At 33.8% G+C, this 59,327-nt stretch overlaps 3 protein-coding genes across 4 annotated transcripts; all 3 read right to left on the reverse strand.

The window, feature by feature from the left end:
* Positions 1 to 60: 60 nt before the first annotated feature.
* LOC112007383 (tubby-like F-box protein 8) lies at positions 61 to 5,692 on the reverse strand. The gene is made up of 6 exons (XM_024039719.2): positions 5,388 to 5,692; positions 5,162 to 5,225; positions 4,002 to 4,437; positions 3,713 to 3,800; positions 2,340 to 2,472; positions 61 to 798 (listed from the first exon to the last, which is right to left on the reverse strand). Exons 3-6 carry the CDS (start codon positions 4,347 to 4,349, stop codon positions 90 to 92), a joined length of 1,278 nt encoding a protein of 425 aa, XP_023895487.1. The 5' UTR covers positions 4,350 to 4,437; positions 5,162 to 5,225; positions 5,388 to 5,692; the 3' UTR covers positions 61 to 89.
* Positions 5,693 to 18,341: 12,649 nt separating this feature from the next.
* On the reverse strand, positions 18,342 to 33,656 carry LOC112007385 (uncharacterized). Its single transcript, XM_065773728.1, is given in 17 exon segments — positions 18,342 to 18,891; positions 18,894 to 19,041; positions 19,756 to 19,806; positions 20,784 to 20,812; positions 20,815 to 20,988; positions 21,066 to 21,324; positions 23,775 to 24,029; positions 24,117 to 24,176; positions 24,332 to 24,530; positions 24,857 to 24,990; positions 25,095 to 25,346; positions 27,208 to 27,262; positions 27,375 to 27,569; positions 27,775 to 27,839; positions 28,752 to 28,912; positions 32,939 to 33,024; positions 33,125 to 33,656. Coding segments are annotated over 17 exon segments (2,448 nt in total). The 5' UTR covers positions 33,310 to 33,656; the 3' UTR covers positions 18,342 to 18,751.
* Positions 33,657 to 39,390: 5,734 nt separating this feature from the next.
* On the reverse strand, positions 39,391 to 49,221 carry LOC112007390 (ABSCISIC ACID-INSENSITIVE 5-like protein 5). 2 transcript variants are annotated; one of them, XM_065773729.1, is made up of 4 exons: positions 48,223 to 49,221; positions 46,065 to 46,136; positions 44,237 to 44,266; positions 39,391 to 40,004 (listed from the first exon to the last, which is right to left on the reverse strand). In XM_065773729.1, exons 1-4 carry the CDS (start codon positions 48,955 to 48,957, stop codon positions 39,924 to 39,926), a joined length of 918 nt encoding a protein of 305 aa, XP_065629801.1. In that variant the 5' UTR covers positions 48,958 to 49,221; the 3' UTR covers positions 39,391 to 39,923. The 2 variants fall into 2 exon arrangements, with proteins under 2 accessions (XP_065629801.1, XP_023895501.2); XM_024039733.2 differs by lacking the exon at positions 48,223 to 49,221 and adding an exon at positions 46,866 to 47,794.
* Between the last annotated feature and the right edge of the window lie 10,106 nt (positions 49,222 to 59,327).

Genomic DNA, 59,327 nt, shown 5'->3' on the forward strand with positions numbered 1-59,327 from the left:
AGAAAAGGAGAAAAAGATTGTCATTTCACTTCTCTGCCTTTTTATCCTTGCCACCTTCAGTTTTTTTTTTTTTTTTTTTTTTTTAATTATTATTCACAAGCCAATTTGGTGTCAAAGCTGCTCAAGCAAATTGCAAAAGCCTGAAATGCAGATAAAGGATAACGATAATCCATGGTGAACATATCTTTACTAACTTTACCAAACTGTAGAATTATCTTATCATGCTCTTGTGGGGCAGGCTGAGATGGTGTTGGCGCACCAGCAGCTGGCTGTGTAGCAGCAATTAGCTGAAAGTTTTTAACAGATGCTACTGTTACCCGCCCACGGAAGTTCAAGCACCAGCACTGTAATTGTTCATGCCATCTAGGGGGCTTATTTTTCAGAACCAAGGGTCTAAGTTTGCCATCCTCATCATCATATTGGGGTCCACCAATTTCAGAAAATCGTGCACTGCTAAAATCAACAGAGTGATCAAGGGACTTTGAGAAGGAGATGCTACGGAATGAGTCCTCAAGAGAGCGAGGAAGAAGCTCTGGCTGGCCAGGGACACTGCCTCCTGCATCAAGTGCTGAGGCTGGGATAGAATGCATCATGCAGTGCATCCTTCGTGGGCCCCGCGTGCCTAACACATTTAGTTCATATGTTACCTGGGCAATGTTGTAGCTGCCTGTTGGAACTTTTGGGGAAACTTTTTTGGAATAAAATCTGCGGCTTGAGCGCCCTGGAGGGGGGATGTGGGCAGAAGTGTATGGAGGCTGCGTATCATATATTATGAATTTTGTGCCAAGAAAGTTTGATCTGGAAAATGAAGCCAAGTACTTGTGTTTTAGTAAATTAAAATTTGAAAGAAAAAGGGAAAAAAATGCTGAAAAATAACCAATAAAAGCTTCTAGCAAATATAAAACCCCTTTTTTCCTAGCTGGAATAACAAAGAAAACATAATGGCAACCATTTTAAAGATATAACCTAAGGAACCTCAAATGAGGATATGTACACAGGCACTAGGAGGAACAGACACAAGGGAGAAGGTCCCCTGGTGCTCTTTATAGTGGATCCTCTTTTGATTCATGAAGAGGGAATTACAGATATTCAATTTGAATGCCTCTTTTAAGCAAACCATGTCATTTCTCCAAAAAGGCTGGATGACATTTGCATTCTGAAGTAATTAGTTTTTTTTCCACTAAGAGTATTTTAGCATTTTACTACTTACTTTCCATTAACATTCGTCTAAATGGAAGAACATCAACAGCATCCTAAACTAGAAAATTTTCTTTGAAGAGTAAAATAGAAGGTACTTCTAGAATGAATATTATTCTAAACGCTGGTCCCAAAATTATGGAAAAGAACAATGTTAGTGAGACTACGCTGTTTGTATGTCTATGTAACCAGTATGGATACCAAGGGAGCTTTATCCATAATAAGTTAAAAAGGTTGCACCCAAAGCACAAGGCTCCCACTTGTGCGAGCTCTAGAAGAGGTGGTTTGTCTACAGCCTCATCCCCAATTATGGAGTGGCTGATTCCTAGACTCGAACCCTAGACACATTGCTTGGACAAGGATGCTTGCAATCACACCAATGACCAAACTCTATATAGACTAAGCCAAATGTATCAAAAATTTGGAAGAACATAATTTTGAATTTATGAAACACATCCTACATTTTTTAGATAGCCCAGAATTAAGTATTGAATACACCTATTAGTATAGGAATATATTGATTATTGAATGATTGAAATATCACCTTATCACTACTTCACAATTCTTTTTGAATATATATATATATATATATCAGTAAATAGCTTGTAAAAGGTTCAAGGACACATGTTATTGTCAATGTTACACTACTTAGTAACTTTTAACACAAAGTATATTAACAAATCCACCATTGGATTACATGGTCTCTCCATATCCTCCACGCTTGCAAAATATCAAAATGATAAAAATTTAAGATCTAGTCCATCTATAGAAATTTTCACTTTCAAATTTTTTATATTAAAAGGAAAAAACACAAGTTTACGCTTCCAATAGTAAATAGAGTCCAGTTAACAAAAACTTCGTTTGTGTTTTAAGCATGGAGTGAATGTAACCCATCAATGCACTAATCAAATTACTAAAATTTATTGAGTGGCATAACATTAAAAAGGAGTTACACCGCTAAATAGCTTTTAATTTAATGAGTATAAGAACAGAAAAAAACATCTACTTATTAACATATCCTCACCCATCTATCCTATATTTTATAAAACGACATATTAATGACTTGTAACACCCATATGGATGTTTCTTAGTGCACATTGTGTATGTTTATGAAGAGGCATGTAAATAGGTTTTGAGCCTACCTCAGCTTGCCAATATAAGTGCTACTTGATCTAGAAATGTTATCAGCATCCATAGAGATAACATATTCTGTGCATGTGGTTCTTCGAGTCCTCTTTGCCGAAAGAAGAAATTTTCCATTTTCAACCAGCAAAGCTGCAGGAGAAGAGAAGAAGTAAATGTCCAGTTTATTCAAGGAAAACAGTATATACAGGCTGGTTCAAACCATTCAGACAGGACAATACATAAAAATAAATAAATAAAATGGAATAGATTTTCATAAGAATAAATAGAACAAGATTATAAAGAACAAAAAATGTTAGTTAATCTTGACTTAGGTCTACAGACTAACCAAAGAAGCATGAAAAGGTAAAGTCAAACTCACTCTTCTCACAAATGGTGCGTGAAACTTGCTGGCCACAACACCATCACAAGTATTTTACAGACCATTTTAATACCTCACTCAACAGCTACAGCACATTTATACTTATTTTTATCCATTTGCTGATTTAGTTCTCCCTCGCTGACCAAATAGCATTTGACATACAATTTTGCACTTGAATCAAACTCCAAAATTTCCATATATCTTGAAAATTAAGCTCTTTCATAGCCAAGGCAAGCTGAATCGACATCCTAAATACACCAAAACCCAGGGAATTGGACAAGACCTAAAGAAGCTTTTTATAGCCAACGTAAGTATAAATTTGACAATGCTTGGACTACTTCAAATAAAGCGTAGCTGAATGGTAGGGCAAGTCCAGCTCTTTTCAGTTGCTTGTTTACAATTGAAAAGCCCTCTAATCATAGGGAGGCTGAGAGTGCTCATAAAATGGAATAAATTATAAACATATACTTTCAGCATAATGTTTTCTCAAACTAAATGAAAATGTGTCTTCTATGAGTATTAACATAGATATAAGAAAGGTATCCCAAAAGAACCATCATATTGGGTAGTTACTAACTTATTTGCTCTTAAACATCAAGCACCCTTTAATTTATGAATTTACAAAGCACTGGCCTTCAACAAAGCATATTAGTTATTTTTCTTCTTTGACTACAACAAGCAACATTATTGAATTGCACCATCCAGTGCAATAGCGAACCTTCCACAAGAAACCCAGTATGCATCATTCACATACACTACCAATACATTTTTTTATGATCATAAAACAATAATTACAACTCTTCGAAGCAGAAAATTGGTTAATACTTTCAGATTCATGTGTGCATTCCAAAAAGAAATACACTACCAAATTAATGAAAATACTTTAATTTAAAGATATTAAATGCCTCTTTGTTGCTGGATACATAAGTGATCAATGAATAAAATAAAATCACAAACTAAGAAAGAAAAAGAGATTAAAAAGGCAGCTTAACAATTTGAAAGGATGCTTACCAGGACTAAGACACAGAAAAAGGCGGTATGTTAAATTAGATTTATCCCTTTTTATGAAGCACTGGATAGCTCCATCACGTGGCCCTGGCTGAAAATTCAAACAGTCAAAAACAGCCAGTGGCACCCTATAGGAAGTCCAAATGTTTTAATGAAAATGCATTACCACTATAAATGAAACAGATAGAAAATCCTGGCAACTTTAATTCCATTACCAATTTGAGTTAAGAAAGAAAACTACCGATAAACGAATAATAGTATGCAATAAAAAAAATGACACAACAGAACCAACCTGCTTCAGGGACACAGGGAAGGTAAGCTTCCCGCAGAACTCAGGACTCTTCACAATATCTTTGCACATCGTCCTCCAAGAACGGCAAACTGCTGCACATGCAACAACATGCTTACGAGAAGGCCACACACTCTCACTTTCTTCCAGCCTCCTAATTACATCATATAGTAGCTCAGGAGGTAGGCTAGCCCATCGGCTGTTCTGTATTATGATAGGCTGTTCTTGCAAATCATGTAATGAACCATGAGATTTGCCTCTGTGATGACTAGTTAGCCTGACTTCAAAACCCCGTCTAGATAAGCTCCCAAAACCATCCCTCACGTCACGAACTATGCTACGGAACGACATTCTACAGGTGGATCACACTACCAGTAAAATCAAATATCTCACACGAAACTTTCTGATAAATTATATTCCACTTATTAAGTACCTACAGCTGCCCATAAACAAAAAGTGCATCAGTTCCTGCCAAAAATGTCATCAACAAAAGAAAAGATAGCAAGAAAATAGAATAGGAAACAAAAGTAAAAAAGAAAAGAAAAAGAAAAAGGCAGCTTCATATGGACTACAAAGTATTCCAAATAGCCAAACCTTATTTGTTAACAACTTTTATAGGTTCTTAACTTCATGCTTTACCAAAAAGCTATAAGTCAGTTTCACTAAGCCAAGTAACATTCTATCTTAAGAGCTCATCAAAAACTCTTAACTTGCTTTCTAAAGACATAATAATACAAATTATACAGTGAAATACTTTCTGCAGTAAAGCATACAATCCCTCTTAAGAAAAGGAAAATCTAAACAGAGATATAAAGCCAAATCTAGAAAAAGAAACTAAAGTAATTTCCTTTAATTTGTTAAATTAATTATGTTACAAACCCATACCCAAAAAAAAAAGCCAGATGAAAGACAAAAATTTTATCTATATAACGAAGTGAGAATTTATACCTGCTGATCATATAACAAAGCCTTTTCTATTTTCTATATAATTTCTTAGTTATTTTTAATTTAACCCAGTTTCCGCCAGATAAACACAAATTCACTAATTCCATTCCAAAAATAAAATAAAAAGTACCCCCATCTCACTTCAACAAATTCCAGAATAAAATACTTGCCTTGTGCAACTACATATGCCAAAAGTAAAAAAGTGTGAGAAAACAAACCTGGTAAGGAAGCTAAGACCGATCAAAGCAGAGCTCAATAACTTAGTCAAAACCCATCAAAGATCTGCAAAGCACAACAACATGTAAATTTAAAAAAACCCAAAAATTTCCTCATAAAGAAAAGACTAGTAGAAGAAGAAGTTAAAGAACCAAGATTTTCTCTGGAATTTTTTTGAAACAAAAAGGTAGATTTGAAGGTGAGTGGAAGAAAAAGAGAGATCTATACCTCAATGACAAGTACCTCAACAAAGACACAAATCTTAAACTAAAATCACAAACTTTTTTTGGTGGTTTTCTTTCTTTTTTTTTTTTATCTTCACTTCCACAGTTCTATCAGGTAATATAAGGTAACAACAACAACCAAAGCAGAAGGAGAAAAAGTTGTCAAAGTCAGAATTGTATCAACAACCCTTTTTTCTTCAGACCACTGTGCCTCTCTTTAGGTCTCTCTCTCTCTCTCTCTCTCTCTCTCTCATCCGGACTCCAAGTCTACATTAAATTTAGTTCACGGAAGCAGCAGAGAAAAAGCTACTAGTAAATTTAATAGTTTTTTTTTTTTTTTTTTTTTTTTAGGTAGTGATGTATATATAGTATGAAATATTAATAATCTTTCCTAAAGTGCCAAATGTGTTACAACTTTTTATTTTTTGTTTCTTTTTTTGTGGTGTTGTTTTATGAATAGGTTGTGTTATATAAACTTACCAAAAGATTTATTAGACCAAAAGGGCTTTGACCTTTTCCCATATCTTACAGTACAACGACGGAAGTTGCAGCGAAACAGTTGAATTGTAACTTGTAAGATATTCACAGGAAGAAGAGATATATAAAAATGAGTTGTCACTCACTTGTAACTTGTAAGATTGTGGAATATACTATATAGAGTCTAGACTGCGCTGGGTTTTATTCCTCTACGCTAGCTCCTTCTAATTCTGGATACGTACTTTAGATTTTTCCACTTTAGACTGCCCAAATTCCTTCCTTTTATTTTTCTTTTAATAAGGTTGTCTTTTTGTTTAGTTTCTCAACAGCCCAAAAAAAAATAGTAGTGTTTTTGTTTGGACATAAAATGTTTTAAAATACTTTCTATATTTTCGGGTATTTTACCCAACTGAAAATGTTGGTCAGAAAAAGAAATTATTTGACCAATAAAATGAGTTTTAGGAGAAGCATATGCTATAGCTACTTCTTTAACTATAGTGGGCATAGATGATAAAGGAGATTTGACATTTGCTTGGGCTGAACAAGTTGGACCGAGGTGGGTGAAGTAAAGGCAGCACTTTGTGCCATCAGGAAAAGTTATTAATAAAGAATTTTCTAAAATTATTGTGGAAGGGGATGTTTAGAATGTGATAGATCCAGTGGGAAATGCAGGAATGAAGACTCATTGGAGTATTGCAAAGGTGGTTGCAAATATTTTGGATCTTGTTAAGTGTTTTGATACGTTTTCCTTTTCTTTTATATACAGAGAGGGCAATGCTTCGGCTTATCTTTTAGTCCCACTGGACTGCTTTTGTAAATTGGGTAAGGCCATTACCCATCTCTAATGTCCCTCTCCTAGTTTTTCAAGTTGTGGAAAGAGAGATGGTTCCAAACCTTCCATTCTTTTGTACTCTGATGACTATCAATAAAGTAATTATTTAGCAAAAAAAAAATGTCAATAATGAAAAACAAATTATTGACATTTAACAAACAAAAATAAATAAAAACAAACTCTCTCTTTCTCTCTCTCTCACAACACACACGCACAAAAGTGCAAGCAACTCCTAAATTCATCTATGAGTCTTTTGGCTCTCCAGGTTTTAAACATTAATGCTTTGCGCAATCGCGGCACAAAGCTTAAGTTATAAAAAAGGGTTGCAATGGTCATCATTATGTCAATGTGAGCAATCCTATATTTATGTTATGTTGTAGATAATGTTTTCAAAATCGAGATCCTATGTACGTAGAATCATAGGAGATAGGTGGGATCGTAGATTGTAAGATCCTACATTATTTTAAGAAAAAAAAATCACATTGGTATGTTAGATAATCACATAAATTATACATTCATTCATAATTTGCATCCATTTGAAGTATTATTATACCTCACTATATCCATTTGTAAGCATCATTTAAAGATGCCAAAAATCTCAAAACATGACACTCTATTGGGATATTATTTTTCATTTGGATCCAATTGAGCCTTATATCAAGTTAAAGAAGATTACAAAAAATCAAGATCATTTGAGATCGTTAGAATTGTACGATCCTACTGATCTTGAGCAATTGCAAAGATCCTTGAAAAATTCGAATCGTTTTAGGTAAGTGAGATCGTAAAATCAAAGAATTCAGATCGGGATTTTGACAACCATGGTTGTAGACATCCTATTTTGTTCCATTCTATACCCAAGGCCTTTAGCCCCAGTGACAAAGAATCAAATTGCTACTAAAATAATTAACATCGTGTGGGAAATCCAATGGTCCGAAAAGCTCAATTTATGACCTAAAAAGAACCCAAGTTTTAGTCCCAAAATTCAGTTTCTAGCCCAATCCGTAAAAACTACCAGATCGACGTGCACACCAATTTCTTGGCATACATCAATCTAGGGAGTCTAAATCATCTGTTCCACTTTTCCTGCTCCACTTTATACTCCACCAATAAATACTTGGCACGTGTTTACCAAATTAATTAAATACTATCATTATTGACTTATTAATACTACAGTTATTCATTAATAGTAATATTTAATTAATTATGTGAATACGTGGCAAGTATTTATTGGTGAAGTATAAAGTGTAGTAGAAAAAGTAGGATAGAAAATTTGGACTCCAATCTAAGATAGCAAACCTCATTTCACTCAATTTCCATCTTGTTGAGATTTTTGGTCAATCAAACTAATCAACTGGCTGGCTAAATATCTCACTAAAACCCTAGAGCATAAAAAGCTTTATAAATACCCTAACTTTCCACCATTCAAGAGATTGAAAGAATCATATAGCAAAGTTCTATCAAAATAACTCCAAATTTTACCTTTAAAGTTTCAAATAGTGCAAGAGCAGTATTAGTGAGCACTAGATTGAGCTTTTTGATATTCATTTGTTGGAAAGCTAAATCATCACCATCATCCCTAAATAGGAAACCCACCCCATTTGTTGCGCTTAGCTTAAACACATAATAGAAAATTATTTCCACACTTTATAACCTCACTCCACACTTCACTTCACTATAAACCCTTCTAAACAAGGGAAAAAAAGCACTCATTGAGGAGACTCATATCCTTCCAAGCTAGGGACGTAGCTAGCTTTGGACTAGGGGGGCCATTGCCCCCCTAAATTTTTTTTTAAAAAAAAGTTATTATTATTATTATTATATATGTGTGTAGACTGGCCCCCCTAATTTTTTTTTTAAAAAAAAGTTATTATTATTATTATTATTATTATTATTATTATATATGTGTGTACTAATTTTAGCAATTTTATTCTATAAAATTAATTTTTTTCCCTTAAACAATATCATTGATTCTTTTAAGAGTAATGTTATACTCACAAACTTTTTTACAACATTTTTACAAACTGTTTTGATAGCAAATTCTTATTGGTTTGCACATGGACCCATCACTCACATCATTTTTTTACTTATAAGTAACCACTTATTACATCTATAATTTATAAAAATAAAAAAAAAAGTTTGTAGTGCTAGTATTTTCCTCATTTTAGTGACTATAAAAAAAATTTATAGATCTAAAATCTAAAACAAAATACGGAAGCTCAAAAAAATAGCTCAACAACAGAAATTACCAAAAGTAAAACTTAAAAAAAAAATTAAGCTGAGTTAACCAATTTTATTCAAAATAAACAACCCTATCATTTAAAAAATTATAAACAAAAATAATTTTGTTCTTACTAACACCCAAAAAATAAAAATAAAAATAAAAATAAAAAATCTTAGCATCTAAGTAGTAGCAGAGTCAATGGTTAAAATCGCAGCACACAACCAACAGTAAAACCGCCTCCTTGACTTAAAACTCTGGGATTGGCCAACTCATCCTCATGCACAATTAGTCACATTCTCTCCCTACAGTCGCACTCAAGTTTGCCCCCTTTGAACCGAAAGTTTTATGCAACTTGTACTAATTTACGATTATCCTAACTTCTGGGCTTGTATCTTTTTGTTGATATCTTTCTGTTGAACCTATGAATATCTTTTATCGCTAGACTCATATTATTTCTCTTCCTTCCAATTTGAAGTTGCTTTAATTCACTATTACTTGCCACTAGATGCGAGTTCCATTGTTGTTCTTTTACTGCTAGACATGGATTGCTATACCAGTAGTTCATTATTAAAAGCATGCTATTTTATCAAACTTCTACTGCTAGACTGACATAATTGTATTAGCTATAAGAACTATTTTCTTTCATTTTTATCTCACCAGTAAATGTACATTATTATTTTTAACTTATCTCTGGACATGTGTTCATGCCCCAACACGGGCAACAACGAGACTTGTGAACTTATAAGCACATCCAAGCATGCATGATAGACGTATAAAATTAAAATGTGATATAAAAAAGTTATATTTTTTACCAATCTTTTATTTCTTTTTCTTTTTAATTGATTGAAATGGAAGAATTATTAAACAATACAGTTTTCCATCATTACAATAATAAAGACGGAGGGGAACACTTCGACCGTTCGAATAGTGTCTAAACAATTAATGATATATAAAAAGAAGTGGACTTTTTTTTTTCTTTTCTTTTTTTAAGAGAGTTTTAACATATGACGTCTGCTCCTGATGATAATTCTTTATTATCAAACTAAGATATCAATTGATTTTTGGTATAGATGAGAATTGAATCTTAGATTTTTTATTCAACTATCAAAAACTTTTCCAGTTGAGCTAACAGGAATACACATACACACACAAAAGTGGACTTTGATGGTAGTCACAATCATGGTTGTCAAGATCGCGATCTAGATTGTAGCATTGCACGATTTTACGATCCCACTTCACCAAACGTTTAGAATCGCACTAGGATTGTAAAAATGGTAAAATCGTACGTAAGATCGTGTAGAATCATAGAATTGTATGAGATCCTACCGATCATACCAAAAACATAATTTTTTGGTTTTTTTTTTTTTTTGGGATAAATTCTTTGTTTTGATGAAACTTTAAGGGTTTTTTTTTTTTTTCATGTTGCGATAGTATGACTTTTTATTTTTTATTTTATAAAATTATGTTAACCTAAGCAAATGTTTTCTAGTTTCTAGTTCACTTGTAATCAAAATGAAGGACTGCTTCATCATTTCTAAATGAAGAATTTGATGTTGGCTTTGCTGCTTTTTAAGCTAAAATGTTATTAAATTTGTTTGATTAATATACTAATTTGTGTTCTAATAGTACTAAAATATTTTTTATATATAATTTTATCAGTTATTCTTGTATTTGTATATTAATTGATTGATTTTTTTGAGGGTAGTCTTTAATTGTTGCTGAGTAATATAACTTCAATAATTGAATGTGAAATTGTATATTGATGTCTTTTGTAGCTCTAGTATACAAATATATAATGTTTATATAGATGATGAAATAGATGATGATGATTAAGAATTTAGAACGGCAGTTATAAAAATTTTAGAATGGGAATAATTAAATGGTCACTTCACCTTAATATTCATCTTACTTTTGGATTTCACATTGTAGTTAGCTAGTTTCCATTTGCTAACTTATTTTGGATTTCAAACTTGGAACTTAGAACTTGAAAAATATTTTCCATATGTTTTGATAAATATTTTGGTATTTGGTTGCTAATTAAACATGTATTGAACTTTTTAGAAGACTTAGTAATGTATGACATGCAAATTACATCATATTATGCAAATCTAAGTTTTTTTATGGATGAATTTATAATTTATGTGATTATTCAATATACAAAGTCATTATCAATATGTTTTTTGCTTTAAAAAAAAAAAAAAAAAAAAAAAAGGTATGCTCACAAGTTTGCTTATCTTTTATTTTTTGGTAATATATAAAAAGTTGGTTACAGTAAGGTCCAACTAATAAGAATGCTAGAAATGTGTAAATTATATTATTCACTTGGAGCCATTTATCGGCGAGATGCAAATATTAGGTTTTCTACGATCTCACCTATCTTCAACGATCCCATGTAACATTCCGATTTTGATAACCTTGGTTATGACTCATGAGCTGCTTCATGTTGTATTCTTTCATGGTTGAAAAAAAAAAAAAATGGTCTGCACACAAGTTTGCTTATCTTTTATTTTTTGGTAATATATAAAAAATTGATTACAGTAAGGTCCGACTAGTAAGAATGCTAGAAATATGCAAATTATATTATTTCCTTGGAGCCATTTATCGGCGAGATTCAAATGTCAGGTTTTCTACACAGCTTGTTTGCTTTTTGTTAATGCATTAATCGTAATTATCAACAAAATTGAATAATTCATACATGACATCTTCTAGTTTTTATTTTATTACAATTGATAAGATATATATATATATATATGTGCACAAATTGGATCATGAAGTGGATACCTTACCCTCTATCTTATTATTTAGATGCTCAAATTTTGTTTGAGCGATAGCTCAATAGGATTAAAAATTTATTAAATAAGCTTTATGATCACTAAAGCCACGAATAATTTAATCTTTTCTTTTTTGTTAAGTAATTTGAAGAAGCAAAAGGATGAAGTATATTCATTAAAGCATGACTGCAAACTCACCCTTGAAAAGAAAATAAAAAATATAAGAGAACTCTTCATTTTGACCAAATTATAGATTCAATAATATGATGGTTCATAATAAGACAGTTGTGAACTGTAGATTATGGTAAAAAGTGGAGATTCTAGTGTAGGATCTGTTTTCATCTTGGTCAAAATTGAAAGGTTGAACTTGAACCCATTATGGCTTCTTCATCTAATATTGATTCATTAAAAATTCATTTAGAAAATATTATTTTTTCAATTTATTCATGGAGAGAAAATAATAACTAAAATTAACAACTTAACTTTTAATAGTGCAAATAAAGCAAAAGAGTGTGATATATAATTATATATACTGTAAAGTCGGACTCCTTCCTTTTTGGCTTTTGGCTTGACTTTGACGACGCCCACACAGGCTAGCTGCTGACCTTGCTCGCCCTCGAAGCTTCCCAGAACCTAAGAAGCCCTCGTCTATAATTTTTTAATGTTTTTTTTTCCCCTAAGCAAAAGCAGAACAAACGGAATGAGTAACTAAAATTTAAAAAATAAATAAATAAATAAACAAGGTAATGGGTGTATAAAACTAAAAAATAATATTGCATGACAGTAACTCACATGCGTACATAACTTAAGTAAATGAATCACATACACATATAAGAGTAATATTACATATGCATATACCTATATATATATATATATGCTATTAAATTGAATAGATAATTTAATTTTAAGTCATTGCCTATCAAAACAAACACTTAGATCTCTCTTTCTCTCTCTCTCTCTCACGCATGCACACACGCACGCATATTGTTAAACTGATAACTCTAGATACAATTCCTTTTAAAATTTTACCTAGTGATGATGTAAAGAATTGGGAGGGTTGCAAGTTTTGGAAGACCCGCAAAGATAAAGCATACATACATAATTTGGAGTGACATCATAGCTTGGAGTGATATCGGTGTGATATTGCTGATCAATCCTTCTCTGATGCTCAAGTTAGTACTCTAATGTAGAAAATAGTATATATGTTATGGTTTTTCTCATACCTTCACTTTAATATAGAAAATAGTATATATGAGTTTTTTTTTGTTAAAATTTGCGGTTTTATTTGATTTAAACAAGTTGTTAGACTTTTTTTTAACACAAAATTATTGGAATACTTAATTGAGTCCAATAAAATAACATATCCATGAGTTTTTTTCCCCCTCTTCTCTTTCTCCTTCAAAATTTGGACTATATACTTGGCACTTCACTTTCATATTTGCAATTTTTTTCTATGCCATGAATAATGTATTAAATGAAAATATTATTATTTATTATTTTGTTATTGTTGTTATGAGTCTAAGAAGCTAGAATGTCATTTTCATATTTGTAAATTTCTTTTTCTATGCTATGAATAATGTATTAAAATGAAAATATAATTATTTTTATTTTATTATTATTGTTATAAGTCTAAGAAGTGAGAATACCAAGAAAAGATATAAACAAAAATTTATTAGAATAATAAAAAAATAAAAAATAAAAACAAACAAACAAAAAGAGATAGTAAATGTTGATGATGAGGATGAAAAAAATGTCAATGAAAACTGTACGGCCCCCGCACCGTGTCTTATATTGGGCTTTGGACCCTGGCCTGGGTATAAGGCCCATAAGGCCAATCTCCTTCTACCTGGCGGCCCACCCCCGGGCCACGCGTGCTGCAGGCCCAAGCCTTGCCTCTTCATCGTTTCTCGGCAACACCTTCCCAAGCAGTGATAAATATTCGACTCTCGGGACGCCCCGCCCTGTACCTACCCGGCTGTGCCTCGGAGAGGCACCGCTGCCGAGAACTATCGTAGAGGTGGGAACCAAGTTCCAACGCCACCCTCACTGCTTCCCACTCCCACCTGACCATCCACTTACGATCGATAACACTGGACCGCCGGTTGCACTCATTGGCAAGTAATTATGACCTCTCCACTAAACTATGGACTATAAATACAAGAAGTTTTGAGAAGACAAGGGTTGGAAAAATGGGCTGAAAGAAGAGTGTAAACAGAGAGAAAGCAGAGTAAGAAGGTGGCCCGGACCCCCGAGGAGAATGTACTCATTATGCACAAATATTGCTCGCTTGCATCAAAGATCCCACATTACCAAATGGGGATTGAGTCATCCATATCTTATAATGTCTTCTTTGAATCCCTTTCATCCCTTGAGCATTTTTGCTTTGGACAAGAGGGACGACCTAGCTGATAGACATCTCTTTTTGTGATTATATTATCCTATAAACTTAACATATAAAGTATAAACGTCGCTTTCTTAAAAATAAAATAAAAATTCAAATCTCCTAAATTTAATTTACCATTTAATAAAGTGGGACTTCAAAGCTGATAGTATTAATTATTATTTTTTACAGTTTTTTTTTTTTTTAGAAAATGTTAGAGTTATAAATTATTTTACAAAATTTTTAACAAACTGTTGATATAGTGAATAATTATTGATAAGTGAAAATGTGATATCAATAGTGAACAAAAACAAAAATTAATAAAAATTTGTTACACTAATAATTTATAAAAATATTATTAAATAGTTCATTATTATTAATTTTTTAAACACGATTTTACAATGCACTTAAAGTATTAATTAACAGTTTGACACAAAAATACAACTTGACTTTTTATAGATTAGAAAAAGACACGCAGATAGAGTGAGTAGTGAAGGAGTGGTACTTTCCACGCTTTCTTAACGCTTATTATTTAATCAACAACCAACGTGATTTGTTATCCAAATCGTAGGTCCAAATTAATTTATTGACGACTTTTTGGGAGGTGGTGGGGTCCTCTTTCTCTTGCCGTCTCTTTTTGTTGCTTTGGGTTTCGGGACTGAGGTTGAGGGGTTGACTTGTGCCACCCCAACGACCCCTGTTGGTGGTCACCGGTCAGATCAGGTGGGGAAAATTATGGCAATGCCCATTCACCCGCCATGGTCTCATCTTTAATCAATGCATTTTTCTAAGTTGGTTTTAGAAAAAAATCCAAGATTCACAAGAGTCAGACTTGTCAAAATTTGACACAACCCGACAACTCAAAGAAAAATATGCAATTTTAACCTAAATTTTTTAACTAATAATAAATACAGGTTAATCGATTGTCCAACTTGTTTTTAGTTTTTCTCAAGTTCAAATTACTCATGACCCAAATTTTTATTATTATTATTATTATTTTATGGGATATGTAGGGCTAAGTGTAAAAGGTGTGGGAAATTTTATATAGCAAATAATAATTCTCTTAAAGTTTTATTTATTATTTATTATTTAGTTATCTTTTTAGGTAATATAACTTTTTTTTAGGATAAGAATACAACATTATTATTATTTTACATGCAACAAGAACATATGCACTTGAGAAAGTTGATAACTTGACATGGTCCACAACATTTATTTTATTTTTGTTCTTTTATAGTAATGGTATCATTAGTGAACTTTGAATTGTATAAACTTAAGAATCTATGTATTATGTAACTTTTTTTTTTGAGTATTGTGAACGCCCTCGGGTGGACTACCGAGAATTGGGTTTCCCTTGAGTTTTTCCACATTGGATGCTTAGGCCCTGTTTGGATGATGAGCGATTGATATCTCATCACTCATCACCCAAAAATCATCACTCAAAACTCATCTCCTTATAACTAATTTTTTATCACTTGAAAATCCCCAACTTATACCCAGCTCTGTTTGGCCCTTAAACTTAGTTGAGTTTTCATTCTAAAAACTCAAAAATCTCAACTTTTTGTGGGACTCACGGACTGAGTTGGTGCAATGGAAACAGGACATCAAACCCAGCACCCAACTGAAAAACCCATCACCATGCAAATCACAAAACATCAAACCAATCCACCATAGCAGATCTGACCATTCACACCACCAACACCTTCAACACCACAACAAATTACACTATAAAGCTTAGAAAGAACTAAAAGAGGGAAAAAAGAGAACAGAAAAGATCGTGAAAAGTGAAGAAAGAAAGAAAAAAAAGAGTTTTTTTTTTTTTTTAAAAAAAAAAAAAAAAGAAGAAGAACCCAAGCCCAGAAACCTAGTGAAAAAAAAAAATGAAAGAAAGAAAGAAAAGAAACCAAACCCAAAAACCCAATGTGAAAAGAAGAAAAAGAAGAAGAAGAAGAGAATAGAGAAACCAAGCCTAGACCCAGTGTGAGAGAAAAAAGAAGAAGAAGAAGAAGACAAGGTGATGATGAAGAGCACAAAAAATCAAAGAACAAAGAAAAAAGAAGAAGTCTGGTATGATGGGAAGTCAGGTGGGCATGGATTTGACAACACACAAAATGTGGGGCCCATTAGTTGAGTGAAATTACAAAAAGTGTTACCATAACTCTGTTTTCATAACTTAAAACACCATTTTTTTTTTTCATTTTCACTAACTCATAACTTAATTTAGTGAGTTTTGGGTAATAAAAACAGAAAATGAAAACTCATCCAAACAAGTGTAGCATGTGTGGGAACCACCAATTTTGAGTGATAAGTGATGAGTTTAGAGTGATGAGTGATGGAAAACACAAAATCCAAACACCCCCTTAGCGACCGTTAAGTGTGTGTATGTGTTACTAGGGTGAAATGTGTGTGAATCTCTTTTCTTATTTTATTTTAAGGAGTCACCACCAATCATTAATTTTGTTTTAGGTGTGATTGATCACATATTTATCTAATTTGTTTTAGTTACCTAACTAACTAAAAACCAATTCAAGGGCTCTTAAATTAATTAAGGTAAACCATAGTCTCGAACCGAAAATTCTTAAACTCAGAAGTTCAGTTACGGCCTTATGGGTGAGGAAGGTGTCACCTTATGCGTTTAAAAGCAATATATGTGCTCAAATTTATTCTCTAAGTTTCATTTTAATGCATAAACACAACAAACTAAAATGGTTAGTGTAGGGGGAGGGGATCTGTTAGCTTGAATGTAATCCATCAATTCAATTGAGGTGAATCATGGATATGTAACAAACCTCATAAAAAATTATGCTATTAAAAGGAAATTGATTGAAAACAAAAGATAGAAAAATGCCATTTATTTACACTTGAAAAGAAGAGTATTCTTTTTTAGAAAGAAAACTTCATATGAATTTTTGGGAAAGACTTTATTTTAAAATAAAGAGAAGTGCCAAACTTTTGGGAGAAATGCTTAAAAAAAAGTGTTATCGCTTAAATTTTTATGAAAAGTGGTTTTGAGGGAAGAACATAAAAAAAGAACAGTGTTAAGAAAAAAGGATTTTTATACACATTAGAAAACCATATTCAAGATTAAAATCAAAACTTTTTGAGAAAACGGTTTCTATGGTTTTATTAAAAAAGTGTTTTGGAAGAGAAAATTCACGGTTTTTGTTCATCTTAGAAAAAAAAAAAAAAGAAGAAGAAGAAGAAGAAGAAGAAGTATATAAAAATACGGGTGGATGAAAAAGTATATAAAAATATGTGTAATATTATTTAAAAACTGAAAACATATATTTGAGTGGGTGTACCAAACAGGACAGTATTTTATTTTCATTCATTCATTTATTTTTATTTTTTTGGATGTAAAAATATATGGATTTGACCAACCTAACCCACTTACAATTGTTTAGGATGAGCCCTTTTTTACCTTGACATGATTGACCTGACCTGTTTACCAGGTCTCAAGAGCCATCACTAGGAGATAAAATTAAAAAAATAAAATAAAAAATAAAAAATCACATGAAATGAATTAAGGGGAAAGGGACAGAGAGCATATAGCAAGTAGCATAAGTAATCATGGAACTAGGTTTTATTACTACAAAATTGTATGCAGGATTATCCCAAAGCAAACCCTTCCCTAATCAGGATTATCCCTAACCCAAACCCTTCCCTAATAATCCTATTTGAAGTAATGAGACAGATTTATTTTACTTTATTTATTTTTAATTTTCAGGGGCATAATTTTTTAATATGGGCTGCACTAATAGTCCATTGGGTCTTAATTTAGTTTTATTTAAGTTTGGTTATTTAGTTAGTTTTAGTAATAAAAGCCTAAGAGTCCAATTTCAAGTCTTATTAGGGTTTTTAGAAATCCTATTTCAATTTGGAATATGTATTAGGCTTCTATTTAAAAGGCTGCAATGCTTTCTCTTGAATAATGAAGATTAAAGTTTTCAAATTTTTAGAAGCTATAAAGCTTGTTATTGGTTTGTGTAATGCAGCCTAGAGGTGTGATGCTTAGGAAGTCTAGGTGTGATGCCTAGAAAGTTGTATCTTCTTTAATTTTGCTGTTCACTGCACTGGAACAGCAGCCCAAATTCTTATTTTTCTCCTTTGTTTCATCTTCAAATCCCACTAATCCTTGTCCTTTTTGAAAACCCTATAATCCCTAATATCTTCCACCTTTTCAGATTTTGTTTTTCCCCTTGTCCTACGTCACAATGTCTCTAGCTACTTAAAAAGAAGAATGTCCTCTCCGAGATATTTATTAAGCAAGGATCACCTAGGCACAACACAGAAATGCTGACATTTATTTTGGTTTTTCTGTACATTCATGAAATTTAAGTCCTCTTAACTTCTTAAGTTCACTTCAATAACCTGTCTACCCTGAAAGTCCAGAGGCTTGAACTCGGACCTCAAACTTGATGCCCATTGCAAAGCATGTTGGACCTCAAACCTGATGCCCATTACAAAACTCAACTACTTTAGGCTCCCATGTCAAGTGACTACTGAAGATGAACTCAGCCCCTAAAGGATATGGAACAATTTTTGAGATACTGCAGGAGTCATTTTGGCTGAATCACCTATCATTGGAAATCTCAGGCCAATCACTCCAAAACAAGAGAGACTGTGCGACGGATGACAGAAGAAAGTGGAATAACAAATAAGGCACTTAATGCAGGTTCTATCACAATCAATGAAATAGATCAGCGAAAGACCACATTATGAACCTTGCAAAAATGTCAGACTCTAGGAACTCAATATGAGCAGCACGTCCAATAAAGGAGTTCAAGTTCCTGCCATGCAAAGAGGAATCAAAGTTGACATCACACGCATGAACACTCGATGCTCAGATGAAGGACTCCGTATCTGGTCCAAGCAATTATTCAGCATCTCCATGAAGACACTACTTTTTTTCGAGTAATCCAATGAAGCCACTGGGCACATTTCAATTCTGGCTGAATGATATGGAACATATCCATCCTGACATGTAATCAATAACAAGCATTACATTTCTATAGATCTGCTTTGCTTTTATTATTTTTTTTTTTTCTTTTTTGGTAGGAAATCAACAAAATATTGATAGTCTTTAAATGACATGGGAAAATTGCTGGAAGTATATAAAAATTCACGTATAATCATCAAATAAGTGTACTGGTGGAATTTTAGAAACCAACAGAAATGCTAAACTATAGTTCCTACATGTTTTTCTTATAATTTGGCTTCTTCCTTTGAATGAAATGGAACATAACATGATACTTTGAACCATTAAGAGATTGCATTGGTATCTATTATCTAGAACTCACCAAAATAAGTCTGATGTTAAAGTATTTTTCAGAAATGAGATGCTATTCTGCTTCTTTCTTTACCAGGTACATAATTAAGACTCTAAAAATAGAAACAGATTATTTGTACCAAATTTTCTGGTAAATAAACATATAGATGTTCCCAATTAGAACAGGGGCTCCTCACTAGAAGAAGAAGGTTTTCCAATCCCACCATGATTTTCTAAATATACTAAAGCCCATATAACTTACAATAGATCAGTTGTGAACTGCCCATCTAAAACATTTGTAGCTTTCTAATAGTTCTTGGAAAGGAAAAGTTTATATGTATGCACGCATAATATCATGAAAAAAAGTTGTACAATTTTACAAGCTGTCCTTGTCAACAAAATAAGCCTGAAAAGAGGAGTACCTGTGGTGAAGATAACAGAATTACATTTCTGAAGTTCTGCAGTGTCCTCTTCTGTGAATGGGGTGAATAAAACTTGTTTTAGTATGACAGACAGATTAAAAAGATACGCATACTTCTTTATGTACAAAACTATGTTAATCATTCATATGGTTACTGTCATTTCCCTAGAATATGTATTTCAGGATAATTTTCATTTTGGAGAGAAGGCAAACAAGACTCTAGCTAAGGCCACAACTTCATGGTTGAACAGTGGAAGTGATGTAGGAAAAAACCAAAACAATGCAACAGTAAAATTAAAGAAGAAAGAAGGTTGTACCTAAGCTCTCACTTTTGCAAGTTTTGGGAGAGGTCATGGTAGGCAGCCTTTCTCTCAATTTTTTTTTGAGATGTTGATTCTCAAGTAAAATTAAAGAGAAGGAAAATAAATTATAGAGAGCCTAGGAGTTAGCACCTAGGTTTGCTAAGAGTCAACATCAAGCAAAAAAATCCGCTAGGAGTAAACACCTAGGTTTGGATGGAGCTAGCACCAGACCATTGAGACAATTTCAAGAGAAATTTTATTCATCATTAAAAATAACTGTCTCTACAAGAGTACATTATTGTGCTTAGATAGACTACTAAACCCTAATTCTAACTGACATGGGAAAACCTTAATTCTAATTGACTTATAAGAACTATTTCTAAATGACTTAGAAAATGCCATTTATGGAATTAAAAAGATAACCTTGACTCTAGGACTTTCAATAAAAACACTAATAAACCTAATTAACTACTAATACCTAAATTAAAATACAATTGACTCCAAAATTAATTAAAATAGATATCTCTTTGCCTTCCCACATCAGGAGTGAGTAATTGTTTTATATATGCTACCAGGCCCCTCTTAAACCTTTAAACACATCTTTGGAAAGAAAAGAAAAGAAAAGAAAAGAAAAAAGTAAAAAAAAAAAAAAGTAATAAATAATAAATAAATAAAATGCTAGAACCACTCTGAGAAAGGCTTAGGGAAGAATAATTTGTTTCAGTACCTTGCAGAGTTTGTATAAGAAAGTTTGTGGAGATCTGGATTATCTGTGAGAGTAAGTTGATGGATGCATTGTGCACCCCTGAGCTTCTTTAAGAGCCACAGCCCGGAGTTAAATAAAAAGTTTGAACTGTAAAGATACCCCAAGTGTGGACCAGATATAGAAAGATACGTATACAAGTATCTTAGATATGGCTCCATGATGCTCTCTGCAAAAACAAAAGGCACACATCTAGCAGTAAATGCAAATTAAACGAAAATGAGGCCTTCAAAGATACATGCATACCAGCTAATGCAGTTCTTATGATGAGGTTTCCAATGGAATGACCAACAAAGCTAAGCTTGATGCTTCTTAAACTACCACATCTTGAGGCTTTATGCATTTTCTTTTTCAGGAAAGAAATCACTTCCTGAGCCAGCCTTAAACCCATCTCTCCCAATTCTCCAAATGTTTTGTCTTCATTTGCCTTTGACATCAGAAACTCTATTTTTGGATCTATCTGAAGCCATTGATTCCTGACAAGCCGTAGATCCAGACGATGTCCCTATTCATGTTGTAATTAGTATGTTTAAATACAATGCAAAATAAAACATGCACCAATCACTGTTCACAGACACAGAAGGTATACAGACATATGAACCTTGTACAGAAACAAAAGTTTGCAGCATAAAACACAATAAGGAAGTACAATGCAATACCAGATACAATATTTCAAGTATTTACTCCTTTAATGAAGAAAACTTACTTTGGATCTAAAAATATCACTAATATGTTCACTGAAATAAGAACAAAACACACTGTCAAATTTATAAGCTTAATGAAGATCAGCACTAGTACTTCCTTTTTATTTATTTATTTATTATTATTATTATTTTAACTATCTCATGGTGGCAATGACATTGACTTCTAACCATGACAGCAATAATTTATTTATTTTGGGTGGGGGAAGAGTGGGCAACTTGATAAAATCGAAACGGTCTCCCTTAGCCTAAGCCTTAGTCGTTTTGTTCATACAGTATGTATCAGTTAGGGGTGGCTACAGCTGGGTGCCAACCAGGTAACAGCCCAATGGATCCTAACACAGTTTATTTAATAAACAAGAGGGTGAGTTGATTTAGTTGACTGTGATTTGACCTGACGTCACCTTTGTTGTTGTAGTAGTTAGTCAGTTTATGCAGACTCCAAGGCAACAGCAATGGATGTTTATGTCATAAGTTGAAGCACCTTAACACTCCTCACAATGTGTGTTCAACCCCCCAGCAGTCTTTATAATATCTCTTTTCATATGCAAATAGGACTGGTGATCATCTTGATAGGCTCATGTATGCTCTTTACATCAGTGCAGGAGGTAATCTTGTCACTTGGGAATCAAGAAGCAAAAAAATCTGGTGATTGGCGCAGGACAAACCAGAAAAATTCAACAACATAATTAAGAACCAGAAAAATAAAGGATGAGAACCTAGGAGTCGGCACCTAAGCTTGCTTGGGGTTAGCTCCAAGCATGAGAAAACCTCTAGGAGTCAGCACCTAGGGTTGGCTGAAGTCAGCATCAAACCATTGGGACAATTTCAATAAAAATTTATTCATCAAAATAACCTCCTCCCCCCCAAATCACCCCCCCCCCCCCCCCACCCCCCCCCCCCCCCCTTTTCTCTAATAGGAGTACAAGACTTTGCTTATATTGACTACTAACCATAAATCCAACTGACAAGGGAAACCCTAATTGACTCATTACAAAAATAAACTTGACTTAAAATAATAATACTAATAAATCTACTTAAATACTAGGGTTTAAAATAAAATACAATTGACCAATAAAAACACAATTTCACAAAATAAAATAAAACTAAATTAAAATAGATATTTCTTTGAGCCTCCTACATTAGTAGCAAGTAAATAAGTGGAGCATAGGGCTAGGGTCTATACAGTGTGTGAGATGTTATGGTGGAGGGTTTTCTAGTAAATAACTGATGGAAATATTCAGTAATAATCAGGCAGCAATCTATATTAGCTGGTAATCTAGTATTACATAAGCAAACCAAACACATTAAAGTGGATTATCATTTTTGTAAGCGAGATATTTATGAGGTGGCAAAGTACATAATCTTATGTTAAATTGTCTGATCAGTTAAGAGATATTTCCTGAAGGCATTAAGCAAGAATCAATTTCTTAACCCTTATAATAAGCTGGGCATGATGATGCTTCAGCTTGAGGGGGAGTGTTAAGAGGGTTTTGTATTATTGAGGGAAATTTTGTACTCCCTCCATCTCTTGTTATATGCAGCACTAGAAATGGCAAGATTATTAATGGAAAGGTGAAGATGATGTTGATTTTACTAATATCTCCTTTACATTATATTAGAAGTGGCACGACATTGGATAAAAATCTTTAAATAAAATAGAAAATTGAATGTCTACTTTTGAAAAGTTTTAGTTATTAAGATACAACCCAAAAAGGAAAATCAGATTAGTTAGTGAGAGCTGGAGGGAGTAATTAAATAATGGTAGTACATTGAGAGAAGTCACTCTGTGTGATTGACTCTCTCATCTGTCATTCCTAATCTTATGATTTCATGACAGTGCAGATTGTCTTTTGCTTAAATTTCCTTACAATTTATGACCTATTTGCTAAATTAGATGTTAGAACTTTATCTAATATTCAGTAAATTATTGTTGCTCTATGAGTTACTTTTGGTCAAGTGCATATATAGGGCAAAAGGAAGGTCAATTGTTAGGCCAATTGCAGGGCAGCTATGAGGACATCTTGGGTTCAATCTAAACTGGCTTGAAAGCAGTTTGGTTAGTTATGATTATATTACCTTATTTTATTGTGCCATATTTTAAGTTTGTGGCTAGATTGGATGTTAAGACTTCATCGCTTGCTCACTAAATTTTCTTGTTCATTGTAAAGGAGAATTTCTTTAAAAAAACAATAAAATAGGCAAAAAAAATTATATAGTAAAGACAAGGTGCATGTGGAGAAGTAGAACATGCCTGAAACCCATGCACGAAGACAACAATTTTCAAAACAGGACCATCTTGTTGAGGGCCATCCCTAAATGACCTGCTCATAGCCTTAAAGCTAGGTCCAGTAAGCACAGAACGAGTATCTTTTTGGCCCAAATGGTTGAAGTATGAATTTAAACTGGTAGTACGCAATGGTGCACTAATGATATGTTCGACAATTACAATAGGCATATGCAAAGGATCTCCAAATAAATGCATGTCTTGAAGTGATTGATTGTTGATCTGCATGAAAACCATAACTTTTTATGAACTTCAATATACAAGAAAATAAGGACATTTAAGCATTCCATAATGAGAGTAATAACTCACCGTCATACGTGCAATGCTTTGCCGATGAAGCTCAGCACGCATAGCTGCAGCGTTGGCAGGCTGTACAGGACATTCAAAGACCATGGGGTGGATGCTTAAATGGCACTCAATTCAGAAAATGTCTTATTTTCAACTAAAGCTTAGCAGAAAACCCACTATATTTTTCGTATTGACAATGAAACATGTAGGTCATATATGAGAAGAAATATAATTACATTTACTGCATCAGTTAACTTCCGCAAACTCAGAGATTTTCCATTGACACCGTGGTAAGACGATGACTTGTGACTCATGTATTGATTAGGGCCATGTGGCATCTCAACCTTAGAGTACAACATCCATATAGAACATTCTGCTCTCTGATCATTAGCCCATGCATCACGTAGTAATTCAAGTATCTTTGTCTTGTTAACTCTGAAGAGAATTTATGCATCAGCACAGAGATAAGCACAAGAAAGAAGTCAATGAAGAAGAGAGTAAGCTGACTACTGAAAAAAATTATACAAGAAACAGTCTTGAAATAAAGAACTTAAAATTAAATATTTGTCTAATATATAATTAGTGTAGAAACATTTTTCATTTGTCAGCAATATCTAACTCACATAAATCATAAAACCATGTTGATCTTCTGGGAGAGAAAATACATTTTTTCCTGAATAGAAGCATACATGCTATTTTCATTTCTTGTAAACTGAGGCATTTCTGGATCATTCAAAATCATTTAGAGTAAAAAAGAATACCTGTGGAACTTCAAAAAAGCGTTCCATAAGAACAAAACTTGATTTCCCAGCATATAATAAAAGCTAAACAGATAATCCTGAGGCAAGGACTGGAGCAATTTCTCACTTTGAAAGTTAATAATGCCACCTGCTTTCTGCTTAATAAAAGAATTATTATTCAGCAAAGAAAAACATTAAGACCATCAATATCAAAGAAAAAAAATCAACACTTATCCTTCACAAGAAATAAAGTGAGAACCTCAATACTATTTTGTGGCTTGCCAGAGAGTTTCCGTGAAACTTCACCAATTTCCATATCCAGATCTGCTTGCAGAATAGAACTACACAGATTTTTATTATCAAGATTGAAAATAAGATCAGTCAAATCAATTTCTTGTTCGATAGCTTTGCTAATCTTTTGTAGATCTTCAAAAAGTATATCACGAGCAGCCACCAACGCTTTTACAAGCATGATCTGTTTGAAATCTCCTGATGGTTTTTGACCTAATGCCTGATCAGTCACAAAAATTTTCTTTATGAATAAACAACAAAGTTCAGTAATGCTAATCTTTTCTTGGTAACAACAGAAGCATACTACAAAAAATCTTCTAAGAATTCATGTAAAGCAACTCAAAACAGTGTAGATGTTGCGACATCTTGTAATGAGGAAAAGAGACAGAATCTGATTCAGGGAAAGAAAAGACTGTTATTTTAATATAGTTTTTTATTCAATTTTAGAAGTGATTGTATTTTTCTATTGGGTCATTGGATTTTACTAGCTAACTAAGTTATTACTATTTTATTCTTTGTGTCTGTGCCTAGCATCATATGTTGTGTTTAGTATCATACAGTTGTTCATAGCCAATCCCAAGCATGGGAAAGGCAGGAGGGTTACGGTAGGCTTTGCATGATTTGATGACTGCCTTGGGGAGTATCCTCACATTAGACAAATTGGAGAATTTGACTACAAGTGCTTAGGTTGGTTTAGGATTTAGGAGGATTTTTAGATCTAATGTTTAGAGTTGACGAAGAAAGGGTTAAGGTTTAAAAAGGATAGGTTTATGAGTAGTAGTAGTAGTTGTTGTTGTTGTTGTTGTTGTTGTTGTTGTTGTTGTTGTTGTTGTTATTTGATAGAGAAAGTATGTGAGGTTTTAGGTTTTCGATAAGTAAGAGGAAGGGCTTGACTTGGGGTTGTAAGGAAGAAGGAAAAAGAGAGAAATTTATGGTGTTTAGGGGCTGTATAAGTAGTACTAATGAATTGTAGCAAAAGAAAAATAAGAAGGAAAGAGTAAATAACACATGAAGGGCACTATGTTCCAATGATCAACTCCTCTATTCTTCGATTGAGCATATATATAAGGATTCTTTCTTGTGTTAGTTGTATTAAGACTTCTAGTATGACTAGTAAACTAAAAACCTAATAAAAGGCTCATTTGGACTCAAAGAAAATAAAAACTAAGATACTAAAAATCTCATATAAAATTCCAAACTCAATTAAATTACCAAAGTACCTTTAATTTGTAAGGATTGCAGAAATTACAATGTTTCCCTAGAATACAAAATTGATCATAACTAGTTAAATAAAAACACAATTTTTTTTTTCCCATAGGAAACCTTTTTTTTATAAGTAATAAAGGTTTATTAAGAAAGAAGATCAATTCATGCTCACAATGATGAACACAAAATGTCTTAAAAATTACATCATACAGAAAAAGATGAGTAAAACCCCACACTATAGACCAATCAAACAAAGTACATATTAGCACCTAAGACCACTCAATATTCTAAAAGGTGTGTTTATTATGTTCCTTAAACACAATTTATATCAAATATGATGGAACAAGGTTCTAAATATTTGACGAGTGTTTCCCAAAACAATTCCTCCAACCATGCAATAAGGTTGCTACTGTTGAAGGCAAACCCAATGAATCCCAAACATCTTAAAGATGACACTCCTCAAACTAAAAGCAACTGTGCAATAAAGCAATAGATGGTCAACTATTTCCCCACTACACCTACAAATGCAACACCAGCTAACTAAAGAGAACCCCCTATTGATGAGATTCTCACAAGTAAGGATTCTACCCCCAAGCTGCTGTCCAAATGAAGAAGTCTTGAATAAACAAATTTGTGTAGTAACAAACTAAGTTCCATATCCATCACATCCCCTCAATGTCTTTTGTTGAATTTATAGATTTTCTTGTCTTTGGATTGTATTCTTTTGAAAGGGATAGATTCACATCTCTCGTGTGCGATCTTCCCATTTTCTTTTCAAATAAAAGTTATTAAAAAAGAAAAAAAATTTATATGGGCATGCTAATCAAGAAATATATAGGTTTCAGCTTCAAAAAAATCATTGTGAAATTACACACCTTGTTTGACCCATCAAAATCTTGATCATTATCATCTTCAACAGCCCAAGTTGCACTGTAATATGTAGTTGGTAATCAATGCTGATAAAAGTTGACATATAAAAGCAGGTAATTCCAGATTAAGGGATACAATTCTGACTATGTCAGAAAGTGGAATCATGACAAACCTGGGTACCTTCAGTGGGGGGATGTAAGAACCAGTTCTCAATAAACTGACATGTACACTTATATCAACAAGGACAGCATGGGAAGCATCAAAATAAACAGGACAATAAGAATGCATTCCCAGAAGAGCATTAGGAGGAATGCGGAATTCATGAACAGAAACAGAGCATGGTTCTAGAGAAACCTGCAACTCAGGCCTGCAAATAGTGTGGCACAACCAGCGTTCTGGGTTCAGATAAGAGTTAAAAGGGTATTCAATTCAAGTTTGTGTGATATCAAGCAAGCAGTGAAAGAATAAAATGACAATTTACTTAACAGAAAAACAAAGCATACAGGGAAAGAAACATAGCTTGCAGTTTAACTTCATTTGGCTTGGATATTAAAGAAGTTCTGATAACCAACCTGATGTTCAATATGGGGGCATACATTAGCTCAAACTTCAAAATAACAGCAGTTGTGGATGGACCCTGAAAATAAGATTCCAAATCAATTTCCAGAATACTTATGAGCTCTATCAAAATCTAAATAACTAGACCCGAAAGAAAATAATAATAATAATTAAAAAAAAAAAAAAAAAACAAAACAAAACAAAACAAAACAAAAACAAAACAAAACAAAAACTAATGGCCAATAGGAACATGCCTAGAAGAAGTAGAGACAAATTCAGCCTTTTGGAAATATTTGAAATGTTTTCCCTTCAAAAACTACCTGAGCTACTAATAGAATTACAAAATTACTAATGCTTTGGCCACTCTAAAAGACATTCTCAAAGAAAACAGAGGTTCTTGCCTTTGACTAAAGCATAAGAAGGAACATAATGTCTTGAATCTTAAACATGCATATGTAAAAGGCAAAAATGGTAATGTCATCGTGTGAGATAGTGGAGGGCTTGGGTTTGGTCCACTTTGACAAATAAGGAGTGCTTCTTTCTTTGGATACACAGATTCCATTAACTCAAATCCTAACCTTACCAACCTTGGAGATCCAATGTGTCTCTGAGTTTGATATTTCAATTATTTTTGTCCAGTTCTTCATCTCTTTTGGTTATTCCTGGTTATATTGAGATTGCTTGCACTAGGAGGAGATATCCTTCACTTCTTTCAAGTAATATAGGTTGACAGCAAAAAGAAAAACCCTCCTAAGGGCGCCTCTATGGGCAATGTTCCACATCACTAGGGAGTGAGTTGGATATTGGTGGCTTATATGTGCCCAAGCTACCTGGGAGTCAAAGTATCCCTCCAAGGTGCGCTTGGGTCTCCTCCTTATAAGGCCTTCATCCAGACCTCCTCAACATACTCACCACCTTCCCCCCCCCCCCCCCCCCCCCCCACAAAAAAAAAAAAACCAAAAAAGAAAAAGAAAAAGAGAGAGATCATTACCTCACTTTTACCAAGGGCTAGGTTGAATGAGATCAAGACAGATAGAAAAACATCCTGCCTTGCATCTCTGATCAGAAAAGGCTGTGTTGAAAAGCTATTGTCTATATCATCAATCCCCCAACCTCCATGGAAATTATCAGAACTCAGTTCAGGAGCTGCAACTGGAAGAAATAACACTATCTCTTAGCTCTTAGTTGATCTAAAAGGAATATCAATCAAGCACAACAAGCTCACTAAAAGATTAGAGTATTTTTATTTGAGAGAATATTTATTTTTTACCTCTGAACCTAAAAAATGCAGAGCAACACAGAAAAAGTAATTAAAAAAAATAAAAACAGGAATAGAAGATGCCTAAGAGTCTAAAAAGATCCGAAGGGATTGATAAAGGCCTAGGAAACAAAAAATTACAATAACCACAAATATATAGCATCCAAAAAAATGAGTTATAGAATAAAAAACATAAAAATAGATTTATCATATAAAAAATTAATCAACCTATTGGTGGGGGCAAAAGAAGATTCCATGCAGTCGCATTACATATGGAGTGGTGATTTGCCTTTGTCTACGACCTACCTACAGCTTACCTCAGTTTTCTTTTTTGATGTGTAAAAAATTCTAGTAGAAAGAGAAAGGAGAACTGACATAAAACCTTTTCAAAGAATACAACTCACAGAGAAAGAGTGTCAATAAAATCAACAAAAGACACAAATTTTCTCTTTGATCAAATGAGCAGGTCACTCAACTCCATTAAAGACCTGCCTATTTCTTTTGTACCACAGAGTCCACATAACACATAGGGGCAAGGTTCACCTCACAATAGTGACTTTGTGGCTCTGAAATCGTCATTCTCACATACATATTTGGGCATCCAAGTTAGTCCTAGCAACATGAAAACAAAGGACCATACAGAAGTTGCCGTATGACAATGAAGAAGTAGGTAATCAATAGTCTCCCTGTTACCCTTACACATACAATACCAATCAACTATCAAAATCCAATGTCCTTCTGAAGTTATCACTTGCTCATTTTGGTTTTTTTTTTTTTTTTGATAAGCAGAGTGTTGGCCCCAAGATGAGGGTAAAGGGGGGATTCAAACTAGAGTCCTCCACTTCATGACACATGGTCCCCAGATGATTGCGCTGTCCCTTAGGATTCCATTGTGGTCATCAGGTGGCATGGGCTCCTTTCCATTTGCTAATCTCTGCCCAATTAAGATCTGACAATTGGTTCTAAGCACAGTATTTTATCGTCATCATATAACAAGCTCTCTGGTTTTGGGGACAACAAAAGCTGTGTGTTTGCAAAAAAATAAAAAAATAAAAATAAAATCTGCAACTTCATGGTCAAAACTACAGGCCCTTAGTATGAATTGTTAATGGCAATTATTTAGTTTTATCTTTGAGTAAGAACTTTAATAAATAAATAAACAAACAAAGAAAAAAGAAGAAGAAGAAGAAGAAGAAAGTATAAGCAAGGGTTCATATTACATCAATTATTTTAGTATACTTATCCTTTTTAAATGGGACTTTCCCTCACAAACTTTATCTTTAAAAAGAATTACTAGTTAATCACTCATTCCAAGAAATGTGCCAAATCCAGAATGGGAATGGACCATGAATATCAAACCTAGGGACATGGACTATCTCTTAATTCATTTTCCTCAGTGGTTCCTAACTGGATTCAAGTAATAATGTCTAAGCTATGCCTATGAGCAACTTTATTCTATGGTCAATTTATGATTTTGGTCCCTAAATTATGCGTCAGTTTCAATTTTGTCCTTGAACTATTGATTGTTCGAACACCTTAATATTCCCTTACCCTGTCTTACTGTCATTATGCAAACGAAAATTGGTAATGTGACAAAGGATTCTTGTACACATTGTCCTTATAATTTGTAAGTGAGAGACGTGAATTTAATATTTGAAAATCAAATAAATAAAAAATATTTGTGCTTAATCATGAGTTTGTGAGACTAGAATGTGCCCTAATGTGTGATGACATCATTTTTTCTTTTTAATGACAAGGAATCCCGGAGACCATGCAAAGCATTGTATCTTTTTACTCAGGTAAACGCCAGAACCATGTGACCCACCCACATCACATAGATCAGGTAAGTCATTGGCTTTGCCAATGGGACGTAGCCCCTAGAGTTGTTTGCACCCAAGGGGATTTGAACCTTAGACTTGGAGGGAGCATACCACCAAGACCAACGCCTTGATCACTTGAGCCAACCCCTAGGGGCTAATGTTTCATGACAATGTTATAAAGAAATGTGTATGAAAAGGTCTATCACATTAGCAATTGCAGTTTGCTTAGTGACGATAATGCAGGGTAAGGAACTACGGATAGCATTGAGGCACTTTAGAACTGGAAGCAGTAAATTGGAACTATAGACAATAATTCAATGATGAAATTGAAAATTGAAATCTGACTCATAGTTTAAATAACAAAATCATATTTTGACCTTATTCTATTCGAATGTTAATGTCCTATAGCTTGGTATATAAGGGCTACAATCTATGATTCCTACTAAATATCAGTAGCCCTAATCTAAGGAGGCCCCTGTAATAATGCAAATTCCTTTTTATTGATGAGTAATAATAATTTTATTAATAAAAAGGAGAATATTTCATGTAAATTGGAAGTTTAGACAGAAAAATCCTAAAAAATTCACACTCCAATCAATTACATTTGAAAAGAATGGGAATCAAGAAAATCTACAATGGAACTCATATTAATTGTGCCTATGAAATTTGCAAAGGAAATAAGGGAATTTGATCTCTTTTAAACTCTTTTGTCTCTTATTAGTAAGGATCAAAAAATTACTAGATTTGTAAAGAGGAAATGAGGACAACGGTAACATTGAAATCCTTTTCAAAACTCCCAGGAATAGGGACCAAATTTATAAGTCTTCAATTTATTTTATTGCTTTACTACCCATTGGCCCATTCACAAAAAAATTAAAAATTAAAAATTTTAGGGTTGTCGGCAGCATAATCTTTTACTGTAACAAAGAAAAAAACCATTAAATCTGTGAAAATAGAAAGAAGACAAAGCGGAGGCCGTTGATAGCAAAATCTTTGCTATACAAACCATGTACTACAATGAACCCATAGCAAGGTATTTAGTATCTACGGGATGCTAAATCCTAAATTTACAAGATTTGCAATACAAGTAGAATTAAGATTACTTTGCTTGCACACTAAGTAGGATTGGACTAGGATTTCTTTACTTGCACAACAAGTATTTTTGGAGTTGTTCCTTGACTAGAAATTTTGCCTTGATATCTTTAACAAAACCAATGCTAAAGCTCACATAATAGCAACACAATCAAACATACAAGAATAGCAGAGCATGTACATTTTCCATATATGAGATAATCAAAATATAATAAAACATCTCAGGGGTTTTTTGAAAATCCAAATATGACCTCACAACAAAGGCAAATGGTTAAGGTATTGGAAACGTATGGGTTTACTGCCTGATAGAGTAAATATTGGGATATTATCGATAGACAGGTCAAGATGCCACCACATTACATCGCACCAAAGTATACTTTTTGAATATAATTTAACATAACAAATCACCACCATTATGCCATAGAAATTACTGAATGCTGAATCCATTCCTAAATAGTCATTTTCAGCATAACCTAATGATAGATTGTTACATGGCGAAAAGGATTGTGTTGCCTGCCACAGGCTCTCAAAGCTGAGTTTTTATTTTTTGGGTCATTGACTAGAAAGCATGCAGGTTTGCAGTTCATTATGCAAAAAAAAAAAAAAAAAAAGAAGCGAACTCCTCTCCCAGTATCACATGTAACATGGGTAAATACTTTGTACTATAACAAGAGTAACAATTATGCCTAGGTTTGTTTGTTTGTTTTTGTGTGTGTGTGGATATGATGGGTTTTGAACCTATCATGTATGCTCCATGATGACTGGTTTTTATCTGACTGGTTTTTATCATCAAGGCAAGATATTAATAAGTTTTTGGTGTATGTGGGATTTGTTTGACCACTTATTCGATAACGATAAACTTTACCACTTGTGCTAACTAAGCTAACTACAACCAAAAGTACACCTAGTACCAACACATTGTTCAAAAAAACATTAAAACCCATATGCAAGTGTATTAAAAAAAAAGTTACAAATAAACTATTACAACTTCAAGAAAGCATGCATTACCTTCATATTGAACAACCCGTGCCGGAGTCCCCGGATAAGTGTTCTCATTGCCCTCCCATCTAACTGTTATCTTAATCCTATACCATCTTCATAAACAAAGTACATGAAAAGAATCACATTACCAAGTAGAAATTACCCAAACAAACAAACGCAAATTGATAACGACATATAAGAATTATAATTTACCCTTTTCGGTAAAGGTCGAGATTGTGAAACCTATGGATGTAAATGGCGATTTCATGAGTAGCATCAAGAGTAGGAAGTTGCCGCTGTTGTTGTTGTTGTTGTGGTGGTGGTGGTGTTGGCAGCAATCTCTTAGCTGACCAATTTCTACAATTCAGACCAATCAACCACCTAAGTTTCCGAAACATATGTACTACTATTTCCAATTCCGAACCCAAATCCTCAAATCTCTCATCCCTTCTTCTCTTTCTATCAAAATTCTCTGAAACCCACCAATATTTCTCCAACACAAACCAAACCCACAAAATGAAAAAAAAATTCTGATTCTTAAATGTTATTAGAATGCAAATTGTTGTTACTGTATGTGATGCGAGTTTAAACTAAAGAGTCGAGAAAATTAAGGATAAGTTATTGATATTAGTTTGTAATAATTGTTGGGGAAAGCGACCACCTCGTACGGCTGAAATGAAATGCTCCAACCAACTCTCAGGTAGGTGTGGGGGGAGCCATTAATGAAACTCTCAGTAACTCTCTCTCTCCTTTCAATTTAATAATTTCTTGACTTTCAGTCTAGGACATATTTTTAGAAATTATTTATAAAAAAAACATTGGCTAAATTTTTTAACAAATTTTTGTATTTCCTATAAAACTTAAAAATTTGTATTAATAAATATTCTAGAAAGTCAATAATCTTATAGTTGAATTAGCACATTTCCATGTAAAAGTGTTTGAAAGTCAAGGGAGAAAAGAGTTCGATCTGCAAGGATAACAGCATTTTGTAATTATCTCTAAAATAAATAAATATATATATATATATATATATATATATATATATATATATATATATATATATATATTCTAGAAACACTTGTTAATTAGACCTTTAATTTATAAGATTAGAATAAGTCAATCTCATTTTTCTGTCTAAATAAACAAGAGTCTCTTCATAAGAGTAATGCTAAGTACAACATTTTCCATAATTGCAAACTCTGACTACTTGTTTTTAAAACAATATGGTTTTTACTTAGGTCTGCCACTGACGCTATTTTTATGCACTAACACAAATCGGCAATGTTAACATTTGTGGAAAATGTCGTACCCTAAGTCTTGTTGACTCGTTATTCAAGCCACCAACCTAACAAGTTTTAAAGGGGTTTGTGAATTTCTTCCATCTTGATAACTTGCGTGGCCTATTTAGTTAACTACGCTAAGTTTGGATTGATGCACAGATTGTGTCGATGGCAATTAGTGTTTACTCTTATATAGTGTGTGATTAAGAGAATTTTATATGTTTTATGGATTTGTAGGTTTTAGTTAGCTAAATTGATAAAGTCTCTGATAGTTGAATAAAAGATATAAGGTTCAATTTCTACCTACACCAAAAACCGATTAATGTCTTGGTTTGATTATAAAGAGTTATCATTAAAACTAAATATATATATATATATAAACAATGAATTAAGTCAAATCTCTTAAAATAATAGTTTAAGATCAACAAAATAAAGACAATAATTATATAAATTTTCATTGGTTAATCATAACATTTATGCCTTGTCAATCAAAATTTTTTAAATGTCTGTAGGAGACTAAAATAATTCCAAATAGTCCCTAAAAAAAATCCAAATAGGAGATAAAAATAAATAATTCTTTCACGAATAAAACAAATGCTAACAACATTTTTCACAATAAGATGATGTGTCAACCCACCATAAGTCAAAATAAAATTTTCTTGGACCCAACACAACTCAAAACAAAGATGTTATGAAAATATTATAAGACTAGTATTATTCCTGTGTGATGCACGACTTAATGATTCATATGTAAGTACAAAAATTTTAAAATAATTAAAACTAAATTATTAAATAAATAGTAATAATAAATTATAAAATAAGTAAATAATTTTGCTAAAAAATTACTTTAAATTATGATTGTTTAGAGTTTAGACTTTATTAGTGTTTATTTATTTTTATATTTTAAAATTCTCTTTGTGCTTTGTGTTAATTTCTTAATATAAGATATGGAATGAATTTGATCATTCATATTTGGGTTATGTTTAATTTATGCCCTAACTAGCACAAACAATAATAAACAAAATAGTTCCTCAATACCGATTTTTTCCTAGTTATAGTCTAATTAAAAAAATCAACACACTCCTAAATTAAATACAATAACCAAAACCAAAAATCAAAATATATACAAAAGAGTTAAATATTTGAGAAAAAAAATAAAAAATAAAAAATAAAAAACTTACATAAGAGAACCAAGAACTTAAATGAGTGTCCATTGTTTTACTTCTTTATAGTAAACTTCCTTTGATATAATATCATGCACGCTAATTCAGGAGCAAAGAATAATAAGTAAGATGAATTTAATATATTAAAACATAAGCTAAATTTGCATTTTGAAAGAAAAAATACAATAACATTGGGGTGTATTGTGTGGGATTTAATTATAGGAATGACTTATTAGTTATGAAGGATTGTATTACTATTAATATTAATTTAATAAGATGCAACTTCAGGGAAAAAACAAAAACAAAAACATGGATTGTGTGGGATTTAAGTTTAGAAATTTTTTATAATAGACTTTTTGTTTAAAGAGAGTTTAAATTTGTTTTACATTATTGTTAAATCATGTAACTTGAGAAAAAAACAAAAACATGGGTTGTGTAGAATTTAAGTTTAGAAAATTAATAGACTTTTAGTTTGAATAGAATTTAAATTTTGTTTTAAATTATTGTTAAATCTTACCCTTTAGTCAAAACATGTATTTTTTTTTTTTTTTATAGAAAGAAAACATGGGTTGTTGTGTGGGATTTAAGTTTAAATTTATTTTTATTTATTTATAATAGACTTATAGTTTGAATAGAATTTAAATTTGTTGAAATTTAAATGATAAATTTTTACCTAAATTAAAGAGTTGTTAAATATTATTCCTTAATTGAGGAAATATATCCTAACAAAAAATATATAATTATTTTATTAATAAATCTTATCCTTAGTCAAAACATGAGTTGATTTTTTTTTAAATAAAAAAAAATGTGAGTTGTTGCGTAGGATTTAAGTTTATAAAAATTTTTAAAATAGATTTTTAGTTTGAATAAGATTTAAATTTATTTTTAAAATATATTGTGAGGCCTAAGACTCTGGCGACCCCAGCCCACTTCATATTAAACCCAAGGCCCATACCGAGGAGGAAGAAATGCCCGATGACGAAGTAAGAAAGTCCAAACTACCCAGGAACATTGCCGAGGATAATCTTGTCCTCGGCCAACCAAGACCATGGGAGAAGGAAGCAACGGGCCATCAAAAGTAGCCTCTCGGAGCATCCTAAGAGAAAAGGCAAGTACAATGTGTCAGCCATGGGAGCATGATAGAAGAGCAATTCAAGGAGAAACTGTCACCTTCACATTAAATGCGCACAACTAACGTTCTGGCCGCATTAATGGAGAAATGACTTCTAAACAGTGTTGCCTTGGTTGCTGCAACTCACAGGAGGATTGGTAAAGTGGTTGATGAGACGGGTATTTAGAGAGAGGCATGGATGATCAACAAGTGGAAGAAAGAGATCGTTTGGGGGAGGACTATATAATAGGGAAAAACAGATCAAAAAGGGGGGCGATCCTCATTCAAGAATTATCACAAAGCTCCTCAGATTGTGCCGAGGACAAACTTTCTTAGATAATCTAGGTTCATCTATGTTTGATTGTTATTATCATCATATTGACCGTTGTCCATGCATTAAGGGCTAGTTCTTAAACTCATTCTCTACAAATTCATTATATTGGGCTAACTGGATCTGAGTCCACTCGTCTAGCAGTAGAAGTGCTCAGATCCAGCCCTACATATATATAATTTAAATTTTTTTGAAATTTAAGTAATAAAGTTTTATCTAAATTAAATAGTTGTTAAATATTATCCCTTAATTGAGGAAATATATCCTAACAAAAAATATATAATTAATTTACTAATTAATGAAAGTAGCTACTTGGTGTAACCACGACTTTTAATCTCAACTTTTATTATATTATATATAATGATATGATTTTGTTGTACCCTCTACTTTATCAAAAATAATATATACACACACACTTAAAGATAAATAAGCACTATATTAGAAATGTCTTTTTTTTTCTTTTTTCTTTTTTCTTTTTTAATAATTTGATAGCTACAATGGAAATGGGAAATTTGAATCTTGAATGTCTAAATTAGAAACATCAAAAAATGCCAATCAGTTGAATTACAAGATTCTTGACCAAAATGATTAAATTTAGTCAGTCAAATTGTATTAAATTGCTGGTATAATTGTCACTTTAAAAATTAAAAAACCATGTATGTTCATGTGAATATTAAATATATCTAAAAATAATAATATTAGTAAAATAAATATATTCAAAATAAGTTAAAACGGAATATAGAATATGAAAACAGAATCTAGTAAAATCTTACTTGAATAAAAACTTTTGTTTTTGATAAAACTTGAAAATAAACTTCTGTTTTTGATACAAGCTTTGAAAATAAAATTGTTTGAAGAGTTACAAAATTACAAAGTAAAATTTGTCTTTGAAACTGAAAGGTTACAAGATTCTTTTTAGAGAGAAGGATTACAAGAGTTTTTCTAAGGGAGAGAGGACTATATTCTTTTTGGGAATTGGATCTTGAACTTGAACCTTAAACTTTAGACCTTAAACTTTTGAAATTTTGGACCTTGAGAATTTGGACCCTGCCTTCTATCTTTGGAGTCTGTCCTTTTATAGATAAAGTAAACCATGGTAAGCCTTTAAAAGCAACTTGAGTTAGTAAAGTTAACTCAAGTTAATCTGTCGGTGAAAATTTGTAGAATATTGTAGAAATTACTATTAATGAGCACTAGTCTGTCTGGGAATCTATTAGATCTCTTTTCACGCATGCTAGTGAATAATAGTGACTTATGAACATCTGTCTGTATGTGTCTGGACTATCTTGGATCTGTCTAGAAGCTATTCACGTGTGTATGGGAATAGTGATCTGTTGCAATTGTCCATCCAAGAGAGCATTTTGTCTGATGGTAGCTTTAGTCAGTCAAATTGTATTAAATTGATGGTATAATTGTCACTTTAAAAATTAAAAAGCCATGTATATTCATGTGAATATTAAATATATCTAAAAATAATAATATTAGTTAGTCAAGTGGTATTAAATTAAATTAAGATTCTAAAAAAAGTATTAAATTGATTGTACAAATGTTACTTTAATAATAATAATAATAATAATAATTGGGAAATGTTAACTAATGCCCTAAGGGCATTGGTTTGTAAGAGCTATTCTTCGAAACATTTTATTAAGAGAATGATAAAACAATAAATGTTGTTGACAACTTTTTATATTTTACATGAAAATAGTATCAAAACTTTTTTATTATGGTTTATTAACAATTGGGCATCCGTTAACATAACTCATAATAATTTTTCCAAGCCGTATCAATGTGAATATTGATCTTTTTAGAAGGAAACCTCGACAAACTCCCAAATAGAAATCTAAATTCCCTTGAGCTACCCAACTAAACGACTACTAATCAGTAATTAGAGGAAAAATAAAAATTCGCCCAAGGCTTAATGACAACCTGAATCTTCCGGGGAGTTTGGAGTTGTAGTGGCCTCACTTCATGTAAGCAATGCTCCAATTAAGATTTAAAAAGTTGACGGCGGGGGCTGAATTACAACTTGAATCTTCTTTTTTTGTAAGACTTTTTTTCATTTAAAAAATTTGATAAAACCAGATTTAATATCAACAAAATTCTAATGAAATTATATCTAACGCAAATTAATACGGTATCTAAACATGACTATACTAGGTTCCTAATATTACAAACTGAAAAATAAACTCAGGCTCACAGTTTTGCACAAATTTGATTCGTTATAAGAAACTCACAGGCTTGATTAGTGCAAGAGCATGACTTGATAAGAAATTATGCGAGAGGGCAGTTTTACTTCCAACCTGAGAAGAATTGATCCACAGCACAACAACAAACCAATTTGTTGAAACAATATCCTTACTACATGCCATTTTTCTCTCTTTTACCTGTACTCTGCCTTCTCAAATTTCAAATGTCGCTCATTTGCAATGAGTAAAAATCTTTAAAAAATAGAAAATGCCCAAAAAGAAACACCTGAGTTAGGATTTTTTTTTTTTTTTTTTTTAAATGGTTGTTAGGTGATGAGTAATGCACGGCAATGACTTATCAAGAAGAACAAAAAATCACCGCATACCATTAGAATGATGGTCGCTCGATTAAGATAAAGTAGAATTTCTAATAAAAGGCATTATTGTTATTGTGTGACAGACAATGGACAACCATGGCTATGCACATCAATTTCACATGTATACAAACATCTAATGCAAAATTAGTACAGATTAGTCCAGGTTTATCAGATCCCCCCTTCCATCAGGGTGAGGGAAACTAAATGGAATTTTTTTTTTTTGAGTTTCTTTTTACAATCTAACTTAGCAAATCCACCAGGTAACTGTCTTGGATAGCCCACAAGATGTGGTTTTTAAGGACAATCATCTTCAGATTCACTTCAAGCTTTTGGCTGCACTCTGCTCCTCTTTAGTCTTTACAAATCAACTCCAACTACTCCTACGAGATAACCAGTAAGGTAAAGTAACCTGAGTTTCTTTTTTCTTTAAACGAATAACCTGACACTTCCTTTTCAATTTATTTTTTCTATTTTATAGCTATAAAGTTGCCTCCCTACTTCATTCACACCCCCTTTTTGCAGCTTCGATAACAGGCCACAGAAACCACAAATTAAAAAACATATCTACCAGCACACAGAATTAACTCTCCGAAGAGCACGGCGTGGTTTTCGCTTCTCCACAACTGGAATGAGATTCTGCATGAGCTGCATGTGCATTGGAAAACAACAAAAGGGAGTTGGATGAAATAACACATCAAGAAACACTTGTTTCAAGGGATGAAATCAATAAATTCAACTTTACAATTGCATTGCATTTTTATATTTTGGGTAAGTGATTTCAGTACATTATATTTTTAAGTAATTCGCTAAACCACTTTTTCAGTTTATTATAACTATTGAACATTCTGTAAACCAACCCACCATATAAGCATTTCAAAGGAGTGAATTCTGGAAATAGTGACACAGTACTGCTAATAGTACAAGAAAACAAGAACCTAGATCAACAAACATTAAAAGCAGCTTTATGGTATCAACAAAACCAGAAGGTAATATCACAACACGCAAATTCTTCACAACACTATTATAATAATCACAGCCCTCCTCAAATGCATAGACTACCAATAGAGCCTAGTTTCCTATCTTTGTGGGATGTGATAGCCTTACAAATAATATGGAATCCTTTTCCTATTATACTCTCTCCAAGTATAAAATGTAGCAGAAAAAATTTAACTAAAGCAGCACACTTGAATCTAGATCCCAAGTATATATACATGTGTGTGTGCATGTGTGAGAGTAAGTCTGCTAGAAACAAATAACATAAATTAGATTAAATCATCACTGGGCCAATCACGCTCAACAAGGAAAGATCAGACTCACAAATAAACACCATTGTGAAGAATAAACACTTTACTTCATATTGGACCAACCATACGTCATCACGAGTTTCATCTAAAATATAGGGAATACAGTCAGACAGTCAGCTTGACATTGATGACACATAACAATTTTAAAGAAATTGCTAGACACCAAAAAAGCACCAAATATTTCACACCCAATGCCTTCTGTATTTTGGTGTTGCCTAGGTGAGGTGAATACTTGTGAGTGGGTGTGATATATTTGTTGCATTTTTTAGGCGTTTGTTGCAATACTCCAATTTTAAAGTCCTTGAATCTAGGAAAACTACCCAACATCTTAAAAGGAAGGCAATTCACCCAAAGAAGCTGGATATATTTGAAGAAAAATTACAATAGTTTTATTTTGTATATCCTTGATAAAAACAAAAAGGCTTATTTATCATATTCTACATGAACCATGTTTGGCTACTGTAAACTAAAAAAGTTTTGAGTCACTGATGAAAACAGTTGACAATTATGTTCACCAAGGCACATGTAAATTGCAGAGCAGGCAATTTTATAATTTAATGTTGATTTTCTTTTTGTAGCACATAGTAATTGTTTCAGTAACTCAACCAAATAATAATCGTTTCAGGATTCATGATGTTTTGTGTAGGACAGTACCATAAATTGTGGCCAACCCATCTTAATTCTGGTCAAACATGCTTAAATGAGAAGGCAAAGAGCACAAAACAACCACGTGCAAGTATTAAAAAATACTCTCCTGCAATATGGCTTGTACTTCTCAAAAATCATATAAATTATTACACTTGTCAATGTTAAATTAGATAGCTAAGTTAATTTAATGCACTGAGCCACCATTTTAAAGCCTCCAGTGGACCAAGAAAAAAAAAATTTCTTGGATTTGGTTATATGAACCTCAATCCCATGCAAGTGACAAACCAAAAATAAATAAACGAGAGAGTCCTAACACTAATATATTGTTTTAACTTCAATTCTTAAATATGGTACCAATTTCTTACCCTGTTCAAGGGGAAAGGGTGGGCGAAAAAAGTAAAATGACAACTCTTCAAATGACCAGAAACATGATTGCACAAATAATAATAAATCGAAATTAAACAGCAAAATATGAGCACCATTTTACACAAAAACAGATTCGAGATGATATCTTTAAAAATCATTGTTTAACATATTTAAATCAAACATATATCTAACAATTTCATGTCAGACCATCACTCTTATCATTGTCAACTTCCAAGACTTCCCACCCATAATTGAGAAACAGTAAACAGTTTTGTGAGTAAAAAGGCATTTGCTTTATATTTATGAATCAAGATTACTGCTAACAAAATATTTCACAAAAATCAAGATTACTCTTAGCAAAATATTTCATCTATAAGAACAAATGAAGTTTTTTAGCTATTGTGGCCCCAAAATATCTTAAGCTCTCCAATATTATTTATAGAGATGAGATCTTTAACCAAATCTTTTTTTGACAAGTAACATCTTCAACAATATGGTAAAAGATAACTAGAAATATTAGTAAGCGAATGGTTAACTCAAAATTAATACTATTTACCTACCAACTTTCTTCATTTCTGAAACCAATTAAATGCGTGTGTTTTGCAATCAATTAACATCACACAAATGCATGGCCCCAAATACGAAGTTTAGACATTATCTGTTGTCCATTCAACATCACAATAGCAGGTCATGATACAAGCATCAATTTGTATTTCAATCGGTTTAACTGAGAAAGTTCCATAAATATATTAGAAAAAAAAAATTAATGACACAAAAAGTGAGTTCCATTGTATTATCTAAAACCATTGATAATATATTGCTTTCTATTGAATTCAAGGGTTCTTGGAAAGGAAATAGACAACTCAGTCTTTACTTTAGCCATTGACTCAACAATATCTAATTTAATACATATGTCAGAGTTTCCATTCTGAAATAATTCAGTTCCATCCACCTGTTAATCATGTCAAGAATGCAAGTTGAGTTGGTATTTCTCCTCACTACATCAGACGATCTAGCCACATATTCATGACCAGAAGGCAGAAAGGCTCTATGTGGTTGCTTACATAATTTTTTTCAATAAGTAGGATATTTTTGGGGGTAAATTACGCCAACTTCCCTCAAGGTTTGAGGAAATGTCATAAACCTCCTCTTCTTTTTAAAAATAAAACTACACCCCTTGAGGTTTTGATTATATAGCAAACAATCCCTTTTGAACATTTCTGTCCATTAAAAAATAAGTCAAAATACATAATTTTTAAACTAAGTACTCATTCAGAATAACCTCAAAATAATCCTTACTAATCAAATTGATTCTATGATAAGAATTTTTTTTTAAATAAAATATAAATATTTACCAGGAGGAGGTAAGTGTCATTTTCAAAAATAGGAGGGGGTTTCCAACATGACATTTCCCCAAACCTTAAGGGAGGTTAGTGTAATTTACCATACATATTTTTTTTGATAAACACATGTAAGATATTTTTAAGAAGAAAGGAAATCTCAAAATGTCAAGTTTCCTTAAAGAATTATGAATGGACATTCATATGGTCCAAAAAATCAACTATAGAGCTAAATGATACCCCCTCAATTGTAGTACAATATTCAAACAAAGATCTCAGAAAACTAATCTTAACATCCTGCTTTGATTTCTCTTCACCTTCAAAGGTGTTTCTTTCTCTCTCTAGATGGTCCACATAAATATAGACTTCATTACTGAAACATGGTCAAAAGCATGTGAGGGAGTTTCATTGTTGACTGATTTCAAATCTAATTCGTACAAGTGTTTTGGTTTCTGAAATGATGACTAGTTCATCTTTCAATGTCAGTATGCCACCAACTGTATTATGGCACGGTATTGTCTCATACCATACGTAAGCGATGTAGAGCCTGTGATTTCTGATTTCTGATTTCTGATGTAGAGCTAGTGTCCATTTGGCATATGTTTTTCATTTAACTTTTAACTTATTTTGTTTATGTACAGCTTTTTCTAACTGTCCATTTAGCATCAGCTTTTAGCTTTGTTTAGTTAGAATTAAAAGAAATTATTCAATTGATATTTAAATATAAAAGGTCCAACTTAAATTTATAGCCTTGGACCTCAAACTACATTGAGCCAGCTCTAAAATCTGACCTAGGACAGACATGGTATTCATTTTGAGAGTAAAATCTTGGTGGACCATCCAGACTCAGTTCTTACCAAAACGTTTAAAGACTACTAAATCTAATAAATAACAGCAAACAAAGGAACTGCCATCAGAACTACTAGAGAACTCTATAGTCCTAACAAGACAAATTTCAAAACCATATAGGAATTGAGTGATGCAGATGTGGACATCACACATACAAAAACCCAGAATATGCAAAATCTAAATATGCATAAAAAATAATAAAAGAAAATAACAGACTTGGGAAGATATATGATAAACTCTCTCTCACGAAAGCATGTCAAGACCAAAATGATTTTAGGTGATTTTTTTGTCAGTCTTTGGTTCATATATATCGATATCATTTTAAAATGCATAGCTTGGAAAAGCAGAGATGAAACTAGAAAATGCATACCAGCTCAAATCTCTCCTTCTGATGGTCGGCCTGCATTCAGAATTTTGATGTCATAAACTTCTGAACAAATGACAATCTAGTTAAAAGACACAAATCTTAATAGCAAAATCTTAAATGAAACCAGGTGTAGGTAGGTAATGAGTGATTATCAATAGTACAAATACAAACATGTAAGATACCCAATTCTTAAGCAAATAAGGATTAAAATATAACAAAGTTTCTAGCATTGACTACGACATCAGAACATGAAAAGGAAAAGCAAAGAGGAAAGGAACACAGAGGGGGAGAGAGAGAGAGAGAGAGAGAACAACCAGCATTAATAGACTAGTGCCTGATCTCCCCTGAAAATGGAAAACTTGGTTCAACTGGTGGAAGGGGATGGTTAGGGAAGTCTATCCTATTGCTATTTTTTTTGTTAAATCTCTTTTTTTAAGAGAGGGCAGGGGAGAAAGAAGATAGAAAAGAAAAATTTTATTAGTGATTCCTGTTGTCCTACTTTGAGTGTAATCATATAGGACAACAACAAAGCCTTAGTCCCAAATTTTTTGGGGTTGGGTATGGATCATCAAACATTATCTATTACAGTGTAATCATATAGGACAGCACATATAATTACAAAAAATGGTTAAATACTGAATATGGAGCAGAATATCAAGATTTTGAATCTTGAAAAACAATAGAATGGGTGAGTTTGTATAAAAACAAAGTCACCTAGATAAAACTATAGACATCAAACTGATGTACCGATGAGTTATCTGATACAATTAGACTAATATGCACTTCAGAAGTCCATCCATATGGAAATGCTATCGAGCATATCCTTTTTGCTCTATCTCAAACTTCATAACATTTTTTAATGTGGGTCCACAAAGTTATTTTCTCATCATTCTAGACAAATAAACTTGAAATGTCTAATTTATCAAAAAAAAAAAAAAACTTGAAATGTCTAAATTCTTTATTGAATAAATGCTACATGATTTCTCCCCATGGCCCATGGTTGGTCCATAAGAACTCCCTCTTTTTCTTTTCTTTTTTCAATAATTGATAAGTTACACACACCTAATGGGTTTTGAATCCATAAACTCACCATGGGACCTTTCTTTTTCAGGGAGAAAATATGCTCTTTGAACTAAAGCCCATTGGCGGAGAAATTTCTCTCTCTCTCTCTCTCTCTCTCTCTCTCTCTCTCTCCATTTGTTCGGGTGTGTAAGCAATAATTTTAACAATTAACATGTCTATTGACTCTATTCAATGTGACAACTCAAATACACTTTACATCAGCCAAAACCATGTCATTAGAAGCCATATGCTAAAGCTTAAGAGCAAGCTACTGATGCGCAGAACAAGAACAAAATGAATTTAAACATCATTTTTTTTTTTTGCAAATATTATTTAGTCTAAATGCAAAACACACCCAGGTGTCGCTAGAGTTCATTTCAGTCCTCTAACTTTGCTTTCATTCGTTTCAGTCCTCTAACTTTTAAGTTTATTCAATTAAGGTCTCTTAGTTAACTTCCATTTATTTTTATTTTTTTTAAATATGGAAAATATTTTTCAATCATTAATGGATTAATTAAAAAAAATTGAAGAAAAAAAAATTAAAATTTTGGATAATTAACTGCAATATTTAACAGAATTTGATGGAGAAGCCTTAATTGAATAAACTTGAAACTTAGAGGACTTAAATGAATTTTGGTAAAACATTGAGTGGGCGTTTTGCATTTTAGCCTATTATATAACAAATAAATAAATAAAAACCGATCATCTTACAGGAATCATGCATTTACTAATTGTTACAACATGTAGGCCAAGATATTCAGGACTATACCTCTTCCTTTAACAGCTTCGCATTCTCCTCCTCTAGATTGGTCACCAGAGTTTCAAGCTCAACAGTGTAAGCCTAAAAGTGAAAAGGAACTAGTTTTAGAATCATCAGATAGAAAAGAAAAGGAGAATTACCAATAGACTACTGAAAGACACAATTTCAGTTGGAAAAGAAGAGGAACTAAATTTAATCTAGTATTTTCCGGTCATTTGGGACATAAAGAAGAGCAAAACCCTCTACTGACCATAGCCTCAAACGACAATCTAGAAAGGAGAATTAAAAAAGAATTAAGAAATTAAATAAATAAATAATTTTCTAATTTTCCATTATATACGATCTGAAAAAACAAAAATTTCCACTCCTAACATAGCCAACGCCGCCACTTAAATTAAATTCTCATTTTTTAACACACAAAAATACAAAATTTCATTTTTATCTCTTTTCCGCCAATTTTTTTTTTTTAATTTATTTTTAGCAATCAAACAATGAGAAATTGAAAAATCAGATTAATAAAAACACTCTCATAAAAAGAATTGAAACATCCATTATTTTGGCATCCTATAATTAAAATAAAAAATAAAAAAAAATCCTAATTTTAGATTCCTAGCCCATTTTCTGGCAAAATCTCCGATTCCAGTTATCTCAACCAATAAAATTAGATCTGAGGTTCAAACTGGCCTACAACAAAAACCAAATTGGCCTAATATTTAAAGAGCTATCAATATCATCTCTATTCGTTTAATTATGGAATAGGTGCTTATGAGTAAAAATAAAAATAGAGAATGAAGAATGATGATGTATGACCTGCTTGCGTTCCCTGGACCTGGCAGCAGATTCACGGTTCTTGATCATGCGTCTCTGTTTTTGCTGAGTGGCTTTATCAAGCAAAGGCTCCTCTATTGCTCTTCTCTTTCCTCTTCCTCCTCCGCCGCCACCTCCACCTCCACCTCCGACTACTGATACCTGCACCGGCACCGGCACTGGTACTGGCACTGCACTCACTCCTCCTCCTCCAACCACCATTCTCCCATCAAACCCAACCTCCATCCCAAACTGACCACCACCACCACCACCATTCACCGCATAACCCCCCGGAACCAAGGCACCACCACCACCACCACCACCTCCACCGCCAAGTCTCACGTCCTCCTCCCTCACCGCCCCAGCCTTAGTCAAGAAATCCTCCAAAGTCATCTCCTCCGCCGTGTTATTACCATTGCTGCTGCTAATCTCCTCCACCTTGCTGTGATTGTCGGCGTTGGTCGTGGTGCCGGCTGTGCCGGCGACGATCTCTTTCCAGACCTCATCGACAGTCTTGTCTCCTCCTCCTCCTGCTCCTCCTCCTCCTCCTCCGCCGGCCGAGGTGGTTCCATCAGCGAATTGGTCAGACGAGGTGGAGTAGAGATTCTTCAAGAGATCGTCCATGTTCATAGACTGATTTTGCTGCTGCTGTTGTTGGAGATCAGCAAGCATAGTAGAGAGTGAACAAATAGAAGACTGTCGTGGCAGATCCGGATTCGTCGTTGCAACTACCTTCGACGACGCCATCACCCCCCCGGATTTCTAGGGCTTCCCAGATTCTTCTCTCTCACACACACACTCTGAGATTTAAGATTTTCACACACTCTCTCTCTCTCTCTCTCTCTCTTACTGTGTGTTTTGCGGTTTTCTTAGGATCAGGAGGAAGAAACCGTGTGACTACCTATTTTATTTTGAATTGTTTTTTTTTTTTTTTTTTTTTATAAATTCTCATTTTTTAACACACAAAAATACAAAATTTCATTTTTATCTCTTTTCCGCCAATTTTTTTTTTTTTAATTTATTTTTAGCAATCAAACAATGAGAAATTGAAAAATCAGATTAATAAAAACACTCTCATAAAAAGAATTGAAACATCCATTATTTTGGCATCCTATAATTAAAATAAAAAATAAAAAAAAAATCCTAATTTTAGATTCCTAGCCCATTTTCTGGCAAAATCTCCGATTCCAGTTATCTCAACCAATAAAATTAGATCTGAGGTTCAAACTGGCCTAAAACAAAAACCAAATTGGCCTAATATTTAAAGAGCTATCAATATCATCTCTATTCGTATAATTATGGAATAGGTGCTTATGAGTGTAAAAATAAAAATAGAGAATGAAGAATGATGATGTATGACCTGCTTGCGTTCCCTGGACCTGGCAGCAGATTCACGATTCTTGATCATGCGTCTCTGTTTTTGTTGAGTGGCTTTATCAAGCAAAGGCTCCTCTATTGCTCTTCTCTTTCCTCTTCCTCCGCCGCCACCTCCACCTCCGACTACTGATACCTGCACCGGCACCGGCACTGGTACTGGCACTGCACTCACTCCTCCTCCTCCAACCACCATTCTCCCATCAAACCCAACCTCCATCCCAAACTGACCACCACCACCACCACCACCATTCACCGCATAACCCCCCGGAACCAAGGCACCACCACCACCTCCACCGCCAAGTCTCACGTCCTCCTCCCTCACCGCCCCAGCCTTAGTCAAGAAATCCTCCAAAGTCATCTCCTCCGCCGTGTTATTACCATTGCTACCGCTAATCTCCTCCACCTTGCTGTGATTGTCGGCGTTGGTCGTGGTGCCGGCGGTGCCGGCGACGATCTCTTTCCAGACCTCATCGACAGTCTTGTCTCCTCCTCCTCCTGCTCCTCCTGCTCCTCCTCCTCCGCCGCCGGCCGAGGTGGTTCCATCAGCGAATTGGTCAGACGAGGTGGAGTAGAGATTCTTCAAGAGATCGTCCATGTTCATAGACTGATTTTGCTGCTGTTGTTGTTGGAGATCAGCAAGCATAGTAGAGAGTGAACAAATAGAAGACTGTCGTGGCAGATCCGGATTCGTCGTTGCAACTACCTTCGACGACGCCATCACCCCCCCGGAATTCTAGGGCTTCCCAGATTCTTCTCTCTCACACACACACTCTGAGATTTAAGATTTTCACACACTCTCTCTCTCTCTCTCTCTCTCTCTTACTGTGTGTTTTGCGGTTTTCTTAGGATCAGGAGGAAGAAACCGTGTGACTACCTATTTTATTTTGATTTTTTTTTTTTTTTTTTTTTTTTTTTTCGTGTTTGTTTATTGGAAGTGAACTAAGCTAAAGCTAAATAGAGCGTGAGTCTCGCGGAACAGTTTGAAGAAAGCCTACTCTATAGCTGAAAGAAATATGGATATATATAATTATGATGTCTACTCGCTGGGTTTTTTATATGGATCTGAACTCGCTAAGATTCCAACGACATTTGTACAAATTTGGGGCATTTTAGTCTCTTTACGTTACTTATAATTTTGCAGGACAGTCGGTAAGGAAATTAAGGAAGAATGTATTAAAAAAATCCTAGAGACACATATTTTTTATAAATTGTTAATGTGTCGAGTAATTATTAGTAAATAAAAAAATTGATTAGTGAGAGGTTAAGTAAGAACCAATAAGAAGTTAGTTATAAAAATAGTTTATTAAAAATGACAAAATTTAAGGGTCCTTTGGTTCCAGTAAAATATTTTTCGGAAAATACTTATTTTTTGAAATGCTATTTTTCGGAAAAGGAAAATATTTTTAAGTGTTTGGTTGTATTATGAAAATTGTTGTGAAAATATTTTCATGTTTTTGTTCTATTAGGAAAATGCTATTTTCCTAAATTTTTTCACAATTCCAGCAACAAATTCCGGCAATAATAACACAACAACAACAGCAAATTCGCAACACAACAACAACAACAACAACAACAACAACAACAATCAGTTCATCAAAAAAAAAAAAAACAACAACAATCAAACTTAAAAAAAAAAAAAAAAAAAAAAAAAACGGAGAGATCAAGGAAGAGGAAGCGATCGAGGAAGACAACGATCGACGATCGAGGATCGACGGCGCGGCACGGTGCGACTCGCCGATGCAAAGAGCGCTGGGTTCTGGGTTCAAAGGAGATCGACGATTGACGGCACGGCGCGGTGCGGTGCGATCGAAGGTGCGATTGGATCTGTTCGTTGCGGTGAGGCGATGGGGACTGGGTTCGTGGGTTTGTGGTCAACGGCGATGGTCTCTCAACTTGGATCGGCAGTTCGTGGGTTTGTGGCCGCCGGCGATAGGCGCTGGGCTTGGATCGGCGATGGCGCTGGGCTCTCTCTTTCTTTCTCCCTCTCTCCCTTCGTGCTCTCTGATTCTCAGTTTTCCGGAAAATAAGATTTGAAGTGAAAATAGATACTGAATTCATTTTCACCCTTGACCACTGGTCAACGGAAATTAATTTCCAGAAAATTGATTTTCCGTGCGCAACCAAACACTCGTAAATACTAAAAAGCATTTCCGGAAATGCTTTTCACCCGATTCAAACGCAGCCTAAGTATAGTATTTTATGTGCAGTTACTTAGATTTCTCTCTTAAAACTCAATAATATTGCTACTTAACTAAAAAATACATTCTTTCATGGGAAAAAATTCACATATCAAAATTTTAAAAAGAATTTAATAGCTAATATCTAAATGCTGCATTTAAATCTTTTCATATAAAAATATTTAAAAATTATTTGTGATTATAACACTATTATTATTATTATTATTATTATATTAATCAGTCTAATCTGATACTGGTGCTGCAGTAGTGCAGTACGTGTGTCATTTATGATCTACTCTTTTTGCTTTTGTTTTCTTTTTTGGGGTTGTTCCATTTCTATACTCCTATACGGAAATCAAATCAGATAAACTTCGAGATATTCAAAAGCTCCTTTCCGCAGCTGCTACTTTCATTTTTTACTTTTTTGTTTTTTATGGGGCTTTCATTTTTTACTGATGCTTGCACGAATCCGACCGTTGATAATTAAAAAACCAAAGAGAAGGATAAATGGATAATAATGCATATTGTATATGACAGCATTTGTAATTTTTTTTTGAGTTAATAATTACACTTTACTCGTTTGTGATTTATTTCTAATTTGATGTGCTTACTTGTAATTTCAATTTTGACACTTTGCCTATTTGTAATTCTCATCGTTACTATGCTGTAACCTACTTCTCTACTTTCCGTTACTCTAACACAGAAAATGTTAAAAACAAAACCCCAAACAAATTAAAACACTCCTCACATTAAGAATATACACCCAAAAAATTAATACAAATCAAATCAAGTAATATCGTTTCAGCCTACCTCTCATCGAAACTCTCATCTTCGCTCTCTACCAAGTCAAATCCCAAGTTGTCCATGGCTCCGCTCAATCAAGTCTACTCTCAGCGGCTGAGTCTCGCTGTAGTTCACCACAGAGACGTACAACAGCAACAGTAGAGATGCTCCCTGTGATAGTCCTTCTATGCGGTTAGGCAACATCGATGGCTGATGGAGAGAAGTTGATTCAGCCATGGCTATGGTGTCATGGGTCTTGGCTTGGTGGGTTCGGCCTTTGTGCTTTATAACCTGGGCAAGGCGTTTGAGTTTGAATGGGGTTTTGTATTTTTTGGAAGAGATGGGTTTGGTGGGCTTTTGTTTTGTGGGTCCTGCTTGGCTGTGGCCTGTGGGTTTGTGTAGTTAAGGTGTTTGGGTTTTTGCTGAGGTTGTGGTTGTTCTTGGTAGATTTTTGGAGTTTGGCTATGAATTTGTGTGGGTAAGGTGTTTGATTTTTGGATGTTGTGGTTTTGGTTCTGCTTGGCTGTAATTAGTTTCTTCTTCTCTTTTCTTTTCTAGCTTTATTTCTTCATGTAAAGTGTTACTCTTATTTCTTGGGACCCTTTTGCTTTGGCAAAACATTGATACAACCAGTTAGTCCAGATTGGATCAATCTATGTTTGTGTATGTTCTTCATGTGAGGAGTGTTTTGATTCGTTTGGGGTTTTTTTTTTTTTTTTTACATTTTCTGTGTTAGAGTAACGGAAAGTGGAGAGGTGGGTTACGGTACAGTAACAGGTGAGCAAAGTGTCAAAATTGAAATCACAAGTAGGTACATTGAATTAGAAGCAAATCATAGGTGGATAAAGTATAATTATCCTTTTTTTTAACGGTTGGTGAGTTATGTTCCAATTAGAGTTATATTATTTTATTTTTATTTTTTAGAAATAATATTGATATATATATATATACTAGTCGCTAACCCGTGCGATGCACAGAAAAACTATTGACTCTGAAAAAAAAAATCCAACAATGAGTAAATAGACATTCTGGAAAAAATATATATATAATTAATCCAAACAAATAATTAATTAACAAAAATATAGTTTTTAATAAGAAAACCAAAAATCATATGAACCTAAATAAAAAAGCATTTGAGGTGAAGAATTAAGATCAACCTACTGAGACACAAATACCAAAAACCCCAAGATTTAAAACTTCAAAATTTATAGAATTCTCAAATTCTACTTCAGAACCAAACCAAATTCAACAAATTTATATATAACACACCAGATAAAAATTTATCGTTCCCTAGGTTGGAAGACATAGGTTGCATCTTTAATTTTTCTCCCAAAAAATAGAGATGTTTTATCAGCCATATACAATAAAAAAAAATTAATAATTAGTAGAAATTTCAACCCAAAAACCAAACCCACGATTATCAACTTGAGTCTCTTTTTTTCAATGTTAGTCTTTTTTTTTTTTGAGTCCTATCATAATTTTTGTTTTTATATAGATCATCAACGTTTAAGTTTGAGTTTGAGTTTAAGTTGGACTTGTTAGAGAAATAAAGTTTCACTCTTTGGTAAGTTTTGATTAAACAAAAATAATTTTATATAAAAAATATGATAATGTTGAGTTTGAGTTTGAGTTTAAGTTGGACTTACTAAGGAGATAGAGTTTCACTCTTGGATAAGTTTGAACTAAAAAAATAATTTCATTTAAATATTGTGCTGATGTGAAAAATTATGAGATCTTCAGAGACTTCGGTTTTATATATATATATGTGTGTGCGTGTGTGTGTATGTGTGTGTGTGTATAGATTAGATGATTCCTTTCTTTCAACTAGACTTTTATGTGGTTCGAAAATACCATAATTAATTAAAGGTAACTTTATTTAGAAATAGGGTTATAAATGTCAAATAATAAATTTCATTTTGAATTCAAAAAGAGAATTTCTAAAATTTATAATTTTTTTCCCTTCACATTCAAAAAAGAAATTATAGTTACTGCTTATCTTTAAAATTTATTATTTTTATTTGTTTGAAAAATTAAAAAAATATTTATAAATTATAATAGATACAAATTATTAAGATTTACCCAAAAAGATAGAAAAACCTCTTAGAGGCTAGTGTGTATGCGCACGTGTATATATATATGTAGGGACTCAACTTGGATTGGACCCAGAATATGAATGGGTTTTCAGCCCAACAAGCCCAAACAATAAATTTGTAGAGAGTGAATCGAAGGTTTAGGCGCTGACCGGCGTTCACGAAGCATGAACTATTTTCTTTTATAAAAGAAAATACTTAGAACTATTTACAACTGGGGGATGTTCATTGGCCCATGGCCGAGGAGGCCTTTTTCTTCTTTCTTTCTTCCTCCCCCTCTTTTTTTACTTTACTCGCTCCTCTTATATAGTCTTCATCGTCCTATCTCGTTCTTCTATCCGTTGATCATCCATTCGCCTTTATTCTGACCGTCCGTCCCATCAGAGGCCTTATCAGCACTCAAGTGGTTCACCCTGATCAACGTCGCCTTGCTAAGGGGTTATATCCCCATTAATGCGGCCAGAGAGGTTAGGTGAATGCATTAAGTGTGGAGGTGACAGCTTGCTCTGGGCTTGTCCCTTCCTAAAATTATCCTTGGTATGCCGAGGACGAAGAGATCCTCGGCGTGGATCCAAAAAAGAGTCTTTCCCTAATTTAGCCTCGGATGGTCATCCTTCCTCGACGTGGGCCTTGGGCCTACTACACGATGGGCTGAGGCTATCAGGCCCACGGGCCCCACAATAGCCCCTCAAAATCCTGCTGCACGTTCCCTCAGACGGGGAGGAGGCTTTTGATATCTACGGGCCCTCTAGACGAATCGCCCCACTTCGGTCCGCGCTAATGCTGGCGACTTTTCGACTGCCCGATGTACGTTTTGGCGTTTCAAGACTCAGTGTATGCCCACATTAGATTTTGGCGGCTCCTCGTTTCCCACTTTCAACGGTGTGATGGTAATTGTTCGGTAGGGATCTCCTGCTTTTATGGGCAGGCGGTTACATTTGGGGAACCTAAGGGATAGTATAAGTACTTGTTTGAACCGCATGGTTTCCTCATTTTCGCGCTTACGACCATTGATGCGTATAATTTAAATCTGGTTCAACTTACACACTGCCCGAAGAGGATCGTCAGATTTCTGTAAGTCTTCTTCTCCCGGTAACCCCAAATTTTCTTTGATTCTACTCCTCCTTTTCTTCTTCTGGAACCTTTAGTCGTCCTTGGGATATTATATTATATATAATTTATATATATATATATATAATTGGTTTTAATTTTAAATTTTATCCGATGGTTTTGTTTTGGTGTTAGTAAGAAAAAAGGTGTGTATAAATGAATTTTACTTAGGAGATATGCGCTCGTATACATATATTCTACTAAATTTTTTCTAGGCATGTCAATAATATTCCCCTTTTATTATTGTACTATTAAAGTACAATTCCATCCACTACTTTTTCCCTTTTTTTGATCATTTTCAAGTGGAAAAGGGAATTCAAATCTTCGATATCTCTTGTTAATATCAAATGATGCTATTTGAGTTAAAAATCATTAGTCACTATCCTGCAATTTTAATCACAAGTGAATGCGGCCAGAGGGGTTAGGTGAATGCATTAAGTGTGGAGGTGACAGCTTGCTCTGGGCTTGTCCCTTCCCAAAATTATCCTTGGTATGCCGAGGACAAAGAGGTCCTCGGCGTGGATCAAAAAAGAGTCTTTCCCTAATTTAGCCTCGGATGATCATCCTTCCTCGGCGTGGGCCTTGGGCCTACTACACGATGGGCTGAGGCTATCAGGCCCACGAGCCCCACAATATATGTATATAAATTGGTTTTAATTTTAAATTTTATCCGATGGTTTTGTTTTGGCGTTAGTAAGAAAAAAGGTGTGTATAAATGAATTTTACTTAGGAGATATGCGCTCGTATACATATATTCTACTAAATTTTTTCTAGGCATGTCAATAATATTCCCCTTTTATTATTGTACTATTAAAGTACAATTCCATCCACTACTTTTTCCCTTTTTTTGATCATTTTCAAGTGGAAAAGGGAATTCAAATCTTCGATATCTCTTGTTAATATCAAATGATGCTATTTGAGTTAAAAATCATTAGTCACTATCCTGCAATTTTAATCACAAGTGAAAATATCATTAGATCCAAAATCATAAAACCATTGGCTTTTAAAAATAAAAATAAAAAGGCACGGAGTGTAAAAATACAAATTACACAATTTAAGTTTGAGTCAGTTGCCAATATCACCGTTTAAGTTCAAATTTTGTCATTTACATCCCTTACGTTGACACTTATTATCAACATTGAACCTTTTGTCCATAAAGTTTGGTTACTCATTAAAAAATATTTGACATTAAAAAGCTATTAACATTTATTTCTAATAAAGTCTAAAATAATAATAATAATAATTAAAAAAAAAAAAAAAACTAAGTTTCATCAAAATCAACCTAAAAAAGGCACAACAATTAGGAATGGCATCGGGTTGGGTTTTTGCATACCCAAACCCGCGGCCTAGACTCGGCCCGTTTACTAAACGGATTTTTTTCCTGGGGCCCTGGACCTGCCCCCACCAGGCCATGCTGGCCCCGTTAAGTCCAACTAGAAAGGAAGCTTTTTTGAAACAAGCCCCAAAAATCCCAGAAATAGCCAAACCAACGGAGGAGATTTGGTTATTTCTCAAATCTCCAAAAATCAAACCCACGGCCAAACAACCAATCCCAAAAATCCCTTATTTTCAAATCTCCACAGCCACACACAAATAAATTTTAAAAAAACAAAAATCCCATTTTTCAATCCTCAAACCCAAAAATAACCAAACCAGCAGAGGAGATTTCGGATCAAACAAAAAATAAATATAAAGAAGAAGATAAAAATAGAAATGGAGAGAGAAGAGAGTCTTGGCCCTAAGTTGGAGATTAGAGAGAGAGAGAGCTAGAGGTCTTCAACCTTGGGTTTTAGATCTAGAAATAGAGGGAAGAGTGCTTAGGTAACAAGCAGATCACGACCCAAAACCAATTCAAGAGGAAAGTGCTTAAGAGTGAGTGAGTGACTGTGTGAGGTCGAGGCTTGGCTTAGAGTGAGGCCGAGGAGTGACTCAGAGTGAGGCTAAGGCGTGGCTACATGCTCTTGTGCATGGCTGAGTGTGTGGCTGCGTGAGTAACAGAGAGATTGAGGGTTAGGGAGAGGCGGATGGGTACTGGGTTAGTGACTTAGGTTTACAACTACTATATATATGTATATAAGGGGTGGTTTAGTAATTTAATGGTAATCGGGTCATATTCGGGTCGGGTTTCGAGTTTTTTTTATAAAACCCGGACCTAACCCAAACTCGTTTCGAGTTTTTTTTTTTTTTTTTAAACCCATACCCAACCCTATTCTTTATTAAGCCGGGTAAAATCTGACCCATTAGGGTCAGGCCGGGCCGGGTATCCGCGAGTCGAATCTAAATTGCCATCCCTACCAACCATCCATGGTCAAAACCTACAAACATTGCAACCAACACAATATTTGGCAACGCAACGTATCAAACGCAATGATATAAAAATCAAAGAAAACCCAAATATAAAATCAATCCTTTACATGTGGGATTAGGGGATATTAGTGATGTGTAATTACTAGTGTAGAGGTATTAGGCCAAGAGCTCATTATTTATGTGGATTTTGGGCCCAAGGCCCAATTCGAGGTCGAGAGATCTTTCGAAGAGGAGTAGACATTGTCAAGGGAGTCCATGTTAGTAAATAAAGAAGTTAGTTTTGGTCATAATTGCTTGGGTGGGGGGGGGGGGGGGGGGGGATAAAGGCCTCATCGGATAATAAAGGTCGAGGTCAAGAGAAATGGTCTATCGTTCAGGGGAACGTTCTAGGAAGTCCTGTTGGTATGGATAGGCATGGCAAAGACATAGGACAGGGGGAAGTCCTAAAATATCTAAGGAGAAAGCTGTTACCACCATATTAAATGCACTGTAACTAACTCTCTGGCCACATTAATGTGGAGGTGATACCTGAACAGTGGTTATCAGCCTTACAACTATTACATGAAGACTTATGGAAGGTGTTAATGGGACAAGTATCAACACTAGCCATCTGGCATACACGTGGAAGACAAAGATGAAAGGAGAAGAGAGTATAAAAGAAAAAGGAGTCAATGGGAGAAAGGGATCAAGAAATTAATAGAGAAACACTATAGCAATTAGGAACCAAATTGTAATCAAACTTAAGAATCGTATATAAGAATCAGTTTCCTCGGACTTTGTCGAGGACAATTTTCTTTAATTTAAACTTGTTTATTTTCATCCTTTAGTGATCCGATTCCATTTCAGTGCTTGTCTGATTCACTAAAACCCAGTCTTTCCATCCCACTCTCTACAAATTCATTATTTTGGGTTTTTTGGGCGTAAGTCCACCCACTTTTTGGGCTAGGGACTCAAAAGAGGTCCCTACAACTAGTGTGCAATCTAGATTTGTACGTTACTAGCATATGTACAGTTGTCCATTCCCAACCGAGACCTAACGAAATTTTCTGACCTGGAGCCACCTAAATCAAAACGATTCTATCCTAGCAGAGAGGCGGTAGGTGGCAAGTCTTAGATTTTAACAACCTACGCTGGCGGGTCTCCTTTTCCAAAACCCAAGCCACTGGATCCAACTGGCTAAACCCTTGAAAGAGGTCGGATTTACCCAGATCCGAGCGACAACATGGTAGTTTTTTCTTAGATTCGGTGAGGATTTCTTAGTTTTTGGTCAAATTTCTCATATCTCATTGCTTTGCTCAAATCTAGCTATGATCCAATGGTTTTTGCTCAAATTTGGTGGTTCTTACTCAAATTCAGTGAAGATCCAGTGTTCTTATCTCATATCCAGCAAAAAAATACAGATTGCCTCCAAGCCAAACCTTCGCAAGCATCTTCATTGGCTTCGACCGACTTGACCGTCATCCAACTAAGTTCGATCCAACTTCACCTGTGGTTTTTTACAGTCGGTAATGGGTCTTTCAACTGGAAACCTAATATCATCGGGTCGGTTGCAAATTGGGCACAAGCCTAACCTAGACCAACCCATGGACACTCCTAAGTGTATCCCACATTCTCCACATGGGATATATTAGCTTATTACTCATGTGACTATATATCTACTAGGGGTTGTTCGCAGTGCGGTGCGGTGTAGTTTTGGGCCATTTTTAGCACCGCACTTTGCGGTGCGATTTAGTTAAAACCATAGTTGCACCGCACCTTATTTTTGCAGTCACATGTGTGGTGTGGTGTGGTTTGGTTTAGAGTTAAGCCAAAACCATAACCGCACCGCACCTTATTTTTGCAGTCACATGTGCGATACTATGTATAATATACGGTTTGAAGTGGGTATACTTTTCAAATTTTGGGCTTTTCCTACTTAGCCTAAAACTAATTTTTTCCCTTTTTTTTGGGCCAAGTTTTAAATTATTGAGCTAGTTTTCTTTATTTTGGATTGGCTTTTCTAGTCAACACTTGCTAGGGTTATTAATTTTTTTTTTTTGAAAACTAGGTTTATTAAACTATTAGTAATATATTTAATATTAAAAATAAATAAATATATTAATATATAGAGAGGGTGCAGTTTGTGTGGTTTTCTTATTATAAAACTGCAAACTGCACTGCACTGCACCATGTGGTGCGGTGCACTATTACTTGTGGTGCGGTGCGGTTGTGAGTGGTTTTGGTGCGGTTTGTGCGGTTTATGCAGTTTGATGAACACCCCTCTACGCATTAGGAACCTCACGTATTTCTTTGGGTCTCATTAACATGTCTGGCGAGCAGGATGGGTTTAAGTTGGATGTTGATAGAATAGATCCAATTCGATATTAAGCAATAAATATTTCTTTGCTTGGTTTTACTATATTGAAAACACACTTAGAATCCATTGTTAGACATTGCCACATTCACACAAAGATTGAACTAAGTTTTATTTTATGTTGTGTAGATAGGTAGCTGGTCGTCCATGCCACTAGGTACCAATGAAATTTCTAACAAATAATATTCTCTAACCCAACAAAATATCATACCAAATTAGGCTTGAATTTGTTAAATTATGTTCTTATGGACCCTTTTAGTGTGGTAGA

Source organism: Quercus suber, unplaced genomic scaffold (assembly GCF_002906115.3).
Source record: "Quercus suber isolate HL8 unplaced genomic scaffold, Cork oak 2.0 scaffold_79, whole genome shotgun sequence".
In the NCBI taxonomy this organism is placed as follows: Eukaryota; Viridiplantae; Streptophyta; class Magnoliopsida; order Fagales; family Fagaceae; genus Quercus; species Quercus suber.

Excerpts from the sequence above, each read along its gene's own strand:
- LOC112007383 (XM_024039719.2), bottom strand. The coding sequence starts at position 4,349 with ATGTCGTTCCGTAGCATAGTTCGTGACGTGAGGGATGGTTTTGGGAGC. Across the intron at positions 3,801-4,001 it reads TCCCTGTGTCCCTGAAGCAG|CCAGGGCCACGTGATGGAGC; the intron begins GTTGGTTCTGTT and ends TTGAATTTTCAG. Across the intron at positions 799-2,339 it reads ACTTATATTGGCAAGCTGAG|ATCAAACTTTCTTGGCACAA; the intron begins GTAGGCTCAAAA and ends TTCATTTTCCAG.
- LOC112007390 (XM_024039733.2), bottom strand. The coding sequence starts at position 47,609 with ATGGCGTCGTCGAAGGTAGTTGCAACGACGAATCCGGATCTGCCACGA. Across the intron at positions 46,137-46,865 it reads GGTCCAGGGAACGCAAGCAG|GCTTACACTGTTGAGCTTGA; the intron begins GTCATACATCAT and ends TTTCACTTTTAG. Across the intron at positions 44,267-46,064 it reads CGAAGCTGTTAAAGGAAGAG|GCCGACCATCAGAAGGAGAG; the intron begins GTATAGTCCTGA and ends TTCTGAATGCAG.